Below are 72,089 nucleotides of genomic sequence, written 5' to 3'. Positions count from 1 at the left end.
ACCCACACAAATCTAACATGTAACTCCTCACTCAAGGTGCTCAAAACGTCACGGCCAAAGACAAGTTCAGTGCCCAAGCCATTTCCCGCTGCCATGGAAACCAAGTGCTCTGGCAGCACATATGTGTGAAAGTGGATATGACACCTAGGGAAGGGAGTGTGCTGGTGAATGGCAACTGCCCGAAGCAGCAGCACAGCTCTTCCACTGCCAAAACAACTCCACCTGCCTCATGAACTTCACATACCATCAGCTGTCCTGGCAGCTATCTAGGAAACCCTGTTGGGTCACTTCCGGTCCCATGCCCATTGAGCCCAGTGGGATGGGATCAAGCAGCTTCAGCACCCACACAAAACGAACATGGAGCTCCTCACTCAAGGTGCTCAAAACTCCATGGCCAAACACAAGTTCAGTGCCAAAGCCATTTCCCGCTGCCATGGAAACCAAGTGCTCTGGCAGCACATATCTCTGAAAGTGGATATGACACCTAGGGAAGGGAGTCTGGTGGTGAATGGCAACTGCCCGAAGCAGCAGCACAGCTCTTCCACTGCCAAAACAACTCCACCTGCCTCATGCACTTCACATACCATCAGCTGTCCTGGCAGCTATCTAGGAAACCCTGTTGGGTCACTTACGGTCCCACGCCCATTGAGCCCAGTGGGATGGAATCAAGCAGCTTCAGCACCCACACAAAACAAACATGGAGCTCCTCACTCAAGGCGCTCAAAACTCCACGGACAAAGACAAGTTCAGTGCCCAAGCCATTTCCCGCTGCCATGGAAACCAAGTGCTCTGGCAGCACATATGTCTGAAAGTGGATATGACACCTAGGGAAGGGAGTGTGCTGGTGAATGGCAACTGCCCGAAGCAGAAGCACAGCTCTTCCAGTGCCAAAACAACTCCACCTGCCTCATGCATTTCACATACCATCAGCTGTCCTGGCAGCTCTCTAGGAAACCCTGTTGGGTCACTTCCGGTCCCATGCCCATTGAGCCCAGTGGGATGGAATCAAGCAGCTTCAGCACCCACACAAAACGAACATGGAGCTCCTCACTCAAGGCGCTGAAAACTCCACAGCCAAAGACAAGTTCAGTGCCCAAGCCATTTCCCGCTGCCATGGAAACCAAGTGCTCTGGCAGCACATATGTCTGAAAGTGGATATGACACCTAGGGAAGGGAGTGTGGTGGTGAATGGCAACTGCCCGAAGCAGCAGCACAGCTCTTCCAGTGCCAAAACAACTCCACCTGCCTCATGAACTTCACATACCATCAGCTGTCCTGGCAGCTATCTAGGAAACCCTGTTGGGTCACTTCCGGTCCCATGCCCATTGAGCCCAGTGGGATGGAATCAAGCAGCTTCAGCACCCACACAGATCTAACATGGAGCTCCTCACTCAAGGCGCTCAAAACTCCACGGCCAAAGACAAGTTCAGTGCCCAAGCCATTTCCCGCTGCCATGGAAACCAAGTGCTCTGGCAGCACATATGTCTGAAAGTGGATATGACACCTAGGGAAGGGAGTGTGCTGGTGAATGCAAACTGCCCGAAGTAGCAGCACAGCTCTTCCACTGCCAAAACAACTCCACCTGCCTCATGAACTTCACATACCATCAGCTGTCCTGGCAGCTATCTAGGAAACCCTGTTGGGTCCCTTCCGGTTCCATGCCCATTGAGCCCAGTGGGATGGAATCAAGCAGCTTCAGCACCCACACAGATCTAACATGGAGCTCCTCACTCAAGGCGCTCAAAACTACATGGCCAAAGACAAGTTCAGTGCCCAAGCCATTTCCCGCTGCCATGGAAACCAAGTGCTCTGGCAGCACATATGTCTGAAAGTGGATATGACACCTAGGGAAGGGAGTCTGGTGGTGAATGGCAACTGCCCGAAGCAGCAGCACAGCTCTTCCACTGCCAAAACAACTCCACCTGCCTCATGAATTTCACATACCATCAGCTGTCCTGGCACCTATCTAGGAAACCCTGTTGGGTCACTTCCGGTCCCATACCCATTGAGCCCAGTGGGAGGGAATCAAGCAGCTTCAGCACCCAAACAAATCTAACATGGAGCTCCTCACTCAAGGCGCTCAAAACTCCACAGCCAAAGACAAATTCTGTGCCCAAGCCATTTCCCGCTGCCATGGAAACCAAGTGCTCTGGCAGCACATATGTCTGAAAGTGGATATGACACCTAGGGAAGGGAGTGTGCTGGTGAATGGCAACTGCCCGAAGCAGCAGCACAGCTCTTCCACTGCCAAAACAACTCCACCTGCCTCATGAACTTCACATACCATCAGCTGTCCTGGCAGCTATCTAGGAAACCCTGTTGGGTCACTTCCGGTCCCATGCACATTGAGCCCAGTGGGATGGAATCAAGCAGCTTCAGCACCCAAACAAATCTAACATGGTGCTCCTCACTCAAGGCGCTCAAAACTCCACAGCCAAAGACAAATTCAGTGCCCAAGCCATTTCCCGCTGCCATGGAAACCAAGTGCTCTGGCAGCACATATGTGTGAAAGTGGATATGACACCTAGGGAAGGGAGTGTGCTGGTGAATGGCAACTGCCCGAAGCAGCAGCACAGCTCTTCCAGTGCCAAAACAACTCCACCTGCCTCATGAACTTCACATACCATCAGCTGTCCTGGTAGCTGTCTAGGAAACCCTGTTGGCTCACTTCCGGTCCCATGCCCATTGAGCCCAGTGGGATGGAATCAAGCAGCTTCAGCACCCACACAAAACGAACATGGAGCTCCTCACCCAAGGTGCTCAAAAGCCCACAGCCAAAGACAAGTTCAGTGCCCAAGCCATTTCCCTCTGCCATGGAATCCAAGTGCTCTGGCAGCACATATGTCTGAAAGTGGATATGACACCTAGGGAAGGGAGTGTGCTGGTGAATGGCAACTGCCCGAAGCAGCAGCACAGCTCTTCCACTGCCAAAACAACTCCACCTGCCTCATGAGCTTCACATACCATCAGCTGTCCTGGCACCTATCTAGGAAACCCTGTTGGGTCACTTCCGGTCCCATGCTCTTTGAGCCCAGTGGGATGGAATCAAGCAGCTTCAGCACCCACACAAAACTAACATGGAGCTCCTCACTCAAGGCGCTCAAAGCTCCACAGCCAAAGACAAGTTCAGTGCCCAAGCCATTTCCCGCTGCCATGGAAACCAAGTGCTCTGGCAGCACATATGTCTGAAAGTGGATATGACACCTAGGGAAGGGACTCCGGTGGTGAAAGGCAACTGCCCGAAGCAGCAGCACAGCTCTTCCAGTGCCAAAACAACTCCACCTGCCTCATGAACTTCACATACCATCAGCTGTCCTGGCACCTATCTAGGAAACCCTGTTGGGTCACTTAGGTCCCATGCCCATTGAGCCCAGTGGGATGGAATCAAGCAGCTTCAGCACCCACACAAATCTAACATGTAACTCCTCACTCAAGGTGCTCAAAACGTCACGGCCAAAGACAAGTTCAGTGCCCAAGCCATTTCCCGCTGCCATGGAAACCAAGTGCTCTGGCAGCACATATCTCTGAAAGTGGATATGACACCTAGGGAAGGGAGTGTGCTGGTGAATGGCAACTGCCCGAAGCAGCAGCACAGCTCTTCCACTGCCAAAACAACTCCACCTGCCTCATGAACTTCACATACCATCAGCTGTCCTGGCAGCTATCTAGGAAACCCTGTTGGCTCACTTCCGGTCCCATGCCCATTGAGCCCAGTGGGATGGAATCAAGCAGCTTCAGCACCCACACAAAACTAACATGGAGCTCCTCACTCAAGGTGCTCAAAACTCCACGGCCAAAGACAAGTTCAGTGCCAAAGCCATTTCCCGCTGCCATGGAAACCAAGTGCTCTGGCAGCACATATCTCTGAAAGTGGATATGACACCTAGGGAAGGGAGTCTGGTGGTGAATGGCAACTGCCCGAAGCAGCAGCACAGCTCTTCCACTGCCAAAACAACTCCACCTGCCTCATGCACTTCACATACCATCAGCTGTCCTGGCAGCTATCTAGGAAACCCTGTTGGGTCACTTCCGGTCCCACGCCCATTGAGCCCAGTGGGATGGAATCAAGCAGCTTCAGCACCCACACAAAACAAACATGGAGCTCCTCACTCAAGGCGCTCAAAACTCCACGGACAAAGACAAGTTCAGTGCCCAAGCCATTTCCCGCTGCCATGGAAACCAAGTGCTCTGGCAGCACATATGTCTGAAAGTGGATATGACACCTAGGGAAGGGAGTGTGCTGGTGAATGGCAACTGCCCGAAGCAGCAGCACAGCTCTTCGTGTGCCAAAACAACTCCACCTGCCTCATGCATTTCACATACCATCAGCTGTCCTGGCAGGTATCTAGGAAACCCTGTTGGGTCACTTCCGGCCCCATGCCCATTGAGCCCAGTTGGATGGAATTAAGCAGCTTCAGCACCCACACAAAACTAACATGGAGCTCCTCACTCAAGGCGCTCAAAACTCCACGGCCAAAGACAAGTTCAGTGCCCAAGCCATTTCCCGCTGCCATGGAAACCAAGTGCTCTGGCAGCACATATGTGTGAAAGTGGATATGACACCTAGGGAAGGGAGTGTGTTGGTGAATGGCAACTGCCCGAAGCAGCAGCACAGCTCTTCCACTGCCAAAACAACTCCGTCTGCCTCATGAACTTCACATACCATCAGCTGTCCTGGCACCTATCTAGGAAACCCTGTTGGCTCACTTCCGGTTCCATGCCCATTGAGCCCAGTGGGATGGAATCAAGCAGCTTCAGCACCCACACAAAACTAACATGGAGCTCCTCACTCAAGGCGCTCAAAACTCCACAGCCAAAGACAAGTTCAGTGCCCAAGCCATTTCCCGCTGCCATGGAAACCAAGTGCTCTGGCAGCACATATGTCTGAAAGTGGATATGACACCTAGGGAAGGGAGTGTGCTGGTGAATGGCAACTGCCCGAAGCAGCAGCACAGCTCTTCCACTGCCAAAACAACTCCACCTGCCTCATGAACTTCACATACCATCAGCTGTCCTGGCAGCTATCTAGGAAACCCTGTTGGGTCACTTCCGGTCCCATGCCCATTGAGCCCAGTGGGATGGAATCAAGCAGCTTCAGCACCCACACAGATCTAACATGGAGCTCCTCACTCAAGGCGCTCAAAGCTCCACGGCCAAAGACAAGTTCAGTGCCCAAGCCATTTCCCGCTGCCATGGAAACCAAGTGCTCTGGCAGCACATATGTCTGAAAGTGGATATGACACCTAGGGAAGGGAGTGTGCTGGTGAATGCAAACTGCCCGAAGTAGCAGCACAGCTCTTCCACTGCCAAAACAACTCCACCTGCCTCATGAACTTCACATACCATCAGCTGTCCTGGCAGCTATCTAGAAAACCCTGTTGGGTCACTTCCGGTCCCATGCCCATTGAACCCAGTGGGATGGAATCAAGCAGCTTCAGCACCCACACAGATCTAACATGGAGCTCCTCACTCAAGGCGCTCAAAACTACATGGCCAAAGACAAGTTCAGTGCCCAAGCCATTTCCCGCTGCCATGGAAACCAAGTGCTCTGGCAGCACATATCTCTGAAAGTGGATATGACACCTAGGGAAGGGAGTGTGCTGGTGAATGGCAACTGCCCGAAGCAGCAGCACAGCTCTTCCACTGCCAAAACAACTCCACCTGCCTCATGAACTTCACATACCATCAGCTGTCCTGGCAGCTATCTAGGAAACCCTGTTGGCTCACTTCCGGTCCCATGCCCATTGAGCCCAGTGGGATGGAATCAAGCAGCTTCAGCACCCACAGAAAACTAACATGGAGCTCCTCACTCAAGGTGCTCAAAACTCCACGGCCAAAGACAAGTTCAGTGCCAAAGCCATTTCCCGCTGCCATGGAAACCAAGTGCTCTGGCAGCACATATCTCTGAAAGTGGATATGACACCTAGGGAAGGGAGTCTGGTGGTGAATGGCAACTGCCCGAAGCAGCAGCACAGCTCTTCCAGTGCCAAAACAACTCCACCTGCCTCATGCACTTCACATACCATCAGCTGTCCTGGCAGCTATCTAGGAAACCCTGTTGGGTCACTTCCGGTCCCATGCCCATTGAGCCCAGTGGGATGGAATCAAGCAGCTTCAGCACCCACACAAAACAAACATGGAGCTCCTCACTCAAGGCGCTCAAAACTCCACAGCCAAAGACAAGTTCAGTGCCCAAGCCATTTCCCGCTGCCATGGAAACCAAGTGCTCTGGCAGCACATATGTCTGAAAGTGGATATGACACCTAGGGAAGGGAGTGTGCTGGTGAATGGCAACTGCCCGAAGCAGCAGCACAGCTCTTCCACTGCCAAAACAACTCCACCTGCCTCATGAACTTCACATACCATCAGCTGTCCTGGCAGCTCTCTAGGAAACCCTGTTGGGTCACTTCCGGTCCCATGCCCATTGAGCCCAGTGGGATGGAATTAAGCAGCTTCAGCACCCACACAAAACGAACATGGAGCTCCTCACTCAAGGCGCTCAAAACTCCACGGCCAAAGACAAGTTCAGTGCCCAAGCCATTTCCCGCTGCCATGGAAACCAAGTGCTCTGGCAGCACATATGTGTGAAAGTGGATATGACACCTAGGGAAGGGAGTGTGTTGGTGAATGGCAACTGCCCGAAGCAGCAGCACAGCTCTTCCACTGCCAAAACAACTCCACCTGCCTCATGAACTTCACATACCATCAGCTGTCCTGGCAGCTATCTAGGAAACCCTGTTGGGTCACTTCCGGTTCCATGCCCATTGAGCCCAGTGGGATGGAATCAAGCAGCTTCAGCACCCACACAAAACTAACATGGAGCTCCTCACTCAAGGCGCTCAAAACTCCACAGCCAAAGACAAGTTCAGTGCCCAAGCCATTTCCCGCTGCCATGGAAACCAAGTGCTCTGGCAGCACATATGTCTGAAAGTGGATATGACACCTAGGGAAGGGAGTGTGCTGGTGAATGGCAACTGCCCGAAGCAGCAGCACAGCTCTTCCACTGCCAAAACAACTCCACCTGCCTCATGAACTTCACATACCATCAGCTGTCCTGGCAGCTATCTAGGAAACCCTGCTGGGACACTTCCGGTCCCATGCCCATTGAGCCCAGTGGGATGGAATCAAGCAGCTTCAGCACCCACACAAAACGAACATGGAGCTCCTCACTCAAGGCGCTCGAAACTCCACAGCCAAAGACAAGTTCAGTGCCCAAGCCATTTCCCGCTGCCATGGAAACCAAGTGCTCTGGCAGCACATATGTCTGAAAGTGGATATGACACCTAGGGAAGGGAGTGTGCTGGTGAATGGCAACTGCCCGAAGCAGCAGCACAGCTCTTCCACTGCCAAAACAACTCCACCTGCCTCATGAACTTCACATACCATCAACTGTTCTGGCAGCTATCTAGGAAACCCTGTTGGGTCACTTCCGGTCCCATGCCCATTGAGCCCAGTGGGATGGAATCAAGCAGCTTCAGCACCCACACAAAACGAACATGGAGCTCCTCACTCAAGGCGCTCAAAACTCCACGGACAAAGACAAGTTCAGTGCCCAAGCCATTTCCCGCTGCCATGGAAACCAAGTGCTCTGGCAGCACATATGTCTGAAAGTGGATATGACACCTAGGGAAGGGAGTGTGCTGGTGAATGGCAACTGCCCGAAGCAGCAGCACAGCTCTTCCACTGCCAAAACAACTCCACCTGCCTCATGAACTTCACATACCATCAGCTGTCCTGGCAGCTATCTAGGAAACCCTGTTGGGTCACTTCCGGTCCCATGCACATTGAGCCCAGTGGGATGGAATCAAGCAGCTTCAGCACCCAAACAAATCTAACATGGTGCTCCTCACTCAAGGCGCTCAAAACTCCACAGCCAAAGACAAATTCAGTGCCCAAGCCATTTCCCGCTGCCATGGAAACCAAGTGCTCTGGCAGCACATATGTGTGAAAGTGGATATGACACCTAGGGAAGGGAGTGTGCTGGTGAATGGCAACTGCCCGAAGCAGCAGCACAGCTCTTCCAGTGCCAAAACAACTCCACCTGCCTCATGAACTTCACATACCATCAGCTGTCCTGGTAGCTGTCTAGGAAACCCTGTTGGCTCACTTCCGGTCCCATGCCCATTGAGCCCAGTGGGATGGAATCAAGCAGCTTCAGCACCCACACAAAACGAACATGGAGCTCCTCACCCAAGGTGCTCAAAAGCCCACAGCCAAAGACAAGTTCAGTGCCCAAGCCATTTCCCTCTGCCATGGAATCCAAGTGCTCTGGCAGCACATATGTCTGAAAGTGGATATGACACCTAGGGAAGGGAGTGTGCTGGTGAATGGCAACTGCCCGAAGCAGCAGCACAGCTCTTCCACTGCCAAAACAACTCCACCTGCCTCATGAGCTTCACATACCATCAGCTGTCCTGGCACCTATCTAGGAAACCCTGTTGGGTCACTTCCGGTCCCATGCTCTTTGAGCCCAGTGGGATGGAATCAAGCAGCTTCAGCACCCACACAAAACTAACATGGAGCTCCTCACTCAAGGCGCTCAAAGCTCCACAGCCAAAGACAAGTTCAGTGCCCAAGCCATTTCCCGCTGCCATGGAAACCAAGTGCTCTGGCAGCACATATGTCTGAAAGTGGATATGACACCTAGGGAAGGGACTCCGGTGGTGAAAGGCAACTGCCCGAAGCAGCAGCACAGCTCTTCCAGTGCCAAAACAACTCCACCTGCCTCATGAACTTCACATACCATCAGCTGTCCTGGCACCTATCTAGGAAACCCTGTTGGGTCACTTAGGTCCCATGCCCATTGAGCCCAGTGGGATGGAATCAAGCAGCTTCAGCACCCACACAAATCTAACATGTAACTCCTCACTCAAGGTGCTCAAAACGTCACGGCCAAAGACAAGTTCAGTGCCCAAGCCATTTCCCGCTGCCATGGAAACCAAGTGCTCTGGCAGCACATATCTCTGAAAGTGGATATGACACCTAGGGAAGGGAGTGTGCTGGTGAATGGCAACTGCCCGAAGCAGCAGCACAGCTCTTCCACTGCCAAAACAACTCCACCTGCCTCATGAACTTCACATACCATCAGCTGTCCTGGCAGCTATCTAGGAAACCCTGTTGGCTCACTTCCGGTCCCATGCCCATTGAGCCCAGTGGGATGGAATCAAGCAGCTTCAGCACCCACACAAAACTAACATGGAGCTCCTCACTCAAGGTGCTCAAAACTCCACGGCCAAAGACAAGTTCAGTGCCAAAGCCATTTCCCGCTGCCATGGAAACCAAGTGCTCTGGCAGCACATATCTCTGAAAGTGGATATGACACCTAGGGAAGGGAGTCTGGTGGTGAATGGCAACTGCCCGAAGCAGCAGCACAGCTCTTCCACTGCCAAAACAACTCCACCTGCCTCATGCACTTCACATACCATCAGCTGTCCTGGCAGCTATCTAGGAAACCCTGTTGGGTCACTTCCGGTCCCACGCCCATTGAGCCCAGTGGGATGGAATCAAGCAGCTTCAGCACCCACACAAAACAAACATGGAGCTCCTCACTCAAGGCGCTCAAAACTCCACGGACAAAGACAAGTTCAGTGCCCAAGCCATTTCCCGCTGCCATGGAAACCAAGTGCTCTGGCAGCACATATGTCTGAAAGTGGATATGACACCTAGGGAAGGGAGTGTGCTGGTGAATGGCAACTGCCCGAAGCAGCAGCACAGCTCTTCCTGTGCCAAAACAACTCCACCTGCCTCATGCATTTCACATACCATCAGCTGTCCTGGCAGGTATCTAGGAAACCCTGTTGGGTCACTTCCGGCCCCATGCCCATTGAGCCCAGTGGGATGGAATTAAGCAGCTTCAGCACCCACACAAAACTAACATGGAGCTCCTCACTCAAGGCGCTCAAAACTCCACGGCCAAAGACAAGTTCAGTGCCCAAGCCATTTCCCGCTGCCATGGAAACCAAGTGCTCTGGCAGCACATATGTGTGAAAGTGGATATGACACCTAGGGAAGGGAGTGTGTTGGTGAATGGCAACTGCCCGAAGCAGCAGCACAGCTCTTCCACTGCCAAAACAACTCCGTCTGCCTCATGAACTTCACATACCATCAGCTGTCCTGGCACCTATCTAGGAAACCCTGTTGGGTCACTTCCGGTCCCATGCCCATTGAGCCCAGTGGGATGGAATCAAGCAGCTTCAGCACCCACACAAAACTAACATGGAGCTCCTCACTCAAGGCGCTCAAAACTCCACAGCCAAAGACAAGTTCAGTGCCCAAGCCATTTCCCGCTGCCATGGAAACCAAGTGCTCTGGCAGCACATATGTCTGAAAGTGGATATGACACCTAGGGAAGGGAGTGTGCTGGTGAATGGCAACTGCCCGAAGCAGCAGCACAGCTCTTCCACTGCCAAAACAACTCCACCTGCCTCATGAACTTCACATACCATCAGCTGTCCTGGCAGCTATCTAGGAAACCCTGTTGGGTCACTTCCGGTCCCATGCCCATTGAGCCCAGTGGGATGGAATCAAGCAGCTTCAGCACCCACACAGATCTAACATGGAGCTCCTCACTCAAGGCGCTCAAAGCTCCACGGCCAAAGACAAGTTCAGTGCCCAAGCCATTTCCCGCTGCCATGGAAACCAAGTGCTCTGGCAGCACATATGTCTGAAAGTGGATATGACACCTAGGGAAGGGAGTGTGCTGGTGAATGCAAACTGCCCGAAGTAGCAGCACAGCTCTTCCACTGCCAAAACAACTCCACCTGCCTCATGAACTTCACATACCATCAGCTGTCCTGGCAGCTATCTAGAAAACCCTGTTGGGTCACTTCCGGTCCCATGCCCATTGAACCCAGTGGGATGGAATCAAGCAGCTTCAGCACCCACACAGATCTAACATGGAGCTCCTCACTCAAGGCGCTCAAAACTACATGGCCAAAGACAAGTTCAGTGCCCAAGCCATTTCCCGCTGCCATGGAAACCAAGTGCTCTGGCAGCACATATCTCTGAAAGTGGATATGACACCTAGGGAAGGGAGTGTGCTGGTGAATGGCAACTGCCCGAAGCAGCAGCACAGCTCTTCCACTGCCAAAACAACTCCACCTGCCTCATGAACTTCACATACCATCAGCTGTCCTGGCAGCTCTCTAGGAAACCCTGTTGGGTCACTTCCGGTCCCATGCCCATTGAGCCCAGTGGGATGGAATTAAGCAGCTTCAGCACCCACACAAAACGAACATGGAGCTCCTCACTCAAGGCGCTCAAAACTCCACGGCCAAAGACAAGTTCAGTGCCCAAGCCATTTCCCGCTGCCATGGAAACCAAGTGCTCTGGCAGCACATATGTGTGAAAGTGGATATGACACCTAGGGAAGGGAGTGTGTTGGTGAATGGCAACTGCCCGAAGCAGCAGCACAGCTCTTCCACTGCCAAAACAACTCCACCTGCCTCATGAACTTCACATACCATCAGCTGTCCTGGCAGCTATCTAGGAAACCCTGTTGGGTCACTTCCGGTTCCATGCCCATTGAGCCCAGTGGGATGGAATCAAGCAGCTTCAGCACCCACACAAAACTAACATGGAGCTCCTCACTCAAGGCGCTCAAAACTCCACAGCCAAAGACAAGTTCAGTGCCCAAGCCATTTCCCGCTGCCATGGAAACCAAGTGCTCTGGCAGCACATATGTCTGAAAGTGGATATGACACCTAGGGAAGGGAGTGTGCTGGTGAATGGCAACTGCCCGAAGCAGCAGCACAGCTCTTCCACTGCCAAAACAACTCCACCTGCCTCATGAACTTCACATACCATCAGCTGTCCTGGCAGCTATCTAGGAAACCCTGCTGGGACACTTCCGGTCCCATGCCCATTGAGCCCAGTGGGATGGAATCAAGCAGCTTCAGCACCCACACAAAACGAACATGGAGCTCCTCACTCAAGGCGCTCGAAACTCCACAGCCAAAGACAAGTTCAGTGCCCAAGCCATTTCCCGCTGCCATGGAAACCAAGTGCTCTGGCAGCACATATGTCTGAAAGTGGATATGACACCTAGGGAAGGGAGTGTGCTGGTGAATGGCAACTGCCCGAAGCAGCAGCACAGCTCTTCCACTGCCAAAACAACTCCACCTGCCTCATGAACTTCACATACCATCAACTGTTCTGGCAGCTATCTAGGAAACCCTGTTGGGTCACTTCCGGTCCCATGCCCATTGAGCCCAGTGGGATGGAATCAAGCAGCTTCAGCACCCACACAAAACGAACATGGAGCTCCTCACTCAAGGCGCTCAAAACTCCACGGACAAAGACAAGTTCAGTGCCCAAGCCATTTCCCGCTGCCATGGAAACCAAGTGCTCTGGCAGCACATATGTCTGAAAGTGGATATGACACCTAGGGAAGGGAGTGTGCTGGTGAATGGCAACTGCCCGAAGCAGCAGCACAGCTCTTCCACTGCCAAAACAACTCCACCTGCCTCATGAACTTCACATACCATCAGCTGTCCTGGCAGCTATCTAGGAAACCCTGTTGGGTCACTTCCGGTCCCATGCACATTGAGCCCAGTGGGATGGAATCAAGCAGCTTCAGCACCCAAACAAATCTAACATGGTGCTCCTCACTCAAGGCGCTCAAAACTCCACAGCCAAAGACAAATTCAGTGCCCAAGCCATTTCCCGCTGCCATGGAAACCAAGTGCTCTGGCAGCACATATGTGTGAAAGTGGATATGACACCTAGGGAAGGGAGTGTGCTGGTGAATGGCAACTGCCCGAAGCAGCAGCACAGCTCTTCCAGTGCCAAAACAACTCCACCTGCCTCATGAACTTCACATACCATCAGCTGTCCTGGTAGCTGTCTAGGAAACCCTGTTGGCTCACTTCCGGTCCCATGCCCATTGAGCCCAGTGGGATGGAATCAAGCAGCTTCAGCACCCACACAAAACGAACATGGAGCTCCTCACCCAAGGTGCTCAAAAGCCCACAGCCAAAGACAAGTTCAGTGCCCAAGCCATTTCCCTCTGCCATGGAATCCAAGTGCTCTGGCAGCACATATGTCTGAAAGTGGATATGACACCTAGGGAAGGGAGTGTGCTGGTGAATGGCAACTGCCCGAAGCAGCAGCACAGCTCTTCCACTGCCAAAACAACTCCACCTGCCTCATGAGCTTCACATACCATCAGCTGTCCTGGCACCTATCTAGGAAACCCTGTTGGGTCACTTCCGGTCCCATGCTCTTTGAGCCCAGTGGGATGGAATCAAGCAGCTTCAGCACCCACACAAAACTAACATGGAGCTCCTCACTCAAGGCGCTCAAAGCTCCACAGCCAAAGACAAGTTCAGTGCCCAAGCCATTTCCCGCTGCCATGGAAACCAAGTGCTCTGGCAGCACATATGTCTGAAAGTGGATATGACACCTAGGGAAGGGACTCCGGTGGTGAAAGGCAACTGCCCGAAGCAGCAGCACAGCTCTTCCAGTGCCAAAACAACTCCACCTGCCTCATGAACTTCACATACCATCAGCTGTCCTGGCACCTATCTAGGAAACCCTGTTGGGTCACTTAGGTCCCATGCCCATTGAGCCCAGTGGGATGGAATCAAGCAGCTTCAGCACCCACACAAATCTAACATGTAACTCCTCACTCAAGGTGCTCAAAACGTCACGGCCAAAGACAAGTTCAGTGCCCAAGCCATTTCCCGCTGCCATGGAAACCAAGTGCTCTGGCAGCACATATCTCTGAAAGTGGATATGACACCTAGGGAAGGGAGTGTGCTGGTGAATGGCAACTGCCCGAAGCAGCAGCACAGCTCTTCCACTGCCAAAACAACTCCACCTGCCTCATGAACTTCACATACCATCAGCTGTCCTGGCAGCTATCTAGGAAACCCTGTTGGCTCACTTCCGGTCCCATGCCCATTGAGCCCAGTGGGATGGAATCAAGCAGCTTCAGCACCCACACAAAACTAACATGGAGCTCCTCACTCAAGGTGCTCAAAACTCCACGGCCAAAGACAAGTTCAGTGCCAAAGCCATTTCCCGCTGCCATGGAAACCAAGTGCTCTGGCAGCACATATCTCTGAAAGTGGATATGACACCTAGGGAAGGGAGTCTGGTGGTGAATGGCAACTGCCCGAAGCAGCAGCACAGCTCTTCCACTGCCAAAACAACTCCACCTGCCTCATGCACTTCACATACCATCAGCTGTCCTGGCAGCTATCTAGGAAACCCTGTTGGGTCACTTCCGGTCCCACGCCCATTGAGCCCAGTGGGATGGAATCAAGCAGCTTCAGCACCCACACAAAACAAACATGGAGCTCCTCACTCAAGGCGCTCAAAACTCCACGGACAAAGACAAGTTCAGTGCCCAAGCCATTTCCCGCTGCCATGGAAACCAAGTGCTCTGGCAGCACATATGTCTGAAAGTGGATATGACACCTAGGGAAGGGAGTGTGCTGGTGAATGGCAACTGCCCGAAGCAGCAGCACAGCTCTTCCTGTGCCAAAACAACTCCACCTGCCTCATGCATTTCACATACCATCAGCTGTCCTGGCAGGTATCTAGGAAACCCTGTTGGGTCACTTCCGGCCCCATGCCCATTGAGCCCAGTGGGATGGAATTAAGCAGCTTCAGCACCCACACAAAACTAACATGGAGCTCCTCACTCAAGGCGCTCAAAACTCCACGGCCAAAGACAAGTTCAGTGCCCAAGCCATTTCCCGCTGCCATGGAAACCAAGTGCTCTGGCAGCACATATGTGTGAAAGTGGATATGACACCTAGGGAAGGGAGTGTGTTGGTGAATGGCAACTGCCCGAAGCAGCAGCACAGCTCTTCCACTGCCAAAACAACTCCGTCTGCCTCATGAACTTCACATACCATCAGCTGTCCTGGCACCTATCTAGGAAACCCTGTTGGGTCACTTCCGGTCCCATGCCCATTGAGCCCAGTGGGATGGAATCAAGCAGCTTCAGCACCCACACAAAACTAACATGGAGCTCCTCACTCAAGGCGCTCAAAACTCCACAGCCAAAGACAAGTTCAGTGCCCAAGCCATTTCCCGCTGCCATGGAAACCAAGTGCTCTGGCAGCACATATGTCTGAAAGTGGATATGACACCTAGGGAAGGGAGTGTGCTGGTGAATGGCAACTGCCCGAAGCAGCAGCACAGCTCTTCCACTGCCAAAACAACTCCACCTGCCTCATGAACTTCACATACCATCAGCTGTCCTGGCAGCTATCTAGGAAACCCTGTTGGGTCACTTCCGGTCCCATGCCCATTGAGCCCAGTGGGATGGAATCAAGCAGCTTCAGCACCCATACAGATCTAACATGGAGCTCCTCACTCAAGGCGCTCAAAGCTCCACGGCCAAAGACAAGTTCAGTGCCCAAGCCATTTCCCGCTGCCATGGAAACCAAGTGCTCTGGCAGCACATATGTCTGAAAGTGGATATGACACCTAGGGAAGGGAGTGTGCTGGTGAATGCAAACTGCCCGAAGTAGCAGCACAGCTCTTCCACTGCCAAAACAACTCCACCTGCCTCATGAACTTCACATACCATCAGCTGTCCTGGCAGCTATCTAGAAAACCCTGTTGGGTCACTTCCGGTCCCATGCCCATTGAACCCAGTGGGATGGAATCAAGCAGCTTCAGCACCCACACAGATCTAACATGGAGCTCCTCACTCAAGGCGCTCAAAACTACATGGCCAAAGACAAGTTCAGTGCCCAAGCCATTTCCCGCTGCCATGGAAACCAAGTGCTCTGGCAGCACATATCTCTGAAAGTGGATATGACACCTAGGGAAGGGAGTGTGCTGGTGAATGGCAACTGCCCGAAGCAGCAGCACAGCTCTTCCACTGCCAAAACAACTCCACCTGCCTCATGAACTTCACATACCATCAGCTGTCCTGGCAGCTATCTAGGAAACCCTGTTGGCTCACTTCCGGTCCCATGCCCATTGAGCCCAGTGGGATGGAATCAAGCAGCTTCAGCACCCACAGAAAACTAACATGGAGCTCCTCACTCAAGGTGCTCAAAACTCCACGGCCAAAGACAAGTTCAGTGCCAAAGCCATTTCCCGCTGCCATGGAAACCAAGTGCTCTGGCAGCACATATCTCTGAAAGTGGATATGACACCTAGGGAAGGGAGTCTGGTGGTGAATGGCAACTGCCCGAAGCAGCAGCACAGCTCTTCCACTGCCAAAACAACTCCACCTGCCTCATGCACTTCACATACCATCAGCTGTCCTGGCAGCTATCTAGGAAACCCTGTTGGGTCACTTCCGGTCCCATGCCCATTGAGCCCAGTGGGATGGAATCAAGCAGCTTCAGCACCCACACAAAACAAACATGGAGCTCCTCACTCAAGGCGCTCAAAACTCCACAGCCAAAGACAAGTTCAGTGCCCAAGCCATTTCCCGCTGCCATGGAAACCAAGTGCTCTGGCAGCACATATGTCTGAAAGTGGATATGACACCTAGGGAAGGGAGTGTGCTGGTGAATGGCAACTGCCCGAAGCAGCAGCACAGCTCTTCCACTGCCAAAACAACTCCACCTGCCTCATGAACTTCACATACCATCAGCTGTCCTGGCAGCTCTCTAGGAAACCCTGTTGGGTCACTTCCGGTCCCATGCCCATTGAGCCCAGTGGGATGGAATTAAGCAGCTTCAGCACCCACACAAAACGAACATGGAGCTCCTCACTCAAGGCGCTCAAAACTCCACGGCCAAAGACAAGTTCAGTGCCCAAGCCATTTCCCGCTGCCATGGAAACCAAGTGCTCTGGCAGCACATATGTGTGAAAGTGGATATGACACCTAGGGAAGGGAGTGTGTTGGTGAATGGCAACTGCCCGAAGCAGCAGCACAGCTCTTCCACTGCCAAAACAACTCCACCTGCCTCATGAACTTCACATACCATCAGCTGTCCTGGCAGCTATCTAGGAAACCCTGTTGGGTCACTTCCGGTTCCATGCCCATTGAGCCCAGTGGGATGGAATCAAGCAGCTTCAGCACCCACACAAAACTAACATGGAGCTCCTCACTCAAGGCGCTCAAAACTCCACAGCCAAAGACAAGTTCAGTGCCCAAGCCATTTCCCGCTGCCATGGAAACCAAGTGCTCTGGCAGCACATATGTCTGAAAGTGGATATGACACCTAGGGAAGGGAGTGTGCTGGTGAATGGCAACTGCCCGAAGCAGCAGCACAGCTCTTCCACTGCCAAAACAACTCCACCTGCCTCATGAACTTCACATACCATCAGCTGTCCTGGCAGCTATCTAGGAAACCCTGCTGGGACACTTCCGGTCCCATGCCCATTGAGCCCAGTGGGATGGAATCAAGCAGCTTCAGCACCCACACAAAACGAACATGGAGCTCCTCACTCAAGGCGCTCGAAACTCCACAGCCAAAGACAAGTTCAGTGCCCAAGCCATTTCCCGCTGCCATGGAAACCAAGTGCTCTGGCAGCACATATGTCTGAAAGTGGATATGACACCTAGGGAAGGGAGTGTGCTGGTGAATGGCAACTGCCCGAAGCAGCAGCACAGCTCTTCCACTGCCAAAACAACTCCACCTGCCTCATGAACTTCACATACCATCAACTGTTCTGGCAGCTATCTAGGAAACCCTGTTGGGTCACTTCCGGTCCCATGCCCATTGAGCCCAGTGGGATGGAATCAAGCAGCTTCAGCACCCACACAAAACGAACATGGAGCTCCTCACTCAAGGCGCTCAAAACTCCACGGACAAAGACAAGTTCAGTGCCCAAGCCATTTCCCGCTGCCATGGAAACCAAGTGCTCTGGCAGCACATATGTCTGAAAGTGGATATGACACCTAGGGAAGGGAGTGTGCTGGTGAATGGCAACTGCCCGAAGCAGCAGCACAGCTCTTCCACTGCCAAAACTACTTCACCTGCCTCATGAACTTCACATACCATCAGCTGTCCTGGCAGCTATATAGGTATCGCTGTTGGGTCACTTCAGGTCCCATGCCCATTGAGCCCAGTGGGATGGAATCCAGCAGCTTCAGCACCCACACAAATCTAACATGGAGATCCTCACTCAAGACGCACAAAACTCCACAGCCAAAGACAAGTTCAGTGCCCAAGCCATTTCCCGCTGCCATGGAAACCAAGTGCTCTGGCAGCACATATGTCTGAAAGTGGATATGACACCTAGGGAAGGGAGTGTGTTGGTGAATGGCAACTGCCCGAAGCAGCAGCACAGCTCTTCCAGTGCCAAAACAACTCCACCTGCCTCATGCACTTCACATACCATCAGCTGTCCTGGCAGCTATCTAGGAAACCCCGTTGGGTCACTTCCGGTCCCATGCCCATTGAGCCCAGTGGGATGGAATCAAGCAGCTTCAGCACCCACACAGATCTAACATGGAGCTCCTCACTCAAGGCGCTCAAAACTACATGGCCAAAGACAAGTTCAGTGCCCAAGCCATTTCCCGCTGCCATGGAAACCAAGTGCTCTGGCAGCACATATGTCTGAAAGTGGATATGACACCTAGGGAAGGGAGTGTGTTGGTGAATGGCAACTGCCCGAAGCAGCAGCACAGCTCTTCCACTGCCAAAACAACTCCACCTGCCTCATGAACTTCACATACCATCAGCTGTCCTGGCAGCTATCTAGGAAACCCTGTTGGCTCACTTCCGGTCCCATGCCCATTGAGCCCAGTGGGATGGAATCAAGCAGCTTCAGCACCCACAGAAAACTAACATGGAGCTCCTCACTCAAGGTGCTCAAAACTCCACGGCCAAAGACAAGTTCAGTGCCAAAGCCATTTCCCGCTGCCATGGAAACCAAGTGCTCTGGCAGCACATATCTCTGAAAGTGGATATGACACCTAGGGAAGGGAGTCTGGTGGTGAATGGCAACTGCCCGAAGCAGCAGCACAGCTCTTCCACTGCCAAAACAACTCCACCTGCCTCATGCACTTCACATACCATCAGCTGTCCTGGCAGCTATCTAGGAAACCCTGTTGGGTCACTTCCGGTCCCATGCCCATTGAGCCCAGTGGGATGGAATCAAGCAGCTTCAGCACCCACACAAAACAAACATGGAGCTCCTCACTCAAGGCGCTCAAAACTCCACAGCCAAAGACAAGTTCAGTGCCCAAGCCATTTCCCGCTGCCATGGAAACCAAGTGCTCTGGCAGCACATATGTCTGAAAGTGGATATGACACCTAGGGAAGGGAGTGTGCTGGTGAATGGCAACTGCCCGAAGCAGCAGCACAGCTCTTCCACTGCCAAAACAACTCCACCTGCCTCATGAACTTCACATACCATCAGCTGTCCTGGCAGCTCTCTAGGAAACCCTGTTGGGTCACTTCCGGTCCCATGCCCATTGAGCCCAGTGGGATGGAATTAAGCAGCTTCAGCACCCACACAAAACGAACATGGAGCTCCTCACTCAAGGCGCTCAAAACTCCACGGCCAAAGACAAGTTCAGTGCCCAAGCCATTTCCCGCTGCCATGGAAACCAAGTGCTCTGGCAGCACATATGTCTGAAAGTGGATATGACACCTAGGGAAGGGAGTGTGTTGGTGAATGGCAACTGCCCGAAGCAGCAGCACAGCTCTTCCACTGCCAAAACAACTCCACCTGCCTCATGAACTTCACATACCATCAGCTGTCCTGGCAGCTATCTAGGAAACCCTGTTGGGTCACTTCCGGTCCCATGCCCATTGAGCCCAGTGGGATGGAATCAAGCAGCTTCAGCACCCACACAAAACGAACATGGAGCTCCTCACTCAAGGCGCTCAAAACTCCACAGCCAAAGACAAGTTCAGTGCCCAAGCCATTTCCCTCTGCCATGGAAACCAAGTGCTCTGGCAGCACATATGTCTGAAAGTGGATATGACACCTAGGGAAGGGAGTGTGCTGGTGAATGGCAACTGCCCGAAGCAGCAGCACAGCTCTTCCACTGCCAAAACAACTCCACCTGCCTCATGAACTTCACATACCATCAGCTGTCCTGGCAGCTATCTAGGAAACCCTGCTGGGACACTTCCGGTCCCATGCCCATTGAGCCCAGTGGGATGGAATCAAGCAGCTTCAGCACCCACACAAAACGAACATGGAGCTCCTCACTCAAGGCGCTCGAAACTCCACAGCCAAAGACAAGTTCAGTGCCCAAGCCATTTCCCGCTGCCATGGAAACCAAGTGCTCTGGCAGCACATATGTCTGAAAGTGGATATGACACCTAGGGAAGGGAGTTTGGTGGTGAATGGCAACTGCCCGAAGCAGCAGCACAGCTCTTCCACTGCCAAAACAACTCCACCTGCCTCATGAACTCCACATACCATCAACTGTTCTGGCAGCTATCTAGGAAACCCTGTTGGGTCACTTCCGGTCCCATGCCCATTGAGCCCAGTGGGATGGAATCAAGCAGCTTCAGCACCCACACAAAACGAACATGGAGCTCCTCACTCAAGGCGCTCAAAACTCCACGGACAAAGACAAGTTCAGTGCCCAAGCCATTTCCCGCTGCCATGGAAACCAAGTGCTCTGGCAGCACATATGTCTGAAAGTGGATATGACACCTAGGGAAGGGAGTGTGGTGGTGAATGGCAACTGCCCGAAGCAGCAGCACAGCTCTTCCACTGCCAAAACTACTTCACCTGCCTCATGAACTTCACATACCATCAGCTGTCCTGGCAGCTATATAGGTATCGCTGTTGGGTCACTTCAGGTCCCATGCCCATTGAGCCCAGTGGGATGGAATCCAGCAGCTTCAGCACCCACACAAATCTAACATGGAGATCCTCACTCAAGACGCACAAAACTCCACAGCCAGAGACAAGTTCAGTGCCCAAGCCATTTCCCGCTGCCATGGAAACCAAGTGCTCTGGCAGCACATATGTCTGAAAGTGGATATGACACCTAGGGAAGGGAGTGTGTTGGTGAATGGCAACTGCCCGAAGCAGCAGCACAGCTCTTCCACTGCCAAAACAACTCCACCTGCCTCATGCACTTCACATACCATCAGCTGTCCTGGCAGCTATCTAGGAAACCCCGTTGGGTCACTTCCGGTCCCATGCCCATTGAGCCCAGTGGGATGGAATCAAGCAGCTTCAGCACCCACACAAAACGAACATGGAGCTCCTCACTCAAGCGCTCAAATGTACATGGCGGAAGACAAGTTCAGTGCCCAAGCCATTTCCCGCTGCCATGGAAACCAAGTGCTCTGGCAGCACATATGTCTGAAAGTGGATATGATACCTAGGGAAGGGAGTGTGCTGGTGAATGGCAACTGCCCGAAGCAGCAGCACAGCTCTTCCAGTGCCAAAACAACTCCACCTGCCTCATGAACTTCACATACCATCAGCTGTCCTGGCAGCTATCTAGGAAACCCTGTTGGGTCACTTCCGGTCCCATGCCCATTGAGCCCAGTGGGATGGAATCAAGCAGCTTCAGCACCCACACAAAACGAGCATGGAGCTCCTCACTCAAGGCGCTATAAGCTTCACAGCCAAAGACAAGTTCAGTGCCCAAGCCATTTCCCGCTGCCATGGAAACCAAGTGCTCTGGCAGCACATATGTCTGAAAGTGGATATGACACCTAGGGAAGGGAGTGTGTTGGTGAATGGCAACTGCCCGAAGCAGCAGCACAGCTCTTCCACTGCCAAAACAACTCCACCTGCCTCATGAACTTCACATACCATCAGCTGTCCTGGCAGCTATCTAGGAAACCCTGTTGGGTCACTTCCGGTCCCATGCCCATTGAGCCCAGTGGGATGGAATCAAGCAGCTTCAGCACCCACACAAATATAGCATGGAGCTCCTCACTCAAGGCACTCAAAACTCCACAGCCAAAGACAAGTTCAGTGCCGAAGCCATTTCCCGCTGCCATGGAAACCAAGTGCTCTGGCAGCACATATGTCTGAAAGTAGATATGACACCTAGGGAAGGGAGTCTGGTGGTGAATGGCAACTGCCCGAAGCAGCAGCACAGCTCTTCCAGTGCCAAAACAACTCCATCTGCCTCATGAACTTCACATACCATCAGCTGTCCTGGCACCTATCTAGGAAACCCTGTTGGGTCACTTCCGGTCCCATGCCCATTGAGCCCAGTGGTATGGAATCAAGCAGCTTGAGCACAGACACAAATCTAACATGGAGCTCCTCACTCACGGCGCTCAAAACTCCACAGCCAAAGACAAGTTCAGTGCCCAAGCCATTTCCCGCTGCCATGGAAACCAAGTGCTCTGGCAGCACATATGTCTGAAAGTAGATATGACACCTAGGGAAGGGAGTCTGGTGGTGAATGGCAACTGCCCGAAGCAGCAGCACAGCTCTTCCAGTGCCAAAACAACTCCATCTGCCTCATGAACTTCACATACCATCAGCTGTCCTCGCAACTATCTAGGAAACCCTGTTGGGTCACTTCTGGTCCCATACCCATTGAGCCCAGTGGGATGGAATCAAGCAGCTTCAGCACCCACACAAAACGAACATGGAGCTCCTCACTCAAGGCGCTCAAAAGCCCACAGCCAAAAACAAGTTCAGTGCCAAAGCCATTTCCCGCTGCCATGGAAACCAAGTGCTCTGGCAGCACATATGTCTGAAAGTGGATATGACACCTAGGGAAGGGAGTGTGCTGGTGAATGGCAACTGCCCGAAACAGCAGCACAGCTCTTCCACTGCCAAAACAACTCCACCTGCCTCATGAACTTCACATACCATCAGCTGTCCTGGCAGCTATCTAGGAAACCCTGTTGGGTCACTTCTGGTTCCATGGCCATTGAGCCCAGTGGGATGGAATCAAGCAGCATCAGCACCCACACAGATCTAACATGGAGCTCCTCACTCAAGGCGCTCAAAACTCCACGGCCAAAGACAAGTTCAGTGCCCAAGCCATTTCCCGCTGCCATGGAAACCAAGTGCTCTGGCAGCACATATGTCTGAAAGTGGATATGACACCTAGGGAAGGGAGTGTGCTGGTGAATGGCAACTGCCCGAAGCAGCAGCACAGCTCTTCCACTGCCAAAACAACTCCACCTGCCTCATGAACTTCACATACCATCAGCTGTCCTGGCAGCTATCTAGGAAACCCTGTTGGGTCACTTCCGGTCCCATGCCCATTGAGCCCAGTGGTATGGAATCAAGCAGCTTGAGCACAGACACAAATCTAACATGGAGCTCCTCACTCACGGCGCTCAAAACTCCACAGCCAAAGACAAGTTCAGTGCCCAAGCCATTTCCCGCTGCCAAGGAAACCAAGTGCTCTGGCAGCACATATGTCTGAAAGTAGATATGACACCTAGGGAAGGGAGTGTGGTGGTGAATGGCAACTGCCCGAAGCAGCAGCACAGCTCTTCCACTGCCAAAACAACTCCACCTGCCTCATGAACTTCACATACCATCAGCTGTCCTGGCAGCTATCTAGGAAACCCTGTTGGGTCACTTCCGGTCCCATGCCCATTGAGCCCAGTGGGATGGAATCAAGCAGCTTGAGCACCCACACAAAACGAACATGGAGCTCCTCACTCAAGGCGCTCACAACTCCACGGCCAAAGACAAGTTCAGTGCCCAAGCCATTTCCCACTATCATAGAACTCAAGTACTCTGGCAGCACATATGTCTAAAAGTGGATATGACACCTAGGGAAGGGAGTGTGTTTGTGAATGGCAACTGCCCGAAGCAGCAGCACAGCTCTTCCACTGCCAAAACAACTCCACCTGCCTCATGAACTTCCCATACCATCAGCTGTCCTGGCAGCTATCTAGGAAACCCTGTTGGGTCACATCCGGTCCCATGCAAATTGAGCCCAGTGGGATGGAATCAAGCAGCTTCAGCACCCACACAAATCTAGCATGGAGCTCCTCACTCAAGGCGCTCAAACCTACATGGCGGAAGACAAGTTCAGTGCCCAAGCCATTTCCCGCTGCCATGGAAACCAAGTGCTCTGGCAGCACATATGTCTGAAAGTGGATATGACACCTAGGGAAGGGAGTGTGTTGGTGAATGGCAACTGCCCGAAGCAGCAGCACAGCTCTTCCACTGCCAAAACAACTCCACCTGCCTCATGAACTTCACATACCATCAGCTGTCCTGGCAGCTATCTAGGAAACCCTGTTGGGTCCCTTCCAGTCCCATGCGCATTGAGCCCAGTGGGATGGAATCAAGCAGCTTGAGCACCCACACAAAACGAACATGGAGCTCCTCACTCAAGGCGCTCAAAACTCCACGGCCAAAGACAAGTTCAGTGCCCAAGCCATTTCCCGCTGCCGTGGAAACCAAGTGCTCTGGCAGCACATATGTCTGAAAGTGGATATGACACCTAGGGAAGGGAGTGTGCTGGTGAATGCAAACTGCCCGAAGTAGCAGCACAGCTCTTCCAGTGCCAAAACAACTCCACCTGCCTCATGAACTTCACATACCATCAGCTGTCCTGGCAGCTATCTAGAAAACCCTGTTGGGTCACTTCCGGTCCCATGCCCATTGAACCCAGTGGGATGGAATCAAGCAGCTTCAGCACCCACACAGATCTAATATGGAGCTCCTCACTCAAGGCGCTCAAAACTACATTGTGAAAGACAAGTTCAGTGCCCAAGCCATTTCCCGCTGCCATGGAAACCAAGTGCTCTGGCAGCACATATGTCTGAAAGTGGATATGACACCTAGGGAAGGGAGTGTGCTGGTGAATGGCAACTGCCCGAAGCAGCAGCACAGCTCTTCCAGTGCCAAAACAACTCCACCTGCCTCATGAACTCCACATACCATCAACTGTTCTGGCAGCTATCTAGGAAACCCAGTTGGGTCACTTCCGGTCCCATGCCCATTGAGCCCAGTGGGATGGAATCAATCAGCTTCAGCACCCACACAAAACGAACATGGAGCTCCTCACTCAAGGCGCTCAAAACTCCACAGCCAAAGACAAGTTCAGTGCCCAAGCCATTTCCCGCTGCCATGGAAACCAAGTGCTCTGGCAGCACATATGTCTGAAAGTGGATATGACACCTAGGGAAGGGAGTGTGCTGGTCAATGGCAACTGCCCGAAGCAGCAGCACAGCTCTTCCACTGCCAAAACTACTCCACCTGCCTCATGAACTTCACATACCATCAGCTGTCCTGGCAGCTATCTAGGAAACCCTGTTGGGTGACTTCTGGTCCCATGCCCATTGAGCCCAGTGGGATGGAATCAAGCAGCTTCAGCACCCACACAAAACTAACATGGAGCTCCTCACTCAAGCGCTCAAATGTACATGGCCAAAGACAAGTTCAGTGCCCATACCATTTCCGGCTGCCATGGAAACCAAGTGCTCTGGCAGCACATATGTGTGAAAGTGGATATGACACCTAGGGAAGGGAGTGTGCTGGTGAATGGCAACTGCCCGAAGCAGCAGCACAGCTCTTCCACTGCCAAAACAACTCCACCTGCCTCATGAACTTCACATACCATCAGCTGTCCTGGCAGCTATCTAGGAAACCCTGTTGGGTCACTTCCGGTCCCATGCCCATTGAGCCCAGTGGGATGGAATCAAGCAGCTTCAGCACCCACACTAAACTAACATGGAGCTCCTCACTCAAGGAGCTCAAATCCCGACAGCCAAAGACAAGTTCAGTGCCCAAGCCATTTCCCGCTGCCATGGAAACCAAGTGCTCTGGCAGCACATATGTCAAAGTGGATATGACACCTAGGGAAGGGAGTGTGTTGCTGAATGGCAACTGTCTGAAGCAGCAGCACAGCTCTTTCAGAGCCAAAACAACTCCACCTGCCTCATGAACTTCACATACCGTCAGCTGTCCTGGCAGCTATCTAGGAACCCAAGTTGGGTCACTTCCGGTCCCATGTCCATTGAGCCCAGTGAGATGGAATCAAGCAGCTGAGCACCCACACAAAACGAACATGGAGCTCCTCACTCAAGGCGCTCAAACCTACATGACGTAAGACAAGTTCAGTGCCCAAGCCATTTCCTGCTGCCACGGAAACCAAGTGCTCTGGCAGCACATATGTCTGAAAGTGGATAAGACACCTAGGGAAGGGAGTGTGCTGGTGAATGGCAACTTCCCGAAGCAGCAGCACAGCTCTTCCACTGCCAAAACAACTCCACCTGCCTCATGAACTTCACATACCATCAGCTGTCCTGGCAGCTATCTAGGAAACCCTGTTGGGTCACTTCCAGTCCCATGCCCATTGAGCCCAGTGGGATGGAAACAAGCAGCTTCAGCACCCACACAAAACGAACATGGAGCTCCTCACTCAAGGCGCTCAAAACTTCACAGCCAAAGACAAGTTCAGTGCCCAAACCATTTCCCGCTGCCATGGAAACCAAGTGCTCTGGCAGCACATATGTCTGAAAGTGGATATGACACCTAGGGAAGGGAGTGTGGTGGTGAATGGCAACTGAACGAAGCAGCAGCACAGCTCTTCCACTGCCAAAACAACTCCATCTGCCTCATGAACTTCACATACCATCAGCTGTCCTGGCAACTATCTAGGAAACCCTGTTGGGTGACTTCTGGTCCCATACCCATTGAGCCCAGTGGGATGGAATCAAGCAGCTTCAGCACCCACACAAAACGAACATGGAGCTCCTCACTCAAGGCGCTCAAAAGCCCACAGCCAAAGACAAGTTTAGTGCCCAAGCCATTTCCTGCTGCCATGGAAACCAAGTGCTCTGGCAGCACATATGTCCGAAAGTGTATATGAGACTTAGGGAAGGGAGTGTGGTGGTGAATGGCAACTTCCTGAAGCAGCAGCACAGCTCTTCCACTGCCAAAACAACTCCACCTGCCTCATGAACTTCACATACCATCAGCTCTCCTGGCATGTAGGTTGGACACCCTGTTGGGTCACTTCCGGTCCCATGCCCATTGAGCCCAGTGGGATGGAATCAAGCAGCTTCAGCACCCACACAAAACTAACATGGAGCTCCTCACTCCAGTCGCTGAAACGCCCACAGCCAAAGACAAGTTCAGTGCCCCAGCCATTTCCCGCTGCCATGGAAACCAAGTGCTCTGGCAGCACATATGTCAGAAAGTGGATATGACACCTAGCGAAGGGAGTGTGGTGGTGAAAGGCAACTGCCTGAAGCAGCAGCACAGCTCTTCCACTGCCAAAACGACTCCACCTGCCTCATGAACTTCACATACCATCAGCTGTCCTGGCAGCTATCTAGGAAACCTTGTTGGGTCACTTCCGGTCCCATGCCCATTGAGCCCAGTGGGATGGAATCAAGCAGCTTCAGCACCCACACAAATCTAACATGGAGCCCCTCACTCAAGGCGCTCAAAATGCCACAGCCAAAGACAAGTCCAGTGCCCAAGCCATTTCCTTCTGCAATGGAAACCAAGTGCTCTGGCAGCACATATGTGTGAAAGTGGATATGACACCTAGGGAAGGGAGTGTGTTGGTGAATTGCAACTGCCCAAAGCAGCAGCACAGCTCTTCCACTCCCAAAACAACTCCACCTGCCTCATGAACTTCACATACCATCAGCTGTCCTGGCAACTATCTAGGAAACCCTGTTGGGTGACTTCTGGTCCCATACCCATTGAGCCCAGTGGGATGGAATCAAGCAGCTTCAGCACCCACACAAAACTAACATGGAGCTCCTCACTCAAGGCGCTCAAAAGCCCCCAGCCAAAGACAAGTTTAGTGCCCAAGCCATTTCCCGCTGCCATGGAAACCAAGTGCTCTGGCAGCACATATGTCTGAACGTGGATATGACACCTAGGGAAGGGAGTATGGTGGTGAATGGCAACTGCCCGAAGCAGCAGCACAGCTCTTCCACTGCCAAAACAACTCCACCTGCCTCATGAACTTCACATGCCATCAGCTGTCCTGGCAGCTATCTAGGAAACCCTGTTGGGTCACTTCTGGTTCCATAGCCATTGAGCCCAGTGGGATGGAATCAAGCAGCTTCAGCACCCACACAGATCTAACATGGAGCTCGTCACTCAAGGCGCTCAAAACTCCACAGCCAAAGACAAGTTCAGTGCCCAAGCCATTTCCCACTGCCATAGAACTCAAGTACTCTGGCAGCACATATGTGTAAAATTGGATATGACACCTAGGGAAGGGAGTGTGTTGGTGAATGGCAACTGCCCGAAGCAGCAGCACAGCTCTTCCAGTGCCAAAACAACTCCACCTGCCTTATGAACTTCACATACCATCAGCTGTCCTGGCAGGTATCTAGGAAACCCTGTTGGGTCACTTCCGGTCCCATGCAAATTGAGCCCAGTGGGATGGAATCAAGCAGCTTCAGCACCCACACAAAACGAACATGGAGCTCCTCACTCAAGCGCTCAAATGTACATGGCCAAAGACAAGTTCAGTGCCCAAGCCATTTCCGGCTGCCATGGAAACCAAGTGCTCTGGCAGCACATATGTGTGAAAGTGGATATGACACCTAGGGAAGGGAGTGTGCTGGTGAATGGCAACTGCCCGAAGCAGCAGCACAGCTCTTCCACTGCCAAAACAACTCCACCTGCCTCATGAACTCCACATACCATCAGCTGTCCTGGCAGCTATCTAGGAAACCCTGTTGGGTCACTTCCGGTCCCATGCCCATTGAGCCCAGTGGGATGGAATCCAGCAGCTTCAGCACCCACACAAATCTAACATGGAGCTCCTCACTCAAGGCGCTCAAAACTCCACAGCCAAAAACAAGTTCAGTGCCGAAGCCATTTCCCGCTGCCATGGAAACCAAGTGCTCTGGCAGCACATATGTCTGAAAGTGGATATGACACCTAGGGAAGGGAGTGTGCTGGTGAATAGCAACTGCCCGAAGCAGCAGCTCAGCTCTTCCACTGCCAAAACAACTCCACCTGCCTCATGAACTTCACATACCATCAGCTGTCCTGGCAGCTATCTAGGAAACCCTGTTGGGTCACTTCCGGTCCCATGCCCATTGAGCCCAGTGGGATGGAATCAAGCATCTTCAGCACCCACACAAAACGAACATGGAGCTCCTCACTCAAGACGCTCACAACTCCACGGCCAAAGACAAGCTCAGTGCCCAAGCCATTTCCCACTGCCATAGAACTCAAGTACTCTGGCAGCACATATGTGTAAAAGTGGATATGACACCTAGGGAAGGGAGTGTGTTGGTGAATGGCAACTGCCCGAAGCAGCAGCACAGCTCTTCCACTGCCAAAACAACTCCACCTGCCTCATGAACTTCACATACCATCAGCTGTCCTGGCAGCTATCTAGGAAACCCTGTTGGGTCACTTCCGGTCCCATGCCCATTGAGTCCAGTGGGATGAAATCAAGCAGCTTGAGCACAGACACAAATCTAACATGGAGCTCCTCACTCAAGGCGCTCAAAACTCCACAGCCAAAGACAAGTTCAGTGCCCAAGCCATTTCCCGCTGCCATGGAAACCAAGTGCTCTGGCAGCACATATGTGTGAAAGTGGATATGACACCTAGGGAAGGGAGTCTGGTGGTGAATGGCAACTGCCCGAAGCAGCAGCACAGCTCTTCCAGTGCCAAAACAACTCCACCTGCCTCATGAACTTCACATACCATCAGCTGTCCTGGCAGCTATCTAGGAAACCCTGTTGGGTCACTTCTGGTCCCATGCCCATTGAGCCCAGTGGGATGGAATCAAGCAGCTTCAGCACCCACACAAAACGAACATGGAGCTCCTCACTCAAGACGCTCACAACTCCACGGCCAAAGACAAGTTCAGTGCCCAAGCCATTTCCCACTGCCATAGAACTCAAGTACTCTGGCAGCACATATGTGTCTGAAAGTGGATATGACACCTAGGGAAGGGAGTGTGTTGGTGAATGGCAACTGCCCGAAGCAGCAGCACAGCTCTTCCACTGCCAAAACAACTCCACCTGCCTCATGAACTTCACATACCATCAGCTGTCCTGGCAGCTATCTAGGAAACCCTGTTGGGTCACTTCCGGTCCCATGCAAATTGAGCCCAGTGGGATGGAATCAAGCAGCTTCAGCACCCACACAAAACTAACGTGGAGCTCCTCACTCAAGGCGCTCAAAACTCCCCAGCAAAAGACAAGTTCGTGCCCAAGCCATTTCCCGCTGCCATGGAAACCAAGTGCTCTGGCAGCACATATGTCTGAAAGTGGATATGACACCTAGGGAAGGGAGTGTGCTGGTGAATGGCACCTGCCCGAAGCAGCAGCACAGCTCTTCCAGTGCCAAAACAACTCCACCTGCCTCATGAACTTCACATACCATCAGCTGTCCTGGCAGCTATCTAGGAAACCCTGTTGGGTCACTTCCGGTCCCATGCCCATTGAGCCCAGTGGGATGGAATCAAGCAGCTTCAGCACCCACACAAATCTAGCATGGAGCTCCTCACTCAAGGCGCTCAAAACTCCACAGCCAAAAACAAGTTCAGTGCCCAAGCCATTTCTGCTTCCATGGAAACCAAGTGCTCTGGCAGCACATATGTCTGAAAGTGGATATTACACCTAGGGAAGGGAGTGTGCTGGTGAATGGCAACTGCCCGAAGCAGCAGCACAGCTCTTCCACTGCCAAAACAACTCCACCTGCCTCATGAACTTCACATACCATCAGCTGTCCTGGCAGCTATCTAGGAAACTCTGTTGGGTCACTTCCGGTCCCATGCACATTGAGCCCAGGGGGATGGAATCAAGCAGCTTCAGCACCCATACAAAACTAACATGGAGCTCCTCACTCAAGGCGCTCAAAAGCCCACAGTGAAAGACAAGTTCAGTGCCTATACCATTTCCCACTGCCATGGAAACCAAGTGCTCTGGCAGGACATACGTCTGAAAGTGGATATAACACCTAGGGAAGGGAGTGTGGTGGTGAATGGCAACTGCCCGAAGCAGCAGCACAGCTCTTCCAGTGCCAAAACAACTCCACCTGCCTCATGAACTTCACATACCATCAGCTGTCCTGGCAGCTATCTAGGAAACCCTGTTGGGTCACTTCCGGTCCCATGCCCATTGAGCCCAGTGGGATGGAATCAAGCAGCTTGAGCACCCACACAAATCTAACATGGAGCTCCTCACTCAAGGCGCTCAAAACTCCACTGTCAAAAACAAGTTCAGTGCCCAAGCCATTTCCCGCTGCCATGGAAACCAAGTGCTCTGCCAGCACATATGTCTGAAAGTGGATATGACACCTAGGGAAGGGAGTGTGCTGGTGAATAGCAACTGCCCGAAGCAGCAGCTCAGCTCTTCCACTGCCAAAACAACTCCACCTGCCTCATGAACTTCACATACCATCAGCTGTCCTGGCAGCTATCTAGGAAACCCTGTTGGGTCACTTCCGGTCCCATGCCCATTGAGCCCAGTGGGATGGAATCAAGCATCTTCAGCACCCACACAAAACGTACATGGAGCTCCTCACTCAAGACGCTCACAACTCCCCAGCCAAAGACAAGCTCAGTGCCCAAGCCATTTCCCACTGCCATAGAACTCAAGTACTCTGGCAGCACATATGTGTAAAAGTGGATATGACACCTAGGGAAGGGAGTGTGGTGGTGAATGGCAACTGCCCGAAGCAGCAGCACAGCTCTTCCACTGCCAAAACAACTCCACCTGCCTCATGAACTTCACATACCATCAGCTGTCCTGGCAGCTATCTAGGAAACCCTGTTGGGTCACTTCCGGTCCCATGCAAATTGAGCCCAGTGGGATAGAATCAAGCAGCTCAGCACCCACACAAAACTAACGTGGAGCTCCTCACTCAAGGCGGTCAAAACTCCACAGCCAAAGACAAGTTCGTGCCGAAGCCATTTCCCGCTGCCATGGAAACCAAGTGCTCTGGCAGCACATATGTCTGAAAGTGGATATGACACCTAGGGAAGGGAGTGCGGTGGTGAATGGCAACTGCCCGAACCAGCAGCACAGCACTTCCACTGCCAAAACAACTCCACCTGCCTCATGAACTTCACATACCATCAGCTGTCCTGGCAGGTATGTTGGACACTTTGTTGGGTCACTTCCGGTCCCATGCCCATTGAGCCCAGTGGGATGGAATCAAGCAGTTTGAGCACCCACACAAAACGAACATGGAGCTCCTCTCTCAAGGCGCTCAAAAGCCCACAGCCAAAGACAAGTTTAGTGCTCCAGCCATTTCCCGCTGCCATGGAAACCAAGTGCTCTGGCAGCACATATGTCTGAAAGTGGATATGACACCTAGGGAAGGGAGTGTGGTGGTGAATGGCAACTGCCTGAAGCAGCAGCACAGCTCTTCCAGTGACAAAACAACTCCACCTGCCTGATGAAATTCACGTACCATCAGCTGTCCTGGCAGCTATCTAGAAAACCCTGTTGGGTCGTTTTCATTCCCATGCCCATTGAGCCCAGTGGGATGAAATCAAGCAGCTTCAGCACCCACACAAAACTAACATGGAGCTCCTCACTCAAGGCGCTCAAAAGCCCACAGCCAAAGACAAGTTCAGTGCCCAAGCCATTTCCCGCTGCCATGGAAACCAAGTGCTCTGGCAGCACATATGTCTGAAAGTGGATATGACACCTAGGGAAGGGAGTGTGGTGGTGAATGGCAACTGCCCGAAGCAGCAGCACAACTCTTCCACTGCCAAAACAACTCCACCTGCCTCATGAACTTCACATACCATCAGCTGTCCTAGCAGCTATCTAGGAAATCCTGTTGGGTCACTTCCGGTCCCATGCCCATTGAGCCCAGTGGGATGGAATCAAGCAGCTTCAGCACCAACACAAAATGAACACAGAGCTCCTCACTCAAGGCACTCAAAACTTCATGGCCAAAGACAAGTTCAGTGCCCAAACCATTTCCCGCTGCCATGGAAACCAAGTGCTCTGGCAGCACATATGTCTGAAAGTGGATATGACACCTAGGAAAGGGAGTGTGCTGGTGAATGGCAACTGCCCGAAGCAGCAGCACAACTCTTCCACTGCCAAAACAACTCCACCTGCCTCATGAACTTCACATACCATCAGCTGTCCTGGCAGCTATCTAGGAAACCCTGTTGGGTCACTTCCGGTCCCATGCCCATTGAGCCCATTGGGATGGAATCAAGCAGCTTCAGCACCAACACAAAATGAACACAGAGCTCCTCACTCCAGGCACTCAAAACTTCATGGCCAAAGACAAGTTCAGTGCCCAAACCATTTCCCGCTGCCATGGAAACCAAGTGCTCTGGCAGCACATATGTCTGAAAGTGGATATGACACCTAGGGAAGGGACTGTGCTGGTGAAAGGCAACAGCCCGAAGCAGCAGCACAGCTCTTCCAGTGCCAAAACAACTCCACCTGCCTCATGAGCTTCACATACCATCAGCTGTCCTGGCAGGTATGTTGGACACCCTGTTGGGTCACTTCCAATCCCATGCCCATTGAGCCCAGTGGGATGGAATCAAGCAGCTTCAGCACCCACACAAAACTAACATGGAGCTACTCACACAAGGCGCTAAAAACCTCACGGCCAAAGACAAGTTCAGTGCCCAAGCCATTTCCCGCTGCCATGGAAACCAAGTGCTCTGGCAGCACATATGTCTGAAAGTGGATATGACACCTAGGGAAGGGAGTGTGCTGGTGAATGGCAACTGCCCGAAGCAGCAGCACAGCTCTTCCACTGCCAAAACAACTCCACCTGCCTCATGAACTTCACATACCATCAGCTGTCCTGGCAGCTATCTAGGAAACCCTGTTGGGTCACTTCCGGTCCCATGCCCATTGAGCCCAGTGGGATGGAATCAAGCAGCTTGAGCACCCACACAAAACGAACATGGAGCTCCTCACTCAAGGCGCTCAATACTCCACGGCCAAAGTTCAGTGCCCAAGCCATTTCCCGCTGCCATGGAAACCAAGTGCTCTGGCAGCACATATGTCTGAAAGTGGATATGACACCTAGGGAAGGGAGTGTGGTGGTGAATGGCAACTGCCCGAAGCAGCAGCACAGCTCTTCCAGTGCCAAAACAACTCCACCTGCCTCATGAACTTCACATACCATCAGCTGTCCTGACAGCTATCTAGGAAACCCTGTTGGGTCACTTCCGGTCCCATGCCCATTGAGCCCAGTAGGATAGAATCAAGCAGCTTGAGCACCCACACAAAACTAACATGGAGCTCCTCACTCAAGGCACTCAAAACTCCACAGCCAAAAACAAGTTCAGTGCCCAAGCCATTTCCCGCTGCCATGGAAACCAAGTGCTCTGGCAGCACATATGTCTGAAAGTGGATATGACACCTAGGGAAGGGAGTGTGCTGGTGAAGGGCAACTGCCCGAAGCAGCAGCACAGCTCTTCCACTGCCAAAACAACTCCACCTGCCTCATGAACTTCACATACCATCAGCTGTCCTGACAGCTATCTAGGAAAACCTGTTGGGTCACATCCGGTCCCTTCCCATTGAACCCAGTGGGATGGAAACAAGCAGCTTCAGCACCCACACAATACGAACATGGAGCTCCTCACTCAAGGCGCTCAATACTCCACGGCCAAAGTTCAGTGCCCAAGCCATTTCCCGCTGCCATGGAAACCAAGTGCTCTGGCAGCACATATATCTGAAAGTGGATATGACACCTAGGGAAGGGAGTGTGCTGGTGAATGGCAACTGCCCGAAGCAGCAGCACAGCTCTTCCACTGCCAAAACAACTCCACCTGCCTCATGAACTTCACATACCATCAGCTGTCCTGGCAGGTAAGTTGAACACCCTGTTGGGTCACTTCCGGTCCCATGCCCATTGAGCCCAGTGGGATGGAATCAAGCAGCTTCAGCACCCACACAAAACGAACATGGAGCTCCTCACTCAAGGCGCTCAAAACTCCACAGCCAAAGACAAGTTCAGTGCCCAAGCCATTTCCCGCTGCCATGGAAACCAAGTGCTCTGGCAGCACATATGTCTGAAAGTGGATATGACACCTAGGGAAGGGAGTGTGCTGGTCAAAGGCAAATGCACGAAGCAGCAGCATAGCTCTTCCAGTGCCAAAATAACTCCACCTGCCTCATGAACTTCACATACCATCAGCTGTCCTGGCAGCTATCTAGGAAACCATGTTGGGTCACTTCCAGTCCCCTGCCCATTGAGCCCAGGGGGATGGAATCAAGCAGCTTCAGCACCCACACAAAACTAACATGGAGCTCCTCACTCTAGGCGCTCAAAACTTCACGGCCAAAGACAAGTTCAGTGCCTACCATTTCCCTCTGCCATGGAAACCAAGTTCTTTTGCAGCACATATGTCTGAAATTGGATATGACACCTAGGGAAGGGAGTGTGGTGGTGAATGGCAACTGCCCGAACCAGCAGCACAGCACTTCCACTGCCAAAACAACTCCACCTGCCTCATGAACTTCACATACCATCAGCTGTCCTGGCATCTATCTAGGAAACCCTGTTGGGCCACTTCCGGTCCCATGCCCATTGAGCCCAGTGGGATGGAATCAAGCAGCTTCAGCACCCACACAAAACAAACATGGAGCTCCTCACTCAAGGCGCTCCAAATTTCACGGACAAAGACAAGTTCAGTGCCCAAGCCATTTCCCGCTGCCATGGAAACCAAGTGCTCTGGCAGCACATATGTCTGAAAGTGGATATGACACCTAGGGAAGGGAGTGTGCTGGTGAATGGCAACTGCCCGAAGCAGCAGCATAGCTCTTCCACTGCCAAAACAACTCCACCTGCCTCATGAACTTCACATACCATCAGCTGTCCTGGCAACTATCTAGGAAACCCTGTTGGGTCACTTCCGGTTCCATGCCCATTGAGCCCAGTGGGATGGAATCAAGCAGCTTGAGCACCCACACAAAACTAACATGGAGCTCCTCATCAAGGAGCCTAAAAGCCCACATCCAAAGACAAGTTCAGTGCCTACCATTTCCCTCTGCCATGGAAACCAAGTTCTTTTGCAGCACATATGTCTGAAATTGGATATGACACCTAGGGAAGGGAGTGTGGTGGTGAATGGCAACTGCCGGAACCAGCAGCACAGCACTTCCACTGCCAAAACAACCCCACCTGCCTCATGAACTTCACATACCATCAGCTGTCCTGGCAGGTATGTTGGATAGCTTGTTGGGTCACTTCCGGTCCCATGCCCATTGAGCCCAGTGGGATGGAATCAAGCAGCTTGAGCACCCACACAAAACGAACATGGAGCTCCTCACTCAAGGCGCTCCAAATTTCACGGACAAAGATAAGTTCAGTGCCCAAGCCATTTCCCGCTGCCATGGTAACCAAGTGCTCTGGCAGCACATATGTCTGAAAGTGAATATGACACCTAGGGAAGGGAGTGTGCTGGTGAATGGCAACTGCCCGAAGCAGCAGCACAGCTCTTCCACTGCCAAAACAACTCCATCTGCCTCATGAACTTCACATACCATCAGCTGTCCTGGCAGCTATCTAGGAAACCCTGTTGGGTCACTTCCGGTCCCATGCCCATTGAGCCCAGTGGGATGGAATCAAGCAGCTTGAGCACCCACACAAAACGAACATGGAGCTCCTCACTCAAGGCGCTCCAAATTTCACAGCCAAAGACAAGTTCAGTACCCAAGCCATTTCCCGCTGCCATGGAAACCAAGTGCTCTGGCAGCACATATGTCTGAAAGTGGATATGACACCTAGGGAAGGGAGTGTGCTGGTGAATGGCAACTGCCCGAAGCAGCGGAACAGCTCTTCCATTGCTAAAACAACTCCACCTGCCTCATGAACTTCACATACCATCAGCTGTCCTGGCAGCTATCTAGGAAACCCTGTTGGGTCACTTTCGGTCCCATGCCAATTGAGCCCAGTGGGATGGAATCAAGCAGATTCAGCACCCACACAAATCTAACATGGAGCTCCTCACTGAAGACGCTCAAAACTCCCTTGTCAAAGACAAGTTCAGTGCCCAAGCCATTTCCCGCTGCCATGGAAACCAAGTGCTCTGGCAGCACATATGTCTGAAAGTGGATATGACACCTAGGGAAGGGAGTGTGCTGGTGAATGGCAACTGCCTGAAGCAGCAGCACAGCTCTTCCACTGCCAAAACAACCCCGCCTGCCTCATGAACTTCACATACCATCAGCTGTCCTGGCAGCTATCTAGGAAACCCTGTTGGGTCACATCCGGTCCCATGCCCATTGAGCCCAGTGGGATGGAATCAAGCAGCTTCAGCACCCACACAAAACGAACATGGAGCTCCTCACTCAAGGCGCACAAAACTCCACGGCCAAAGACAAGTTCAGTGCCCAAGCCATTTCCCGCTGCCATGGAAACCACGTGCTCTGGCAGTACATATGTCTGAAAGTGGATATGACACCTAGGTAAGGGAGTGTGTTGGTGAATGGCAACTGTCCGAAGCAGCGGCACAGCTCTTCCACTGCCAAAACAACTCCACCTGCCTCATGAACTTCACATACCATCAGCTGTCCTGGCAGCTATCTAGGAAACCCTGTTGGGTCACTTCCGGTACCATGCCCATTGAGCCCAGTGGGATGGAATCAAGCAGCTTCAGCACCCACACAAAACGAACATGGAGCTCCTCACTCAAGGCGCACAAAACTCCACGGCCAAAGACAAGTTCAGTGCCCAAGCCATTTCCCGCTGCCATGGAAACCACGTGCTCTGGCAGTACATATGTCTGAAAGTGGATATGACACCTAGGTAAGGGAGTGTGTTTGTGAATGGCAACTGTCCGAAGCAGCGGCACAGCTCTTCCACTGCCAAAACAACTCCACCTGCCTCATGAACTTCACATACCATCAGCTGTCCTGGCAGCTATCTAGGAAACCCTGTTGGGTCACTTCCGGTACCATGCCCATTGAGCCCAGTGGGATGGAATCAAGCAGCTTCAGCACCCACACAAAACGAACATGGAGCTCCTCACTCAAGGCGCTCAAAACTCCACGGCCAAAGACAAGTTCAGTGCCCAAGCCATTTCCCGCTGCCATGGAAACCAAGTGCTCTGGCAGCACATATGTCTGAAAGTGGATATGACACCTAGGGTAGGGAGTGTGCTGGTGAATGGCAACTGCCTGAAGCAGCAGCACAGCTCTTCCACTGCCAAAACAACCCCGCCTGCCTCATGAACTTCACATACCATCAGCTGTCCTGGCAGCTATCTAGGAAACCCTGTTGGGTCACATCCGGTCCCATGCCCATTGAGCCCAGTGGGATGGAATCAAGCAGCTTCAGCACCCACACAAAACGAACATGGAGCTCCTCACTCAAGGCGCACAAAACTCCACGGCCAAAGACAAGTTCAGTGCCCAAGCCATTTCCCGCTGCCATGGAAACCAAGTGCTCTGGCAGTACATATGTCTGAAAGTGGATATGACACCTAGGTAAGGGAGTGTGTTGGTGAATGGCAACTGTCCGAAGCAGCGGCACAGCTCTTCCACTGCCAAAACAACTCCACCTGCCTCATGAACTTCACATACCATCAGCTGTCCTGGCAGCTATCTAGGAAACCCTGTTGGGTCACTTCCGGTACCATGCCCATTGAGCCCAGTGGGATGGAATCAAGCAGCTTCAGCACCCACACAAAACGAAAATGGAGCTCCTCACTGAAGACGCTCAAAACTCCCTTGTCAAAGACAAGTTCAGTGCCCAAGCCATTTCCCGCTGCCATGGAAACCAAGTGCTCTGGCAGCACATATGTCTGAAAGTGGATATGACACCTAGGGAAGGGAGTGTGCTGGTGAATGGCAACTGCCTGAAGCAGCAGCACAGCTCTTCCACTGCCAAAACAACCCCGCCTGCCTCATGAACTTCACATACCATCAGCTGTCCTGGCAGCTATCTAGGAAACCCTGTTGGGTCACATCCGGTCCCATGCCCATTGAGACCAGTGGGATGGAATCAAGCAGCTTCAGCACCCACACAAAACGAACATGGAGCTCCTCACTCAAGGCGCACAAAACTCCACGGCCAAAGACAAGTTCAGTGCCCAAGCCATTTCCCGCTGCCATGGAAACCACGTGCTCTGGCAGTACATATGTCTGAAAGTGGATATGACACCTAGGTAAGGGAGTGTGTTGGTGAATGGCAACTGTCCGAAGCAGCGGCACAGCTCTTCCACTGCCAAAACAACTCCACCTGCCTCATGAACTTCACATACCATCAGCTGTCCTGGCAGCTATCTAGGAAACCCTGTTGGGTCACTTCCGGTACCATGCCCATTGAGCCCAGTGGGATGGAATCAAGCAGCTTCAGCACCCACACAAAACGAACATGGAGCTCCTCACTCAAGGCGCTCAAAACTCCACGGCCAAAGACAAGTTCAGTGCCCAAGCCATTTCCCGCTGCCATGGAAACCAAGTGCTCTGGCAGCACATATGTCTGAAAGTGGATATGACACCTAGGGAAGGGAGTGTGCTGGTGAATGGCAACTGCCTGAAGCAGCAGCACAGCTCTTCCACTGCCAAAACAACCCCGCTTGCCTCATGAACTTCACATACCATCAGCTGTCCTGGCAGCTATCTAGGAAACCCTGTTGGGTCACATCCGGTCCCATGCCCATTGAGCCCAGTGGGATGGAATCAAGCAGCTTCAGCACCCACACAAAACGAACATGGAGCTCCTCACTCAAGGCGCACAAAACTCCACGGCCAAAGACAAGTTCAGTGCCCAAGCCATTTCCCGCTGCCATGGAAACCACGTGCTCTGGCAGTACATATATCTGAAAGTGGATATGACACCTAGGGAAGGGAGTGTGTTGGTGAATGGCAACTGTCCGAAGCAGCGGCACAGCTCTTCCACTGCCAAAACAACTCCACCTGCCTCATGAACTTCACATACCATCAGCTGTCCTGGCAGCTATCTAGGAAACCCTGTTGGGTCACTTCCGGTCCCATGCCCATTGAGCCCAGTGGGATGGAATCAAGCAGCTTCAGCACCCACACAAAACGAACATGGAGCTCCTCACTCAAGGCGCTCAAAACTCCACGGCCAAAGACAAGTTCAGTGCCCAAGCCATTTCCCGCTGCCATGGAAACCAAGTGCTCTGGCAGCACATATGTCTGAAAGTGGATATGACACCTAGGGAAGGGAGTGTGCTGGTGAATGGCAACTGCCCGAAGCAGCAGCACAGTTCTTCCAGAGCCAAAATAACTTCACCTGCCTCATGAACTTCACATACCATCAGCTGTCCTGTCAGCTATCTAGGAAACCCTGTTGGGTCACTTCCGGTCCCATGCCCATTGAGCCCAGTGGGATGGAATCAAGCAGCTTCAGCACCCACACAAAACGAACATGGAGCTCCTCACTCAAGGCGCTCAAAACACCACAGCCAAAGACAAGTTCAGTGCCCAAGCCATTTCCCGCTGCCATGGAAACCAAGTGCTCTGGCAGCACATATGTCTGAAAGTGGATATGACACCTAGGGAAGGGAGTGTGTTGGTGAATGGCAACTGCCCGAAGCAGCAGCACAGCTCTTCCACTGCCAAAACAACTCCACCTGCCTCATGAACTTCACATACCATCAGCTGTCCTGGCAGCTATCTAGGAAACCCTGTTGGGTCACTTCCAGTCCCATGCCCATTGAGCCCAGTGGGATGGAATCAAGCAGCTTCAGCACCCACACAAAACGAACATGGAGCTCCTCACTCAAGGCGTTCAATACTCCACAGCCAAAAACAAGTTCAGTGCCCAAGCCATTTCCCGCTGCCATGGAAACCAAGTGCTCTGGCAGCACATATGTCTGAAAGTGGATATGACACCTAGGGAAGGGAGTGTGTTGGTGAATGGCAACTGCCCGAAGCAGCAGCACAGCTCCTCCACGGCCAAAACAACTCCACCTGCCTCATGAACTTCACATACCATCAGCTGTCCTGGCAGCTATCTAGGAAACCCTGTTGGGTCACTTCCGGTCCCATGCCCATTGAGCCCAGTGGGATGGAATCAAGCAGCTTGAGTACCCACACAAAACGAACATGGAGCTCCTCACTCAAGGCGCTCAAAACTCCACGGCCAAAGACAAGTTCAGTGCCCAAGCCATTTCCCGCTGCCATGGAAACCAAGTGCTCTGGCAGCACATATGTGTGAAAGTGGATATGACACCTAGGGAAGGGAGTGTGCTGGTGAATGGCAACTGCCCGAAGTAGCAGCACAGCTCTTCCACTGCGAAAACAACTCCACCTGCCTCATGAACTTCACATACCATCAGCTGTCCTGGCAGCTATCTAGGAAACCCTGTTGGGTCACTTCCGGTCCCATGCCCATTGAGCCCTGTGGGATGGAATCAAGCAGCTTGAGCACCCACACAAAACGAACATGGAGCTCCTCACTCAAGGCGCTCAAAACTCCACGGCCAAAGACAAGTTCAGTGCCCAAGCCATTTCCCGCTGCCATGGAAACCAAGTGCTCTGGCAGCACATATGTGTGAAAGTGGATATGACACCTAGGGAAGGGAGTGTGCTGGTGAATGGCAACTGCCTGAAGTAGCAGCACAGCTCTTCCACTGCCAAAACAACTCACCTGCCTCATGAACTTCACATACCATCAGCTGTCCTGGCAGCTATCTAGGAAACCCTGTTGGGTCACTTCCGGTCCCATGCCCATTGAGCCCAGTGGGATGCAATCAAGCAGCTTCAGCACCCACACAAAACGAACATGGAGCTCCTCACTCAAGGCGCTCAAAACTGCACAGCCAAAGACAAGTTCAGTGCCCAAGCCATTTCCCGCTGCCATGGAAACCAAGTGCTCTGGCAGCACATATGTCTGAAAGTGGATATGACACCTAGGGAAGGGAGTGTGCTGGTGAATGGCAACTGTCCGAAGCAGCAGCACAGCTCTTCCAGTGCCAAAACAACTCCACCTGCCTCATGAACTTCACATACCATCAGCTGTCCTGGCAGCTATCTAGGAAACCCTGTTGGCTCACTTCCGGTCCCATGCCCATTGAGCCCAGTGGGATGGAATCAAGCAGCTTCAGCACCCACACAAAACGAACATGGAGCTCCTCACTCAATGCGCTCAAAACTTCATGGCCAAAGACAAGTTCAGTGCCCAAGCCATTTCCCTCTGCCATGGAAACCAAGTGCTCTGCCAGCACATATGTCTGAAAGTGGATATGACACCTAGGGAAGGGAGTGTGCTGGTGAATGGCAACTGCCCGAAGCAGCAGCACAGCTCCTCCACCGCCAAAACAACTCCACCTGCCTCATGAACTTCACATACCATCAGCTGTCCTGGCAGCTATCTAGGAAACCCTGTTGGGTCACTTCCGGTCCCATGCCCATTGAGCCCAGTGGGATGGAATCAAGCAGCTTCAGCACCCACACAAAACGAACATGGAGCTCCTCACTCAAGGCGCTCAAAACTGCATAGCCAAAGACAAGTTCAGTGCCCAAGCCATTTCCCGCTGCCATGGAAACCAAGTGCTCTGGCAGCACATATGTCTGAAAGTGGATATGACACCTAGGCAAGGGAGTGTGCTGGTGAATGGCAACTGTCCGAAGCAGCAGCACAGCTCTTCCACTGCCAAAACAACTCCACCTGCCTCATGAACTTCACATACCATCAGCTGTCCTGGCAGCTATCTAGGAAACCCTGTTGGCTCACTTCCGGTCCCATGCCCATTGAGCCCAGTGGGATGCAATCAAGCAGCTTCAGCACCCACACAAAACGAACATGGAGCTCCTCACTCAAGGCGCTCAAAACTCCACAGCCAAAGACAAGTTCAGTGCCCAAGCCATTTCCCGCTGCCATGGAAACCAAGTGCTCTGCCAGCACATATGTCTGAAAGTGGATATGACACCTAGGGAAGGGAGTGTGCTGGTGAATGGCAACTGCCCAAAGCAGCGGCACAGCTCTTCCACTGCCAAAACAACTCCACCTGCCTCATGAACTTCACATACCATCAGCTGTCCTGGCAGCTATCTAGGAAACCCTGTTGGCTCACTTCCGGTCCCATGCCCATTGAGCCCAGTGGGATGGAATCAAGCAGCTTGAGCACCCACACAAAACGAACATGGAGCTCCTCACTCAAGGCGCTCAAAACTGCACAGCCAAAGACAAGTTCAGTGCCCAAGCCATTTCCCGCTGCCATGGAAACCAAGTGCTCTGGCAGCACATATGTCTGAAAGTGGATATGACACCTAGGCAAGGGAGTGTGCTGGTGAATGGCAACTGTCCGAAGCAGCAGCACAGCTCTTCCACTGCCAAAACAACTCCAACTGCCTCATGAACTTCACATACCATCAGCTGTCCTGGCAGCTATCTAGGAAACCCTGTTGGGTCACTTCCGATCACATGTCCATTGAGCCCAGTGGGATGGAATCAAGCAGCTTGAGCACCCACACAAAACGAACATGAAGCTCCTCACTCAAGGCGCTCAAAACTCCATGGCCAAAGACAAGTTCAGTGCCGAAACCATTTCCCGCTGCCATGGAAACCAAGTGCTCTGGCAAGCACATATGTCTGAAAGTGGATATGACACCTAGGGAAGGGAGTGTGTTGGTGAATGGCAACTGCCTGAAGCAGCAGCACACTTCTTCCACTGCCAAAACAACTCCACCTGCCTCATGAACTTCACATACCATCAGCTGTCCTGGCAGCTATCTAGGAAACCCTGTTGGCTCACTTCCGGTCCCATGCCCATTGAGCCCAGTGGGATGGAATCAAGCAGCTTCAGCACCCACACAAAACGAACATGGAGCTCCTCACTCAAGGCGCTGCAAACTCCACAGCCAAAGACAAGTTCAGTGCCCAAGCCATTTCCCGCTGCCATGGAAACCAAGTGCTCTGGCAGCACATATGTCTGAAAGTGGATATGACACCTAGGGAAGGGAGTGTGTTGGTGAATGGCAACTGCCCGAAGCAGCAGCACAGCTCTTCCAGTGCCAAAACAACTCCACCTGCCTCATGAACTTCACATACCATCAGCTGTCCTGGCAGCTATCTAGGAAACCCTGTTGGCTCACTTCCGGTCCCATGCCCATTGAGCCCAGTGGGATGGAATCAAGCAGCTTCAGCACCCACACAAAACGAACATGGAACTCCTCACTCAAGGCGCTCAAAACTACTTGGCGAAAGACAAGTTCAGTGCCCAAGCTATTTCCCGCTGCAATGGAAACCAAGTGCTCTGGCAGCACATATGTCTGAAAGTGGATATGACACCTAGGGAAGGGAGTGTGCTGGTGAATGGCAACTGCCCGAAGCAGCAGCACAGCTCTTCCACTGCCAAAACAACTCCACCTGCCTCATGAACTTCACATACCATCAGCTGTCCTGGCAGCTATCTAGGAAACCCTGTTGGGTCACTTCCGGTCCCATGCCCATTGAGCCCAGTGGGATGGAATCAAGCAGCTTGAGCACCCACACAAAACGAACATGGAGCTCCTCACTCAAGGCACTCAAAACTCCACGGCCAAAGACAAGTTCAGTGCCCAAGCCATTTCCCTCTGCCATGGAAACCAAGTGCTCTGGCAGCACATATGTCTGAAAGTGGATATGACAGCTAGGGAAGGGAGTGTGTTGGTGAATGGCAACTGCCTGAAGCAGCAGCACAGCTCTTCCACTGCCAAAACAACTCTGCCTGCCTCATGAACTTCACATACCATCTGCTGTCCTGGCAGCTCTCTAGGAAACCCTGTAGGGTCACTTCCGGTCCCATGCCCATTGAGCCCAGTGGGATGGAATCAAGCAGCTTCAGCACCCACACAAACCGAACATGGAGCTCCTCACTCAAGGCGCTCAAAACTAGTTGGCGAAAGACAAGTTCAGTGCCCAAGCCATTTCCCGCTGCCATGGAAACCAAGTGCTCTGGCAGCACATATGTCTGAAAGTGGATATGACACCTAGGCAAGGGAGTGTGCTCGTGAATGGCAACTGCCCGAAGCAGCAGCACAGCTCTTCCACTGAGAAAACAACTCCACCTGCCTCATGAACTTCACATACCATCAGCTGTCCTGGCAGCTATCTAGGAAACCCTGTTGGGTCACTTCCGGTCCCATGCCCATTGAGCCCTGTGGGATGGAATCAAGCAGCTTGAGCACCCACACAAAAAGAACATGAAGCTCCTCACTCAAGGCGCTCAAAACTAGTTGGCGAAAGACAAGTTCAGTGCCCAAGCCATTTCCTGCTGCCATGGAAACCAAGTGCTCTGGCAGCACATATGTCTGAAAGTGGATATGACACCTAGGGAAGGGACTGTGCTCGTGAATGGCAACTGCCCGAAGTAGCAGCACAGGTCTTCCACTGCCAAAACAACTCCACCTGCCTCATGAACTTCACATACCATCAGCTGTCCTGGCAGCTATCTAGGAAACCTTGTTGGGTCACTTCCGGTCCCATGACCATTGAGCCCAGTGGGATGGAATCAAGCAGCTTCAGCACCCACACAAAACGAACATGGAGCTCCTCACTCAAGTCGCTCAAAACTTCACGGCCAAAGACAAGTTCAGTGCCCAAGCCATTTCCCGCTGCCATGGAAACCAAGTGCTCTGGCAGCACATATGTCTGAAAGTGGATATGACACCTAGGGAAGGGAGTGTGTTGGTGAATGGCAACTGCCCAAAGCAGCAACACAGCTCTTTCACTGCCAAAACAACTCACCTGCCTCATGAACTTCACATACCATCAGCTGTCCTGGCAGCTATCTAGGAAACCCTGTTGGGTCACTTCCGGTCCCATGCCCATTGAGCCCAGTGGGATGCAATCAAGCAGCTTGAGCACCCACACAAAACGAACATGGAGCTCCTCACTCAAGGCGCTCAAAACTCCACGGCCAAAGACAAGTTCAGTGCCCAAGCCATTTCCCGCTGCCATGGAAACCAAGTGCTCTGGCAGCACATATGTCTGAAAGTGGATATGACACCTAGGGAAGGGAGTGTGGTGGTGAATGGCAACTGCCTGAAGTAGCAGCACAGCTCTTCCAGTGCCAAAACAACTCACCTGCCTCATGAACTTCACATACCATCAGCTGTCCTGGCAGCTATCTAGGAAACCCTGTTGGCTCACTTCCGGTCCCATGCCCATTGAGCCCAGTGGGATGCAATCAAGCAGCTTCAGCACCCACACAAAACGAACATGGAGCTCCTCACTCAAGGCGCTCAAAACTCCACGGCCAAAGACAAGTTCAGTGCCCAAGCCATTTCCCGCTGCCATGGAAACCAAGTGCTCTGGCAGCACATATGTCTGAAAGTGGATATGACACCTAGGGAAGGGAGTGTGCTGGTGAATGGCAACTGCCCGAAGCAGCAGCACAGCTCTTCCAGTGCCAAAACAACTCCACCTGCCTCATGAACTTCACATACCATCAGCTGTCCTGGCAGCTATCTAGGAAACCCTGTTGGGTCACTTCCGGTCCCATGCCCATTGAGCCCAGTGGGATGCAATCAAGCAGCTTGAGCACCCACACAAAACGAACATGGAGCTCCTCAGTCAAGGCGCTCAAAACTGCACAGCCAAAGACAAGTTCAGTGCCCAAGCCATTTCCCGCTGCCATGGAAACCAAGTGCTCTGGCAGCACATATGTCTGAAAGTGGATATGACACCTAGGGAAGGGAGTGTGCTGGTGAATGGCAACTGCCCGAAGTAGCAGCACAGCTCTTCCACTGCCAAAACAACTCACCTGCCTCATGAACTTCACATACCATCAGCTGTCCTGGCAGCTATCTAGGAAACCCTGTTGGGTCACTTCCGGTCCCATGCCCATTGAGCCCAGTGGGATGGAATCAAGCAGCTTGAGCACCCACACAAAACGAACATGGAGCTCCTCACTCAAGGCGCTCAAAACTGCACAGCCAAAGACAAGTTCAGTGCCCAAGCCATTTCCCGCTGCCATGGAAACCAAGTGCTCTGGCAGCACATATGTCTGAAAGTGGATATGACACCTAGGGAAGGGAGTGTGTTGGTGAATGGCAACGGCCCGTAGCAGCAGCACAGCTCTTCCACTGCCAAAACAACTCACCTGCCTCATGAACTTCACATACCATCAGCTGTCCTGGCAGCTATCTAGGAAACCATGTTGGGTCACTTCCGGTCCCATGCCCATTGAGCCCAGTGGGATGGAATCAAGCAGCTTCAGCACCCACACAAAACGAACATGGAGCTCCTCACTCAAGGCGCTCAAAACTACATGGCGAAAGACAAGTTCAGTGCCCAAGCCATTTCCCGCTGCCATGGAAACCAAGTGCTCTGGCAGCACATATGTCTGAAAGTGGATGTGACACCTAGGGAAGGGAGTGTGTTGGTGAATGGCAATGGTCCGAAGCAGCAGCATAGCTCTTCCACTTCCAAAACAACTCCAACTGCCTCATGAACTTCACATACCATCAGCTGTCCTGGCAGCTATCTAGGAAACCCTGTTGGGTCACTTCCGGTCCCAAGCCCATTGAGCCCAGGGGGATGCAATCAAGCATCTTCAGCACCCACACAAAACGAACATGGAGCTCCTCACTCAAGGCACACAAAACTCCACGGCCAAAGACAAGTTCAGTGCCCAAGCCATTTCCCGCTGCCATGGAAACCAAGTGCTCTGGCAGCACATATGTCTGAAAGTGGATATGACACCTAGGGAAGGGAGTGTGGTGGTGAATGGCAACTGCCTGAAGTAGCAGCACAGCTCTTCCACTGCCAAAACAACTCACCTGCCTCATGAACTTCACATACCATCAGCTGTCCTGGCAGCTATCTAGGAAACCCTGTTGGGTCACTTCCGGTCCCATGCCCATTGAGCCCAGTGGGATGGAATCAAGCAGCTTGAGCACCCACACAAAACGAACATGGAGCTCCTCACTCAAGGCGCTCAAAACTCCACGGCCAAAGACAAGTTCAGTGCCCAAGCCATTTCCCGCTGCCATGGAAACCAAGTGCTCTGGCAGCACATATGTCTGAAAGTGGATATGACACCTAGGGAAGGGAGTGTGCTGGTGAATGGCAACTGCCCGAAGCAGCAGCACAGCTCTTCCAGTGCCAAAACAACTCCACCTGCCTCATGAACTTCACATACCATCAGCTGTCCTGGCAGCTATCTAGGAAACCCTGTTGGCTCACTTCCGGTCCCATGCCCATTGAGCCCAGTGGGATGGAATCAAGCAGCTTCAGCACCCACACAAAACGAACATGGAGCTCCTCACTCAAGGCGCTCAAAACTTCACGGCCAAAGACAAGTTCAGTGCCCAAGCCATTTCCCTCTGCCATGGAAACCAAGTGCTCTGGCAGCACATATGTCTGAAAGTGGATATGACACCTAGGGAAGGGAGTGTGCTGGTGAATGGCAACTGCCCGAAGCAGCAGCACAGCTCTTCCACTGCCAAAACAACTCCACCTGCCTCATGAACTTCACATACCATCAGCTGTCCTGGCAGCTATCTAGGAAACCCTGTTGGGTCACTCCGGTCCCATGCCCATTGAGCCCAGTGGGATGGAACCATGCAGCTTCAGCACCCACACAAAACGAACATGGAGCTCCTCACTCAAGGCGCACAAAACTCCACAGCCAAAGACAAGTTCAGTGCCCAAGCCATTTCCCTCTGCCATGGAAACCACGTGCTCTGGCAGCACATATGTCTGAAAGTGGATATGACACCTAGGGAAGGGAGTGTGTTGGTGAATGGCAACTGCCCGAAGCAGCAGCACAGCTCTTCCACTGCCAAAACAACTCCGCCTGCCTCATGAACTTCACATACCATCAGCTGTCCTGGCAGCTATCTAGGAAACCCTGTTGGGTCACTTCCGGTCCCATGCCCATTGAGCCCAGTGGGATGGAATCAAGCAGCTTGAGCACCCACACAAAACGAACATGGAGCTCCTCACTCAAGGCACACAAAACTCCACGGCCAAAGACAAGTTCAGTGCCCAAGCCATTTCCCGCTGCCATGGAAACCAAGTGCTCTGGCAGCACATATGTCTGAAAGTGGATATGACACCTAGGGAAGGGAGTGTGTTGGTGAATGGCAACTGCCCGAAGCAGCAGCACAGCTCTTCCAGTGCCAAAACAACTCCAACTGCCTCATGAACTTCACATACCATCAGCTGTCCTGGCAGCTATCTAGGAAACCCTGTTGGGTCACTTCCGGTCCCATGCCCATTGAGCCCAGTGGGATGCAATCAAGCAGCTTCAGCACCCACACAAAACGAACATGGAGCTCCTCACTCAAGGCGCTCAAATCTCCACAGCCAAAGACAAGTTCAGTGCCCAAGCCATTTCCCGCTGCCATGGAAACCAAGTGCTCTGGCAGCACATATGTCTGAAAGTGGAAATGACACCTAGGGAACGGAGTGTGTTGGTGAATGGCAACTGCCCGAAGCAGCAGCACAGCTCTTTCACTGCCAAAACAACTCACCTGCCTCATGAACTTCACATACCATCAGCTGTCCTGGCAGCTATCTAGGAAACCCTGTTGGGTCACTTCCGGTCCCATGCCCATTGAGCCCAGTGGGATGGAATCAAGCAGCTTCAGCACCCACACAAAACGAACATGGAGCTCCTCACTCAAGGCGCTCAAAACTCCACGGCCAAAGACAAGTTTAGTGCCCAAGCCATTTCCCGCTGCCATGGAAACCAAGTGCTCTGGCAGCACATATGTCTGAAAGTGGATATGACACCTAGGGAAGGGAGTGTGGTGGTGAATGGCAACGGCCCGAAGCAGCAGCACAGCTCTTCCACTGCCAAAACAACTCCAACTGCCTCATGAACTTCACATACCATCAGCTGTCCTGGCACCTATCTAGGAAACCCTGTTGGGTCACTTCCGGTCCCATGCCCATTGAGCCCAGTGGGATGGAATCAAGCAGCTTCAGCACCCACACAAAACGAACATGGAGCTCCTCACTCAAGGCGCTCAAAACTGCACAGCCAAAGACAAGTTCAGTGCCCAAGCCATTTCCCGCTGCCATGGAAACCAAGTGCTCTGGCAGCACATATGTCTGAAAGTGGATATGACACCTAGGGAAGGGAGTGTGCTGGTGAATGGCAACTGCCCGAAGCAGCAGCACAGCTCTTCCACTGCCAAAACACCTCACCTGCCTCATGAACTTCACATACCATCAGCTGTCCTGGCAGCTATCTAGGAAACCCTGTTGGGTCACTTCCGGTCCCAAGCCCATTGAGCCCAGTGGGATGCAATCAAGCAGCTTCAGCACCCACACAAAACGAACATGGAGCTCCTCACTCAAGGCACACAAAACTCCACGGTCAAAGACAAGTTCAGTGCCCAAGCCATTTCCCGCTGCCATGGAAACCAAGTGCTCTGGCAGCACATATGTCTGAAAGTGGATATGACACCTAGGGAAGGGAGTGTGTTGGTGAATGGCAACTGCTCGAAGCAGCAGCACAGCTCTTCCACTGCCAAAACAACTCCACCTGCCTCATGAACTTCACATACCATCAGCTGAACTGGCAGCTATCTAGGAAACCCTGTTGGGTCACTTCCGGTCCCATGCCCATTGACCCCAGTGGGATGGAATCAAGCAGCTTCAGCACCCACACAAAACGAACATGGAGCTCCTCACTCAAGGCGCTCCAAACTACATGGCGAAAGACAAGTTCAGTGCCCAAGCCATTTCCCGCTGCCATGGAAACCAAGTGCTCTGGCAGCACATATGTCTGAAAGTGGATGTGACACCTAGGGAAGGGAGTGTGTTGGTGAATGGCAACGGCCCGAAGCAGCAGCACAGCTCTTCCACTTCCAAAACAACTCCAACTGCCTCATGAACTTCACATACCATCAGCTGTCCTGGCAGCTATCTAGGAAACCCTGTTGGGTCACTTCCGGTCCCATGCCCATTGAGCCCAGTGGGATGGAATCAAGCAGCTTCAGCACCCACACAAAACGAACATGGAGCTCCTCACTCAAGGCGCTCAAAACTGCACAGCCAAAGACAAGTTCAGTGCCCAAGCCATTTCCCGCTGCCATGGAAACCAAGTGCTCTGGCAGCACATATGTCTGAAAGTGGATATGACACCTAGGGAAGGGAGTGTGGTGGTGAATGGCAACTGTCCGAAGCAGCAGCACAGCTCTTCCAGTGCCAAAACACCTCCACCTGCCTCATGAACTTCACATACCATCAGCTGTCCTGGCAGCTATCTAGGAAACCATGTTGGGTCACTTCCGGTCCCATGCCCATTGAGCCCAGTGGGATGGAATCAAGCAGCTTCAGCACCCACACAAAACGAACATGGAGCTCCTCACTCAAGGCGCTCAAAACTACATGGCGAAAGATAAGTTCAGTGCCCAAGCCATTTCCCGCTGCCATGGAAACCAAGTGCTCTGGCAGCACATATGTCTGAAAGTGGATATGACACCTAGGGAAGGGAGTGTGGTGGTGAATGGCAACTGCCCGAAGCAGTAGCACAGCTCTTCCACTGCCAAAACAACTCCACCTGCCTCATGAACTTCACATACCATCAGCTGTCCTGGCAGCTATCTAGGAAACCCTGTTGGGTCACTTCCGGTCCCATGCCCATTGAGCCCAGTGGGATGGAATCAAGCAGCTTGAGCACCCACACAAAACGAACATGGAGCTCCTCACTCAAGGCGCTCAAAACTGCACGGCCAAAGACAAGTTCAGTGCCCAAGCCATTTCCCGCTGCCATGGAAACCAAGTGCTCTGGCAGCACATATGTCTGAAAGTGGATATGACACATAGGGAAGGGAGTGTGTTGGTGAATGGCAACTGCCCGTAGCAGCAGCACAGCTCTTCCACTGCCAAAACACCTCACCTGCCTCATGAACTTCACATACCATCAGCTGTCCTGGCACCTATCTTGGAAACCCTGTTGGGTCACTTCCGGTCCCATGCCCATTGAGCCCAGTGGGATGGAATCAAGCAGCTTCAGCACCCACACAAAACGAACATGGAGCTCCTCACTCAAGGCACACAAAACTCCACGGCCAAAGACAAGTTCAGTGCCCAAGCCATTTCCCGCTGCCATGGAAACCAAGTGCTCTGGCAGCACATATGTCTGAAAGTGGATGTGACTCCTAGGGAAGGGAGTGTGTTGGTGAATGGCAACGGCCCGAAGCAGCAGCACAGCTCTTCCACTGCCAAAACAACTCCAACTGCCTGATGAACTTCACATACCATCAGCTGTCCTGGCAGCTATCTAGGAAACCCTGTTGGGTCACTTCCGGTCCCATGCCCATTGAGCCCAGTGGGATGGAATCAAGCAGCTTCAGCACCCACACAAAACGAACATGGAGCTCCTCACTCAAGGCGCTCAAAACTGCACAGCCAAAGACAAGTTCAGTGCCCAAGCCATTTCCCGCTGCCATGGAAACCAAGTGCTCTGGCAGCACATATGTCTGAAAGTGGATATGACACCTAGGGAAGGGAGTGTGCTGGTGAATGGCAACTGCCCGTAGCAGCAGCACAGCTCTTCCACTGCCAAAACACCTCACCTGCCTCATGAACTTCACATACCATCAGCTGTCCTGGCAGCTATCTAGGAAACCCTGTTGGGTCACTTCCGGTCCCAAGCCCATTGAGCCCAGTGGGATGGAATCAAGCATCTTCAGCACCCACACAAAACGAACATGGAGCTCCTCACTCAAGGCACACAAAACTCCACGGCCAAAGACAAGTTCAGTGCCCAAGCCATTTCCCGCTGCCATGGAAACCAAGTGCTCTGGCAGCACATATGTCTGAAAGTGGATATGACACCTAGGGAAGGGAGTGTGTTGGTGAATGGCAACTGCTCGAAGCAGCAGCACAGCTCTTCCACTGACAAAACAACTCCACCTGCCTCATGAACTTCACATACCATCAGCTGAACTGGCAGCTATCTAGGAAACCCTGTTGGGTCACTTCCGGTCCCATGCCCATTGAGCCCAGTGGGATGGAATCAAGCAGCTTCAGCACCCACACAAAACGAACATGGAGCTCCTCACTCAAGGCGCTCAAAACTACATGGCGAAAGACAAGTTCAGTGCCCAAGCCATTTCCCGCTGCCATGGAAACCAAGTGCTCTGGCAGCACATATGTCTGAAAGTGGATGTGACACCTAGGGAAGGGAGTGTGTTGGTGAATGGCAACGGCCCGAAGCAGCAGCACAGCTCTTCCACTTCCAAAACAACTCCAACTGCCTCATGAGCTTCACATACCATCAGCTGTCCTGGCAGCTATCTAGGAAACCCTGTTGGGTCACTTCCGGTCCCATGCCCATTGAGCCCAGTGGGATGGAATCAAGCAGCTTCAGCACCCACACAAAACGAACATGGAGCTCCTCACTCAAGGCGCTCAAAACTCCTCGGCCAAAGACAAGTTCAGTGCCCAAGCCATTTCCCGCTGCCATGGAAACCAAGTGCTCTGGCAGCACATATGTCTGAAAGTGGATATGACACCTAGGGAAGGGAGTGTGTTGGTGAATGGCAACTGCCCGAAGCAGCAGCACAGCTCTTCCAGTGCCAAAACAACTCAACCTGCCTCATGAACTTCACATACCATCAGCTGTCCTGGCAGCTATCTAGGAAACCCTGTTGGGTCACTTCCGGTCCCATGCCCATTGAGCCCAGTGGGATGGAATCAAGCAGCTTGAGCACCCACACAAAACGAACATGGAGCTCCTCACTCAAGGCGCTCAAAACTGCACGGCCAAAGACAAGTTTAGTGCCCAAGCCATTTCCCGCTGCCATGGAAACCAAGTGCTCTAGCAACACATATGTCTGAAAGTGGATATGACACCTAGGGAAGGGAGTGTGCTGGTGAATGGCAACTGTCCGAAGCAGCACAGCTCTTCCACTGCCAAAACAACTCCACCTGCCTCATGAACTTCACATACCATCAGCTGTCCTGGCAGCTATCTAGGAAACCCTGTTGGGTCACTTCCGGTCCCATGCCCATTGAGCCCAGTGGGATGGAATCAAGCAGCTTCAGCACCAACACAAAACGAACATGGAGCTCCTCACTCAAGGCGCTCAAAACTACATGGCGAAAGATAAGTTCAGTGCCCAAGCCATTTCCCGCTGCCATGGAAACCAAGTGCTCTGGCAGCACATATGTCTGAAAGTGGATATGACACCTAGGGAAGGGAGTGTGGTGGTGAATGGCAACTGCCCGAAGCAGCAGCACAGCTCTCCAACTGACAAAACAACTCCACCTGCCTCATGAACTTCACATACCATCAGCTGTCCTGGCAGCTATCTAGGAAACACTGTTGGGTCACTTCCGGTCCCATGCCCATTGAGCCCAGTGGGATCGAATCAAGCAGCTTGAGCACCCACACAAAACGAACATGGAGCTCCTCACTCAAGGCGCTCAAAACTGCACGGCCAAAGACAAGTTCAGTGCCCAAGCCATTTCCCGCTGCCATGGAAACCAAGTGCTCTGGCAGCACATATGTCTGAAAGTGGATATGACACCTAGGGAAGGGAGTGTGTTGGTGAATGGCAACTGCCCGTAGCAGCAGCACAGCTCTTCCACTGCCAAAACACCTCACCTGCCTCATGAACTTCACATACCATCAGCTGTCCTGGCAGCTATCTAGGAAACCCTGTTGGGTCACTTCCGGTCCCATGCCCATTGAGCCCAGTGGGATGGAATCAAGCAGCTTGAGCACCCACACAAAACGAACATGGAGCTCCTCACTCAAGGCGCTCAAAACTACATGGCGAAAGATAAGTTCAGTGCCCAAGCCATTTCCCGCTGCCATGGAAACCAAGTGCTCTGGCAGCACATATGTCTGAAAGTGGATATGACACCTAGGGAAGGGAGTGTGCTGGTGAATGGCAACTGCCCGAAGCAGCAGCACAGCTCTTCCACTGCCAAAACAACTCCACCTGCCTCATGAACTTCACATACCATCAGCTGTCCTGGCAGCTATCTAGGAAACCCTGTTGGGTCACTTCCGGTCCCATGCCCATTGAGCCCAGTGGGATGCAATCAAGCAGCTTCAGCACCCACACAAAACGAACATGGAGCTCCTCAAGGCGCTCAAAACTGCACAGCCAAAGACAAGTTCAGTGCCCAAGCCATTTCCCGCTGCCATGGAAACCAAGTGCTCTGGCAGCACATATGTCTGAAAGTGGATGTGACTCCTAGGGAAGGGAGTGTGTTGGTGAATGGCAACGGCCCGAAGCAGCAGCACAGCTCTTTCACTGCCAAAACAACCCCGCCTGCCTCATGAACTTCACATACCATCAGCTGTCCTGGCAGCTATCTAGGAAACCCTGTTGTGTCACTTCCGGTCCCATGCCCATTGAGCCCAGTGGGATGGAATCAAGCAGCTTCAGCACCCACACAAAACGAACATGGAGCTCCTCACTCAAGGCGCTCAAAACTCCACGGCCAAAGACAAGTTTAGTGCCCAAGCCATTTCCCGCTGCCATGGAAACCAAGTGCTCTAGCAGCACATATGTCTGAAAGTGGATATGACACCTAGGGAAGGGAGTGTGTTGGTGAATGGCAACTGTCCGAAGCAGCAGCACAGCTCTTCCACTGCCAAAACAACTCCACCTGCCTCATGAACTTGACATACCATCAGCTGTCCTGGCAGCTATCTAGGAAACCCTGTTGGGTCACTTCCGGTCCCATGCCCATTGACCCCAGTGGGATGGAATCAAGCAGCTTCAGCACCCACACAAAACGAACATGGAGCTCCTCACTCAAGGCGCTCAAAACTACATGGCGAAAGATAAGTTCAGTGCCCAAGCCATTTCCCGCTGCCATGGAAACCAAGTGCTCTGGCAGCACATATGTCTGAAAGTGGATATGACACCTAGGGAAGGGAGTGTGGTGGTGAATGGCAACTGCCCGAAGCAGCAGCACAGCTCTTCCACTGAAAAAACAACTCCACCTGCCTCATGAACTTCACATACCATCAGCTGTCCTGGCAGCTATCTAGGAAACACTGTTGGGTCACTTCCGGTCCCATACCCATTGAGCCCAGTGGGATGGAATCAAGCAGCTTGAGCACCCACACAAAACGAACATGGAGCTCCTCACTCAAGGCGCTCAAAACTGCACGGCCAAAGACAAGTTCAGTGCCCAAGCCATTTCCCGCTGCCATGGAAACCAAGTGCTCTGGCAGCACATATGTCTGAAAGTGGATATGACACCTAGGGAAGGGAGTGTGTTGGTGAATGGCAACTGCCCGTAGCAGCAGCACAGCTCTTCCACTGCCAAAACACCTCACCTGCCTCATGAACTTCACATACCATCAGCTGTCCTGGCAGCTATCTAGGAAACCCTGTTGGGTCACTTCCGGTCCCATGCCCGTTGAGCCCAGTGGGATCGAATCAAGCAGCTTCAACACCCACACAAAACGAACATGGAGTTCCTCACTCAAGGCACACAAAACTCCACGGCCAAAGACAAGTTCAGTGCCCAAGCCATTTCCCGCTGCTATGGAAACCAAGTGCTCTGGCAGCACATATGTCTGAAAGTGGATATGACACCTATGGAAGGGAGTGTGTTGGTGAATGGCAACTGCCCGAAGCAGCAGCACAGCTCTTCCACTGCCAAAACAACTCCACCTGCCTCATGAACTTCACATACCATCAGCTGAACTGGCAGCTATCTAGGAAACCCTGTTGGGTCACTTCCGGTCCCATGCCCATTGAGCCCAGTGGGATGGAATCAAGCAGCTTCAGCACCCACACAAAACGAACATGGAGCTTCTCACTCAAGGCGCTCAAAACTACATGGCGAAAGACAAGTTCAGTGCCCAAGCCATTTCCCGCTGCCATGGAAACCAAGTGCTCTGGCAGCACATATGTCTGAAAGTGGATATGACACCTAGGGAAGGGAGTGTGCTGGTGAATGGCAACTGCCCGAAGCAGCAGCACAGCTCTTCCACTTCCAAAACAACTCCACCTGCCTCATGAACTTCACATGCCATCAGCTGTCCTGGCAGCTATCTAGGAAACCCTATTGGCTCACTTCCGGTCCCATGCCCATTGAACCCAGGGGGACGGAATGAAGCAGCTTCAGCACCCACACAAAACGAACATGGAGCTCCTCACTCAAGGCGCTCAAAACTCCACAGCCAAAAACAAGTTCAGTGCCCAAGCCATTTCCCGCTGCCATGGAAACCAAGTGCTCTGGCAGCACATATGTCTGAAAGTGGATATGACAACTAGGGAAGGGAGTGTGCTGGTGAATGGCAACTGCCCGAAGCAGCAGCACAGCTCTTTCACTGCCAAACAACTCACCTGCCTCATGAACTTCACATACCATCAGCTGTCCTGGCAGCTATCTAGGAAACCCTGTTGGGTCACTTCCGGTCCCATGCCCATTGAGCCCAGTGGGATGGAATCAAGCAGCTTCAGCACCCACACAAAACGAACATGGAGCTCCTCACTCAAGGCGCTCAAAACTCCACGGCCAAAGACAAGTTCAGTGCACAAGCCATTTCCCGCTGCCATGGAAACCAAGTGCTCTGGCAGCACATATGTCTGAAAGTGGATATGACACCTAGGGAAGGGAGTGTGCTGGTGAATGGCAACTGCCCGAAGCAGCAGCACAACTCTTTCACTGAAAAAACAACTCACCTGCCTCATGAACTTCACATACCATCAGCTGTCCTGGCAGCTATCTAGGAAACCCTGTTGGGTCACTTCCGGTCCCATGCCCATTGAGCCCAGTGGGACGGAATCAAGCAGCTTCAGCACCCACACAAAACGAACATGGAGCTCCTCATTCAAGGCGCTCAAAACTCCACGGCCAAAGACAAGTTCAGTGCCCAAGCCATTTCCCGCTGCCATGGAAACCAAGTGCTCTGGCAGCACATATGTCTGAAAGTGGATATGACACCTAGGGAAGGGAGTGTGCTCGTGAATGGCAACTGCCCGAAGCAGCAGGACAACTCTTTCACTGCCAAAACAACTCACCTGCCTCATGAACTTCACATACCATCAGCTGTCCTGGCAGCTATCTAGGAAACCCTGTTGGGTCACTTCCGGTCCCATGCCCATTGAGCCCAGTGGGACGGAATCAAGCAGCTTCAGCACCCACACAAAACGAACATGGAGCTCCTCATTCAAGGCGCTCAAAACTCCACGGCCAAAGACAAGTTCAGTGCCCAAGCCATTTCCCGCTGCCATGGAAACCAAGTGCTCTGGCAGCACATATGTCTGAAAGTGGATATGACACCTAGGGAAGGGAGTGTGCTCGTGAATGGCAACTGCCCGAAGCAGCAGCACAGCTCTTCCACTGCCAAAACAACCCCGCCTACCTCATGAACTTCACATACCATCAGCTGTCCTGGCAGCTATCTAGGAAACCCTGTTGGCTCACTTCCGGCCCCATGCCCATTGAGCCCAGTGGGATGGAATCAAGCAGCTTCAGCACCCACACAAAACGAACATGGAGCTCCTCACTCAAGGCGCTCAAAACTCCACAGCCAAAGACAAGTTCAGTGCCCAAGCCATTTCCCGCTGCCATGGAAACCAAGTGCTCTGGCAGCACATATGTCTGAAAGTGGATATGACACCTAGGGAAGGGAGTGTGGTGGTGAATGGCAACTGTCCGAAGCAGCGGCACAGCTCTTCAAGTGCCAAAACAACCCCGCCTGCCTCATGAACTTCACATACCATCAGCTGTCCTGGCAGCTATCTAGGAAACCCTGTTGGGTGTCTTCCGGTCCCATGCCCATTGATCCCAGTGGGATGGAATCAAGCAGCTTCAGCACCCACACAAAACGAACATGGAGCTCCTCACTCAAGGCGCTCAAAACTCCACAGCCAAAGACAAGTTCAGTGCCCAAGCCATTTCCCGCTGCCATGGAAAGCAAGTGCTCTGGCAGCACATATGTCTGAAAGTGGATATGACACCTAGGGAAGGGAGTGTGCTGGTGAATGGCAACTGCCCGAAGCAGCAGCACAGCTCTTCCAGTGCCAAAACAACCCCGCCTGTCTCATGAACTTCACATATCATCAGCTGTCCTGGCAGCTATCTAGGAAACCCTGTTGGGTCACTTCCGGTCCCATGCCCATTGAGCCCAGTGGGATGGAATCAAGCAGCTTCAGCACCCACACAAAACGAACATGGAGCTCCTCACTCAAGGCGCTCAAAACTCCACGGCCAAAGACAAGTTCAGTGCCCAAGCCATTTCCCGCTGCCATGGAAACCAAGTGCTCTGGCAGCACATATGTCTGAAAGTGGATATGACACCTAGGGAAGGGAGTGTGCTGGTGAATGGCAACTGTCCGAAGCAGCAGCACAGCTCTTCCACTGCCAAAACAACCCCGCCTACCTCATGAACTTCACATACCATCAGCTGTCCTGGCAGCTATCTAGGAAACCCTGTTGGCTCACTTCCGCTCCCATGCCCATTGAGCCCAGTGGGATGGAATCAAGCAGCTTCAGCACCCACACAAAACGAACATGGAGCTCCTCACTCAAGGCGCTCAAAACTCCACAGCCAAAGACAAGTTCAGTGCCAAAGCCATTTCCCTCTGCCATGGAAACCACGTGCTCTGGCAGCACATATGTCTGAAAGTGGATATGACACCTAGGCAAGGGAGTGTGTTGGTGAATGGCAACTGTCCGAAGCAGCGGCACAGCTATTCCACTGCCAAAACAACTCCACCTGCCTCATGAACTTCACATACCATCAGCTGTCCTGGCAGCTGTCTAGGAAACCCTGTTGGCTCACTTCCGGTCCCATGCCCATTGAGCCCAGTGGGATGGAATCAAGCAGCTTCAGCACCCACACAAAACGAACATGGAGCTCCTCACTCAAGGCGCTCAAAACTCCACAGCCAAAGACAAGTTCAGTGCCCAAGCCATTTCCCGCTGCCATGGAAACCAAGTGCTCTGGCAGCACATATGTTTGAAAGTGGATATGACACCTAGGGAAGGGAGTGTGTTGGTGAATGGCAACTGCCCGAGGCAGCAACACAGTTCTTCCACTGCCAAAACAACTCCACCTGCCTCATGAACTTCACATACCATCAGCTGTCCTGGCAGCTATTAGGAAACCCTGTTGGGTCACTTCCGGTCCCATGCCCATTGAGCCCAGTGGGATGGAATCAAGCAGCTTCAGCACCCACACAAAACGAACATGGAGCTCCTCACTCAAGGCGCTCAAAATTCCACAGCCAAAGACATGTTCAGTGCCCAAGCCATTTCCCGCTGCTATGGAAACCAAGTGCTCTGGCAGCACATATGTCTGAAAGTGGACATGACACCTAGGGAAGGGAGTGTGCTGGTGAATGGCAACTGTCCGAAGCAGCGGCACAGCTCTTCCACTGCCAAAACAACTCCACCTGCCTCATGAACTTCACATACCATCAGCTGTCCTGGCAGCTATCTAGGAAACCCTGTTGGGTCACTTCCGGTCCCATGCCCATTGAGCCCAGTGGGATGGAATCAAGCAGCTTGAGCACCCACACAAAACGAACATGGAGCTCCTCACTCAAGGCGCTCAAAACTCCATGGCCAAAGACAAGTTCAGTGCCCAAGCCATTTCCCGCTGCCATGGAAACCAAGTGCTCTGGCAGCACATATGTCTGAAAGTGGATATGACACCTATGGAACGGAGTGTGCTGGTGAATGGCAACTGCCCGAAGCAGCAGCACAGCTCTTCCAGTGCCAAAACAACCCCGCCTGCCTCATGAACTTCACATACCATCAGCTGTCCTGGCAGCTATCAAGGAAACCCTGTTGGCTCACTTCCGGTCCCATGCCCATTGAGCCCAGTGGGATGGAATCAAGCAGCTTCAGCACCCACACAAAACGAACATGGAGCTCCTCACTAAAGGCGCTCAAAACTCCACGGCCAAAGACAAGTTCAGTGCACAAGCCATTTCCCTCTGCCATGAAAACCAAGTGCTCTGGCAGCACATATGTCTGAAAGTGGATATGACACCTAGGGAAGGGAGTGTGCTGGTGAATGGCAACTGCCCGAAGCAGCAGCACAACTCTTTCACTGAAAAAACAACTCACCTGCCTCATGAACTTCACATACCATCAGCTGTCCTGGCAGCTATCTAGGAAACCCTGTTGGGTCACTTCCGGTCCCATGACCATTGAGCCCAGTGGGACGGAATCAAGCAGCTTCAGCACCCACACAAAACGAACATGGAGCTCCTCACTCAAGGCGCTCAAAACTCCACAGCCAAAGACAAGTTCAGTGCCCAAGCCATTTCCCGCTGCCATAGAAACCAAGTGCTCTGGCAGCACATATGTCTGAAAGTGGATATGACACCTAGGGAAGGGAGTGTGCTCGTGAATGGCAACTGCCCGAAGCAGCAGGACAACTCTTTCACTGCCAAAACAACTCACCTGCCTCATGAACTTCACATACCATCAGCTGTCCTGGCAGCTATCTAGGAAACCCTGTTGGGTCACTTCCGGTCCCATGCCCATTGAGCCCAGTGGGATGGAATCAAGCAGCTTCAGCACCCACACAAAACGAACATGGAGCTCCTCACTCAAGGCGCTCAAAACTCCACGGCCAAAGACAAGTTCAGTGCCAAAGCCATTTCCCTCTGCCATGGAAACCACGTGCTCTGGCAGCACATATGTCTGAGAGTGGATATGACACCTAGGCAAGGGAGTGTGTTGGTGAATGGCAACTGTCCGAAGCAGCGGCACAGCTCTTCCACTGCCAAAACAACTCCACCTGCCTCATGAACTTCACATACCATCAGCTGTCCTGGCAGCTGTCTAGGAAACCCTGTTGGCTCACTTCCGGTCCCATGCCCATTGAGCCCAGTGGGATGGAATCAAGCAGCTTCAGCACCCACACAAAACGAACATGGAGCTCCTCATTCAAGGCGCTCAAAACTCCACGGCCAAAGACAAGTTCAGTGCCCAAGCCATTTCCCGCTGCCATGGAAACCAAGTGCTCTGGCAGCACATATGTTTGAAAGTGGATATGACACCTAGGGAAGGGACTGTGTTGGTGAATGGCAACTGCCCGAGGCAGCAACACAGTTCTTCCACTGCCAAAACAACTCCACCTGCCTCATGAACTTCACATACCATCAGCTGTCCTGGCAGCTATCTAGGAAACCCTGTTGGGTCACTTCCGGTCCCATGCCCATTGAGCCCAGTGGGATGGAATCAAGCAGCTTCAGCACCCACACAAAACGAACATGGAGCTCCTCACTCAAGGCGCTCAAAATTCCACAGCCAAAGACAAGTTCAGTGCCCAAGCCATTTCCCGCTGCTATGGAAACCAAGTGCTCTGGCAGCACATATGTCTGAAAGTGGATATGACACCTAGGGAAGGGAGTGTGCTGGTGAATGGCAACTGTCCGAAGCAGCGGCACAGCTCTTCTAGTGCCAAAACAACTCCACCTGCCTCATGAACTTCACATACCATCAGCTGTCCTGGCAGCTATCTAGGAAACCCTGTTGGGTCACTTCCGGTCCCATGACCTTTGAGCCCAGTGGGATGGAATCAAGCAGCTTCAGCACCCACACAAAACGAACATGGAGCTCCTCACTCAAGGCGCACAAAACTCCACAGCCAAAGACATGTTCAGTGCCCAAGCCATTTCCCGCTGCCATGGAAACCACGTGCTCTGGCAGCACATATGTCTGAAAGTGGATATGACACCTATGGAAGGGAGTGTGCTGGTGAATGTCAACTGCCCGAAGCAGCAGCACAGCTCTTCCACTGCCAAAACAACCCCGCCTGCCTCATGAACTTCACATACCATCAGCTGTCCTGGCAGCTATCTAGGAAACCCTGTTGGGTCACTTCAGGTCCCATGCCCATTGAGCCCAGTGGGATGGAATCAAGCAGCTTCAGCACCCACACAAAACGAACATGGAGCTCCTCACTCAAGGCGCTCAAAACTCCACTGCCAAAGACAAGTTCAGTGCCAAAGCCATTTCCCGCTGCCATGGAAACCAAGTGCTCTGGCAGCACATATGTCTGAAAGTGGATATGACACCTAGGGAAGGGAGTGTGCTGGTGAATGGCAACTGGCCGAAGCAGCAGCACAACTCTTTCACTGAAAAAACAACTCACCTGCCTCATGAACTTCACATACCATCAGCTGTCCTGGCAGCTATCTAGGAAACCCTGTTGGGTCACTTCCGGTCCCATGCCCATTGAGCCCAGTGGGACGGAATCAAGCAGCTTCAGCACCCACACAAAACGAACATGGAGCTCCTCACTCAAGGCGCTCAAAACTCCACAGCCAAAGACAAGTTCAGTGCCCAAGCCATTTCCAGCTGCCATGGAAACCAAGTGCTCTGGCAGCACATATGTCTGAAAGTGGATATGACACCTAGGGAAGGGAGTGTGCTCGTGAATGGCAACTGCCCGAAGCAGCAGGACAACTCTTTCACTGCCAAAACAACTCACCTGCCTCATGAACTTCACATACCATCAGCTGTCCTGGCAGCTATCTAGGAAACCCTGTTGGGTCACTTCCGGTCCCATGCCCATTGAGCCCAGTGGGATGGAATCAAGCAGCTTGAGCACCCACACAAAACGAACATGGAGCTCCTCACTCAAGGCGCTCAAAACTCCACGGCCAAAGACAAGTTCAGTGCCCAAGCCATTTCCCGCTGCCATGGAAACCAAGTGCTCTGGCAGCACATATGTCTGAAATTGGATATGACACCTATGGAAGGGAGTGTGCTGGTGAATGGCAACTGCCCGAAGCTGCAGCACAGCTCTTCCACTGCCAAAACAACTCACCTGCCTCATGAACTTCACATACCATCAGCTGTCCTGGCAGCTATCTAGGAAACCCTGTTGGCTCACTTCCGGTCCCATGACCTTTGAGCCCAGTGGGATGGAATCAAGCAGCTTCAGCACCCACACAAAACGAACATGGAGCTCCTCACTCAAGGCGCACAAAACTCCACAGCCAAAGACAAGTTCAGTGCCCAAGCCATTTCCCGCTGCCATGGAAACCACGTGCTCTGGCAGCACATATGTCTGAAAGTGGATATGACACCTATGGAAGGGAGTGTGCTGGTGAATGGCAACTGCCCGAAGCAGCAGCACAGCTCTTCCACTGCCAAAACAACCCCGCCTGCCTCATGAACTTCACATACCATCAGCTGTCCTGGCAGCTATCTAGGAAACCCTGTTGGGTCACTTCCGGTCCCATGCCCATTGAGCCCAGTGGGATGGAATCAAGCAGCTTCAGCACCCACACAAAACGAACATGGAGCTCCTCACTCAAGGCGCTCAAAACTGCACAGCCAAAGACAAGTTCAGTGCCCAAGCCATTTCCCGCTGCCATGGAAACCAAGTGCTCTGGCAGCACATATGTCTGAAAGTGGATATGACACCTAGGCAAGGGAGTGTGTTGGTGAATGGCAACTGCCCGAAGCAGCAGCACAGCTCTTCCACTGCCAAAACAACTCCACCTGCCTCATGAACTTCACATACCATCAGCTGTCCTGGCAGCTATTAGGAAACCCTGTTGGGTCACTTCCGGTCCCATGCCCATTGAGCCCAGTGGGATGGAATCAAGCAGCTTCAGCACCCACACAAAACGAACATGGAGCTCCTCACTCAAGGCGCTCAAAACTCCAAAGCCAAAGACAAGTTCAGTGCCCAAGCCATTTCCCGCTGCCATGGAAACCAAGTGCTCTGGCAGCACATATGTCTGAAAGTGAATATGACACCTAGGGAAGGGAGTGCGTTGGTGAATGGCAACTGCCCGAAGCAGCAGCACAGCTCTTCCACTGCCAAAACAACTCCACCTGCCTCATGACCTTCACATACCATCAGCTGTCCTGGCAGCTATCTAGGAAACCATGTTGGGTCACTTCCGGTCCCATGCCCATTGAGCCCAGTGGGATGGAATCAAGCAGCTTGAGCACCCACACAAAACGAACATGGAGCTCCTCACTCAAGGTGCTCAAAACTCCACAGCCAAAGACAAGTTCAGTGCCCAAGCCATTTCCCGCTGCCATGGAAACCAAGTGCTCTGGCAGCACATATGTCTGAAAGTGGATATGACACCTAGGGAAGGGATTGTGTTGGTGAATGGCAACTGCCCGAAGCAGCAGCACAGCTCTTCCAGTGCCAAAACAACTCACCTGCCTCATGAACTTCACATACCATCAGCTGTCCTGGCAGCTGTCTAGGAAACCCTGTTGGCTCACTTCCGGTCCCATGCCCATTGAGCCCAGTGGGATGGAATCAAGCAGCTTGAGCACCCACACAAAACGAACATGGAGCTCCTCACTCAAGGCGCTCAAAACTCCACAACCAAAGACAAGTTCAGTGCCCAAGCCATTTCCCGCTGCCATGGAAACCAAGTGCTCTGGCAGCACATATGTCTGAAAGTGGATATGACACCTAGGGAAGGGAGTGTGTTGGTGAATGGCAACTGCCCGAAGCAGCAGCACAGCTCTTCCACTGCCAAAACAACTCCACCTGCCTCATGAACTTCACATACCATCAGCTGTCCTGGCAGCTATTAGGAAACCCTGTTGGGTCACTTCCGGTCCCATGCCCATTGAGCCCAGTGGGATGGAATCAAGCAGCTTCAGCACCCACACAAAACGAACATGGAGCTCCTCACTCAAGGCGCTCAAAACTCCACGGCCAAAGACAAGTTCAGTGCCCAAGCCATTTCCCGCTGCCATGGAAACCAAGTGCTCTGGCAGCACATATGTCTGAAAGTGGATATGACACCTAGGGAAGGGAGTGTGCTCGTGAATGGCAACTGCCCGAAGCAGCAGCACAGCTCTTCCACTGCCAAAACAACTCCACCTGCCTCATGAACTTCACATACCATCAGCTGTCCAGGCAGCTATCTAGGAAACCCTGTTGGGTCACTTCCGGTCCCATGCCCATTGAGCCCAGTGGGATGGAATCAAGCAGCTTCAGCACCCACACAAAACGAACATGGAGCTCCTCACTCAAGGCGCTCAAAACTCCACGGCCAAAGACAAGTTCAATGCCCAAACCATTTCCCGCTGCCATGGAAACCAAGTGCTCTGGCAGCACATATGTCTGAAAGTGGATATGACACCTAGGGAAGGGAGTGCGTTGGTGAATGGCAACTGCCCGAAGCAGCAGCACAGCTCTTCCACTGCCAAAACAACTCCACCTGCCTCATGAACTTCACATACCATCAGCTGTCCTGGCAGCTATCTAGGAAACCATGTTGGGTCACTTCCGGTCCCATGCCCATTGAGCCCAGTGGGATGGAAACAAGCAGCTTGAGCACCCACACAAAACGAACATGGAGCTCCTCACTCAAGGCGCACAAAACTCCACAGCCAAAGACAAGTTCAGTGCCCAAGCCATTTCCCGCTGCCATGGAAACCAAGTGCTCTGGCAGCACATATGTCTGAAAGTGGATATGACACCTAGGGAAGGGAGTGTGTTGGTGAATGGCAACTGCCCGAAGCAGCAGCACAGCTCTTCCAGTGCCAAAACAACTCACCTGCCTCATGAACTTCACATACCATCAGCTGTCCTGGCAGCTGTCTAGGAAACCCTGTTGGCTCACTTCTGGTCCCATGCCCATTGAGCCCAGTGGGATGGAATCAAGCAGCTTGAGCACCCACACAAAACGAACATGGAGCTCCTCACTCAAGGCGCTCAAAACTCCACAGCCAAAGACAAGTTCAGTGCCCAAGCCATTTCCCGCTGCCATGGAAACCAAGTGCTCTGGCAGCACATATGTCTGAAAGTGGATATGACACCTAGGGAAGGGAGTGTGCTGGTGAATGGCAACTGCCCAAAGCAGCAGCACAGCTCTTCCACTGCCAAAACAACTACACATGCCTCATGAACTTCACATACCATCAGCTGTCCTGGCAGCTATCTAGGAAACCCTGTTGGCTCACTTCCGGTCCCATGCCCATTGAGCCCAGTGGGATGCAATCAAGCAGCTTCAGCACCCACACAAAACGAACATGGAGCTTCTCACTCAAGGCGCTCAAAACTCCATGGCCAAAGACAAGTTCAGTGCCCAAGCCATTTCCCGCTGCCATGGAAACCAAGTGCTCTGGCAGCACATATGTCTGAAAGTGGATATGACACCTATGGAAGGGAGTGTGCTGGTGAATGGCAACTGCCCGAAGCTGCAGCAGCACAGCTCTTCCAGTGCCAAAAAAAACCCCGCCTGCCTAATGAACTTCACATACCATCAGCTGTCCTGGCAGCTATCTAGGAAACCCTGTTGGCTCACTTCCGGTCCCATGCCCATTGAGCCCAGTGGGATGGAATCAAGCAGCTTCAGCACCCACACAAAACGAACATGGAGCTCCTCACTCAAGGCGCTCAAAACTCCACAGCCAAAGACAAGTTCAGTGCCCAAGCCATTTCCCTCTGCCATGGAAACCAAGTGCTCTGGCAGCACATATGTCTGAAAGTGGATATGACACCTAGGGAAGGGAGTGTGCTGGTGAATGGCAACTGTCCGAAGCAGCAGCACAGCTCTTCCACTGCCAAAACAACTCCACCTGCCTCATGAACTTCACATACCATCAGCTGTCCTGGCAGCTCTCTAGGAAACCCTGTTGGGTCACTTCCGGTCCCATGCCCATTGAGCCCAGTGGGATGCAATTAAGCAGCTTCAGCACCCACACAAAACGAACATGGAGCTTCTCACTCAAGGCGCTCAAAACTCCACGGCCAAAGACAAGTTCAGTGCCCAAGCCATTTCCCGCTGCCATGGAAACCAAGTGCTCTGGCAGCACATATGTCTGAAAGTGGATATGACACCTATGGAAGGGAGTGTGCTGGTGAATGGCAACTGCCCGAAGCTGCAGCAGCACAGCTCTTCCACTGCCAAAACAACCCCGCCTGCCTCATGAACTTCACATACCATCAGCTGTCCTGGCAGCTATCTAGGAAACCCTGTTGGCTCACTTCCGGTCACATGCCCATTGAGCCCAGTGGGATGGAATCAAGCAGCTTCAGCACCCACACAAAACGAACATGGAGCTCCTCACTCAAGGCGCTCAAAACTCCACAGCCAAAGACAAGTTCAGTGCCCAAGCCATTTCCCGCTGCCATGGAAACCAAGTGCTCTGGCAGCACATATGTCTGAAAGTGGATATGACACCTAGGGAAGGGAGTGTGCTGGTGAATGGCAACTGCCCGAAGCAGCGGCACATCTCTTCCACTGCCAAAACAACCCCACCTGCCTCATGAACTTCACATACCATCAGCTGTCCTGGCAGCTCTCTAGGAAACCCTGTTGGGTCACTTCCGGTCCCATGCCCATTGAGCCCAGTGGGATGGAATCAAGCAGCTTGAGCACCCACACAAAACTAACATGGAGCTCCTCACTCAAGGCGCTCAAAACTCCACGGCCAAAGACAAGTTCAGTGCCCAAGCCATTTCCCGCTGCATTGGAAACCAAGTACTCTGGCAGCACATATGTTTGAAAGTGGATATGACACCTAGGGAAGGGAGTGTGCTGGTGAATGGCAACTGCCCGAAGCAGCAGCACAGCTCTTCCAGTGCCAAAACAACTCCACCTGCCTCATGAACTTCACATACCATCAGCTGTCCTGGCAGCTCTCTAGGAAACCCTGTTGGGTCACTTCCGGTCCCATGCCCATTGAGCCCAGTGGGATGGAATCAAGCAGCTTCAGCACCCACACAAAACGAACATGGAGCTCCTCACTCAAGGCGCTCAAAACTACATGGCGAAAGACAAGTTCAGTGCCCAAGCCATTTCCCGCTGCCATGGAAACCAAGTGCTCTGGCAGCACATATGTCTGAAAGTGGATATGACACCTAGGGAAGGGAGTGTGGTGGTGAATGGCAACTGCCTGAAGCAGCAGCACAGTTCTTCCAGTGCCAAAAGAACTCCACCTGCCTCATGAACTTCACATACCATCAGCTGTCCTGGCAGCTATCTAGGAAACCCTGTTGGGTCACTTCCGGTCCCATGCCCATTGAGCCCAGTGGGATGGAATCAAGCAGCTTCAGCACCCACACAAAACGAACATGGAGCTCCTCACTCAAGGCGCTCAAAACTCCACGGCCAAAGACAAGTTCAGTGCCCAAGCCATTTCCCGCTGCCATGGAAACCAAGTGCTCTGGCAGCACATATGTCTGAAAGTGGATATGACACCTAGGGAACGGAGTGTGCTGGTGAATGGCAACTGCCTGAAGCAGCAGCACAGTTCTTCCAGTGCCAAAAGAACTCCACCTGCCTCATGAACTTCACATACCATCAGCTGTCCTGGCAGCTATCTAGGAAACCCTGTTGGGTCACTTCCGGTCCCATGCCCATTGAGCCCAGTGGGATGGAATCAAGCAGCTTCAGCACCCACACAAAACGAACATGGAGCTCCTCACTCAAGGCGCTCAAAACTCCACGGCCAAAGACAAGTTCAGTGCCCAAGCCATTTCCCGCTGCCATGGAAACCAAGTGCTCTGGCAGCACATATGTCTGAAAGTGGATATGACACCTAGGGAAGGGAGTGTGCTGGTGAATGGCAACTGCCCGAAGCAGCAGCACAGCTCTTCCAGTGCCAAAACAACCCCGCCTGCCTCATGAACTTCACATACCATCAGCTGTCCTGGCAGCTATCTAGGAAACCCTGTTGGCTCACTTCCGGTCCCATGCCCATTGAGCCCAGTGGGATGGAATCAAGCAGCTTCAGCACCCACACAAAACGAACATGGAGCTCCTCACTCAAGGCGCTCAAAACTCCACAGCCAAAGACAAGTTCAGTGCCCAAGCCATTTCCCGCTGCCATGGAAACCAAGTGCTCTGGCAGCACATATGTCTGAAAGTGGATATGACACCTAGGGAAGGGAGTGTGCTGGTGAATGGCAACTGTCCGAAGCAGCGGCACATCTCTTCCACTGCCAAAACAACCCCGCCTGCCTCATGAACTTCACATACCATCAGCTGTCCTGGCAGCTCTCTAGGAAACCCTGTTGGGTCACTTCCGGTCCCATGCCCATTGAGCCCAGTGGGATGGAATCAAGCAGCTTCAGCACCCACACAAAACGAACATGGAGCTCCTCACTCAAGGCGCTCAAAACTCCACGGCCAAAGACAAGTTCAGTGCCCAAGCCATTTCCCGCTGCATTGGAAACCAAGTACTCTGGCAGCACATATGTTTGAAAGTGGATATGACACCTAGGGAAGGGAGTGTGCTGGTGAATGGCAACTGTCCGAAGCAGCAGCACAGCTCTTCCAGTGCCAAAACAACTCCACCTGCCTCATGAACTTCACATACCATCAGCTGTCCTGGCAGCTCTCTAGGAAACCCTGTTGGGTCACTTCCGGTCCCATGCCCATTGAGCCCAGTGGGATGGAATCAAGCAGCTTCAGCACCCACACAAAACGAACATGGAGCTCCTCACTCAAGGCGCTCAAAACTACATGGCGAAAGACAAGTTCAGTGCCCAAGCCATTTCCCGCTGCCATGGAAACCAAGTGCTCTGGCAGCACATATGTCTGAAAGTGGATATGACACCTAGGGAAGGGAGTGTGGTGGTGAATGGCAACTGCCTGAAGCAGCAGCACAGTTCTTCCAGTGCCAAAAGAACTCCACCTGCCTCATGAACTTCACATACCATCAGCTGTCCTGGCAGCTATCTAGGAAACCCTGTTGGGTCACTTCCGGTCCCATGCCCATTGAGCCCAGTGGGATGGAATCAAGCAGCTTCAGCACCCACACAAAACGAACATGGAGCTCCTCACTCAAGGCGCTCAAAACTCCACGGCCAAAGACAAGTTCAGTGCCCAAGCCATTTCCCGCTGCCATGGAAACCAAGTGCTCTGGCAGCACATATGTCTGAAAGTGGATATGACACCTAGGGAACGGAGTGTGCTGGTGAATGGCAACTGCCTGAAGCAGCAGCACAGTTCTTCCAGTGCCAAAAGAACTCCACCTGCCTCATGAACTTCACATACCATCAGCTGTCCTGGCAGCTGTCTAGGAAACCCTGTTGGGTCACTTCCGGTCCCATGCCCATTGAGCCCAGTGGGATGGAATCAAGCAGCTTGAGCACCCACACAAAACGAACATGGAGCTCCTCACTCAAGGCGCTCAAAACTCCACGGCCAAAGACAAGTTCAGTGCCCAAGCCATTTCCCGCTGCCATGGAAACCAAGTGCTCTGGCAGCACATATGTCTGAAAGTGGATATGACACCTAGGGAAGGGAGTGTGCTGGTGAATGGCAACTGCCCGAAGCAGCAGCACAGCTCTTCCAGTGCCAAAACAACCCCGCCTGCCTCATGAACTTCACATACCATCAGCTGTCCTGGCAGCTATCAAGGAAACCCTGTTGGGTCACTTCCGGTCCCATGCCCATTGAGCCCAGTGGGATGGAATCAAGCAGCTTGAGCACCCACACAAAACGAACATGGAGCTCCTCGCTCAAGGCGCTCAAACCTACATGGCGGAAGACAAGTTCAGTGCCCAAGCCATTTCCCGCTGCCATGGAAACCAAGTGCTCTGGCAGCACATATGTCTGAAAGTGGATATGACACCTAGGGAAGGGAGTGTGCTGGTGAATGGCAACTGCCCGAAGCAGCAGCACAGCTCTTCCAGTGCCAAAACAACCCCGCCTGCCTCATGAACTTCACATACCATCAGCTGTCCTGGCAGCTATCTAGGAAACCCTGTTGGCTCACTTCCGGTCCCATGCCCATTGAGCCCAGTGGGATGGAATCAAGCAGCTTCAGCACCCACACAAAACGAACATGGAGCTCCTCACTCAAGGCGCTCAAAACTCCACAGCCAAAGACAAGTTCAGTGCCCAAGCCATTTCCCGCTGCCATGGAAACCAAGTGCTCTGGCAGCACATATGTCTGAAAGTGGATATGACACCTAGGGAAGGGAGTGTGCTGGTGAATGGCAACTGTCCGAAGCAGCGGCACATCTCTTCCACTGCCAAAACAACCCCGCCTGCCTCATGAACTTCACATACCATCAGCTGTCCTGGCAGCTCTCTAGGAAACCCTGTTGGGTCACTTCCGGTCCCATGCCCATTGAGCCCAGTGGGATGGAATCAAGCAGCTTCAGCACCCACACAAAACGAACATGGAGCTCCTCACTCAAGGCGCTCAAAACTCCACGGCCAAAGACAAGTTCAGTGCCCAAGCCATTTCCCGCTGCATTGGAAACCAAGTACTCTGGCAGCACATATGTTTGAAAGTGGATATGACACCTAGGGAAGGGAGTGTGCTGGTGAATGGCAACTGTCCGAAGCAGCAGCACAGCTCTTCCAGTGCCAAAACAACTCCACCTGCCTCATGAACTTCACATACCATCAGCTGTCCTGGCAGCTCTCTAGGAAACCCTGTTGGGTCACTTCCGGTCCCATGCCCATTGAGCCCAGTGGGATGGAGTCAAGCAGCTTCAGCACCCACACAAAACGAACATGGAGCTCCTCACTCAAGGCGCTCAAAACTACATGGCGAAAGAC

Source organism: Ochotona princeps, chromosome 1 (assembly GCF_030435755.1).
Source record: "Ochotona princeps isolate mOchPri1 chromosome 1, mOchPri1.hap1, whole genome shotgun sequence".
NCBI lineage: Eukaryota > Metazoa > Chordata > Mammalia > Lagomorpha > Ochotonidae > Ochotona > Ochotona princeps.
The sequence above is the reverse complement of the archived record's forward strand: the minus strand, read 5'-3'. Positions refer to the sequence as shown.